At 39.2% G+C, this 72,089-nt stretch overlaps 4 protein-coding genes across 4 annotated transcripts; 3 read left to right on the plus strand and 1 right to left on the minus strand.

Moving 5' to 3' along the window:
* The first annotated feature begins 2,395 nt into the window (after positions 1 to 2,395).
* On the plus strand, positions 2,396 to 7,011 carry LOC110615787. The gene is made up of 11 exons (XM_021757885.2): positions 2,396 to 2,929; positions 3,674 to 3,765; positions 3,919 to 4,112; positions 4,690 to 4,729; positions 4,844 to 4,925; positions 5,012 to 5,089; positions 5,215 to 5,340; positions 5,778 to 5,899; positions 6,315 to 6,354; positions 6,490 to 6,564; positions 6,703 to 7,011. Exons 1-11 carry the CDS (start codon positions 2,688 to 2,690, stop codon positions 6,872 to 6,874), a joined length of 1,263 nt encoding a protein of 420 aa, XP_021613577.1. The 5' UTR covers positions 2,396 to 2,687; the 3' UTR covers positions 6,875 to 7,011.
* Positions 7,012 to 9,662: 2,651 nt separating this feature from the next.
* On the plus strand, positions 9,663 to 11,854 carry LOC110616276. Its single transcript, XM_021758651.2, has 2 exons — positions 9,663 to 10,408; positions 10,886 to 11,854. Exons 1-2 carry the CDS (start codon positions 9,896 to 9,898, stop codon positions 11,657 to 11,659), a joined length of 1,287 nt encoding a protein of 428 aa, XP_021614343.1. The 5' UTR covers positions 9,663 to 9,895; the 3' UTR covers positions 11,660 to 11,854.
* A 1,191-nt stretch (positions 11,855 to 13,045) lies between these two features.
* On the minus strand, positions 13,046 to 13,318 carry LOC110615389. Its single transcript, XM_021757232.1, has one exon. It carries the CDS (start codon positions 13,316 to 13,318, stop codon positions 13,046 to 13,048), a length of 273 nt encoding a protein of 90 aa, XP_021612924.1.
* Positions 13,319 to 28,070: 14,752 nt separating this feature from the next.
* LOC110615143 lies at positions 28,071 to 29,386 on the plus strand. Its single transcript, XM_021756866.2, has one exon. It carries the CDS (start codon positions 28,304 to 28,306, stop codon positions 29,210 to 29,212), a length of 909 nt encoding a protein of 302 aa, XP_021612558.1. The 5' UTR covers positions 28,071 to 28,303; the 3' UTR covers positions 29,213 to 29,386.
* Positions 29,387 to 72,089: the final 42,703 nt, after the last annotated feature.

Genomic DNA, 72,089 nt, shown 5'->3' on the forward strand with positions numbered 1-72,089 from the left:
TTCTTTATCCTAACGTTTCAAGTTTTATTCTTACTTGGGATGTTGGGTAAGGGAAGTAAACTAATGGATTGCTGAATGCAACCATATCCTTTTGATTGTAGTTCATCCTTTCTGTTTTTGCCACTGTCTGACAAGTAAAAGCTTTGTGGCTTGTGCATTTGTAGAAGTTTCTTTTTAATGAGATCTTGATCTTTGTTATTGTTATTGAGAAGTATACAAGATGTCCCTCCAAGAAAAAGTCCATTACACAAAACCTGCTACACATGTTCTTCTCCTGATTTTATTTATACAGATAATGGATCAAGTACACTTCTTGCTATTTTCAAATATAAAAAATACAATTCAATTTAGTGAAATGATAAACTGGTTATGATTGTTAAGGCATAACTTATTCCACTGAGAAGTCCTTTTTTGTTTTAATAAGTAGCTTGCAAGCGCTCTACGGATTTTTTTTATTTCTCTGTTTAAAAAAAATATTTAAAACTTTTAAGAGGGAGGATGGAGTTTGATTGCGAAAAACATGAGATTGAGAACATAAGATTGAGAAATCATGCCTCTGATCAGTTGATCTAGACTACTCTAATAAATTCTATGAATTTCTCGTGTGTTTACGGTAAAATTGAAAATTTATTTGAGGAATGAAATAATAAACAACAGTGAGATCCTTAAAGTTCAAAATAATTTTAAATGTATTAAACTGATATGAAAAAGTAATATTTTTAGGGTCATTGGATGAGGATGCCAAAAATTCATTCAGAAAAATACTCTGGTATGAATAGAGAAATATAGATAAGGTTTTGAACACAAGTGGCTTCTGCTAAAACTTACGTGCGTTAGTAGAAAAATGTCACCATGACACATAAGTCGGGATTTCCAGAATCGTAATTTGAAGTGACGTTAAGCTTATCCAAACACAAAGGTGATGACTTGGATAAAATGTTTTGGGTTTCCTAGTCCAACGGCAGGGATCCAAGTTTCTTCCCCCTTTCTTGTCATAAAGACAAGTGTATCAATTCCATGCCACGTATTCCATGACACGCAAGCCACCACGTTTCCCGCTTATCCGCAACCAAATTCTCATGGTCAACCGGTATCCATCCATGTCACCAAGCCACCAAGTAACGACAGGTGGAATAAAAAGTACGTGGATTTAGATTAAGTGGTGGGGAACAGCTGAAGAATCAACTGGCTAATTATAAGCTTTTGGGTTACTTTCCAACAGAGATTTTGAATCCTCATGTTCCCACTACGTCAGCAGTCATGACCAACGCCAGTAAAAAAAATCATTCTGTGAATAAATCAACTTTATTAATTTTTAATAATAGGCAAAAATAATTAATTTCGATTTTGTTCTGATATTTTAATTTATACCTAGTAATTATTTATTAATGTATTGTATATAATAAATTAGTGTAAATAAAATCATCATTTTAATCTGACAAGCGGCCTTCGAATGCGTGTTGTGGATTGCAATTTTTACGTTTTTTAGAAAGCGATTACAATTTTAACTAGTTGATAATATCTTATATAAAAATCTTTTTAAAATTAGACGAAGATATGAATCTTATCTCATGAAAATGTATACATTAAAATTATTTAAATATTTTTTAAAATATTACTTTGAATAAAATTAAAATGAATTTAATTATAATTGATTTAAAATTAATTTTTGATAATATTTTATTAATATACTTAATGCAAAATTTTTACCAATAGTTCAACAATAATGCTTTACTTTCAGTCTAGATTATTAAGATTTTAAGACATTTTAATCTTAGTTTTTTATTTTTTCATGCTAAAAAATTGAAAGATCCACCATTCTATCATTCATAATTCGGAGAATCGATTATATTGAAGATAATCAAAATTTATAATATAATAATGAATAATTTAAGTTATTTAATTAAAATTTAAAATTATACATACATACCGAAAATAATAGTTATCTGAAATTATTTTTACTCCATTTATTAATAAATTTAATTTTTTTTAAAAATAAATATTATAAAACTCTATGCAATACATTGTATATTATGTTTTTAATCAAATTTTAAATTTAAAAAAGTAAATTGCTCAAGATCTCGGAGTTTTTCGTCATTTATTAAAGAAAATCGTAAAATGTAAAATAATATTAAATTATATTATTAAAGTAACTAAAAAGTAAATCATATCATCAGTCATTTTAAATTAAAGCTTACTGTTATGTTAGATAATTGTAGTTTCCATCTTTTTCAAATTTTCTTATAGCTCATATCCAGTCCCACTAAAAATCGAAACAAAATGACGGTTAGGATTCTGACACATGGCAAAACAAGAAAAGCATAACGGATACAAAATAACCTAAAGTGGGTCCTCTCTGCTCACGTGTATGCGATTAAATCCCGGGATTCGCAACGCAGCGATAGCCGAGATTCGAAATCTCACGCCGATCTGATCTCCACCTCACACCCCTCTCTCTGTCGTTCTCTCTCACTTTTCCACTGCAAGTCCCTCACTGTCAATCCAATGTCCCAACTTACAGATTCTACCGATACTCTCGCTTCCGTCGCCATTGGCTAGTATCCCTTCTTTTACTCTTTAAATTTTCAATTCTCTCCAGACTTCAAGTAGACCACAACCACTTCCCCTTCTTCAACCTCCGTTTCTGTTTAGGGTTTCGCCATGGCACTTTCATAATTTCTTCTTCAATGGCCGCTACTTCTAGCGGTTTATCCGCTCACCTCCATTTCAAGCTCACTCGTCTCCACATTTCTCCGCTGCATACCACTGTTTATGGATTGCAGCTCAGTAAGAAGAAGAGGAGGACAGTCGGTGTTAGTCCAATCACTTGTTGCTGCTCTGACTCTGTTGTGAAAAACGAACAGAAGTCCTCTCAATCTCATAGAATTCGTGTCCAAGCCACTCCAGCATTGCCTTTTGCTTCTCCTCAGTATGTCTCCCACTTTTTGAACTTCTCCTTGTTGATTGTTGATCTTCCATTGAGGCTGTCGTGTCTATTTTAATTGTGAGCCTCATACGTTGAAATAAATAAATGAATGAAATTTCCTCCATTTAAACTTTCAAAGGTAAAATCGGAGTGATAGGTGATGATAAAGGGGGATTAGAAAATTGTATTTTCTATGGAAAATTCTTCTAAATTTTACGTAATTGGTGATTATGCTGATAATGTTTTGAGTTAAATTGGTTGCATCTGCTATTGATATTGTCGAATAGCTGTACGGTATATAAAATATCAGGATCATTTTTTAGCTGACTATATTTGAGTGGCATTCTTTAAAATGGATTTTTTTTTTATCATGATAATGCAACTACAGTTGACCGCTGATTAACCAAATAAAAAAAGCTCAGTTTGGAGCATATTTAAAAGTAGTAGCATTGTTATCTTGAACCAAAAGATTTGAGTTTCAACTTTAAAATACATGTTCAGCTATTAACTAAGATGATTCTGGAAGTTTGAGAGTATATATATGGATGATGCACTGGTAAATTTATTTGTTTGTTTCTATAACTGTGATGGAGATTCTCACAAGCATTCTATCAATTAATAAACTTTTAGCATATATCAACTCTCCTTTCTGGCAGGACCAGGCAAGCTTATTTCAATTTTAACTACTTTCTATCACTCAAGCAGCATAAGCTCTCAAATTTTGTGATCGGTCTTGTATTATTGTAGGTCTCGATTTGTTTCAAAGCAAGAGAAGTTTTCTCCTCGTTGTACCCCAAGAAATTCTGGTCCTCAATCCAGAGACACCCCACCAAAAAGAGGTAGTTTACATTACTTGCGCATGTTATTCTTATTCAGATAAATCTTCTCTTCCCTTCTTCTATTATTAATTTTAAAAAAATTTTGGACCTTAATAGACGTTTCAGTGCCATGCTTAATAAATAATGTTGTGGTCACTGGTTCCCTAAATGCAGACACTGGTATAGCTAATGAAAAGGACTGGGGCATCAACTTGTTGAATGAAAATGTTAATGAATCTGGCACTAATGAAGATGGTAGTACTTGGTACCGGGAAAGTGGAGAAGACCTGGGTGAAAATGGGTACAGATGTAGATGGACAAGAATGAGCGGACGATCACATGATGATACCTCAGAATGGAAGGAAACGGTAAAATGCAAAACAATTAGCAACACTCATTATTTTGATGGTTGCTGAAAGCAACTTACTATTTATTCAAGAGTCAAGACAGTCTGTATTATGTGGCTCAGTCTCCAATATTAATAAGCACTATTCTACCTTGATTGCCATACCAGCTGATATGCAAACAGTAGTAATTGTGAAATTGATCAATATATTTTAAATAAATTTGTAGTTTTGTGATTAATCATCCTCATAGGAATTAGGATAACTACTCCTCATCTGCCTTTCTGTCACTTGAAGTTTACTGTAGTAGTGTAGTTTTCAGGAGTAGTTGGAATCTATTCAATATTTTGATACATAGTTCTTAAGACTTGGGTTAGGAAGGAGCTAGTTCCAAAACTATTAAGTTGAACAGGAAGTAAGATGTCATGTCCATCCTAGCTGCTGTTTCTAGCCATGGAAACTTTCTGTGAATAACATCTTGGTTCTACAGTCAGATTTCATGATTTTGATTACAGTATTCTACAGTGGCATTGATTTTATAGCCCTATTAAGTATCATAACAGGTGGATGCATTTAATTGGATTTTTGATCTCCTTGACAGTGGTGGGAGAAAAGTGACTGGACTGGGTACAAAGAGCTAGGTACTGCTTGCCTTTTTTATACTGAGCATGACAATATTCTTAATCCATTTTATTGTACATATGACCTTTAATTATGTTGAAATACTCATCCTCAGCTTAGCTTGTGTTTTATAGGTGTGGAGAAATCTGGAAGGAATGCTGAAGGGGATTCATGGTGGGAGACATGGCAAGAAGTGCTCCATCAAGATGAATGGAGGTCTATTCTGCACCATGAAAATAAGATAAAATGTACCATGGGTTGCACTTTAATATGTAAAATGCTGCTATACTCTGTTGTCACAGTAATCTGGCAAGGATAGAGAGGAGTGCACAGAAACAGGCAAAATCAGGGACTGAAAATGCTGGCTGGTATGAGAAATGGTAAGCTAGTAGAAAGCTGCACAGTAATATGATAAATGCATGTTATTGTATTAAGCATGCAGATCAAAAAAATGACATATCCACTGATCACCATATTAATTTTTATTCATTATTTTTGAACTTAGGTGGGAGAAATATGATGCTAAAGGCTGGACAGAGAAGGGGGCACACAAGTATGGTAGACTAAATGAGCAGTCATGGTGGGAGAAGTGGGGAGAGCATTATGATGGAAGAGGATCTGTTCTCAAATGGTTTTCTCTAGTCGTCATTATATCTTTTGTTGGACTTAAATATTCTTGGAGCTAGTTTTTTGTTCTTCTCAACTTTGACTTGTGTTATGTCTTGTTTTGTTATGATTCAGCATTCACTAGAAAAAGTAATCATAATCTGCACATATCTTCAGAAATCAAGATCTTATGTCCAATAGTATCTGGTTGATCGTTAGAAGCTGAACTTTACTTCTATATAGCAAAAGAGCTTCTGATTAATAGATACCCCGTGTTATATCCACAGCAATGATATAGTAAAATATGTGGAATTGTAGGAAATGATGGTTTTCCATCTGTCTCCTTTGGCAATAATTTTGGAATTGCAGCAAGTGATTTTCATTTTTCTCCAAGTAGTGAGAACTTTCAAATTGGAAACATTTTCAAGTGTTTTCATTGATTTTCTGTTTTCATTTCCTCAGGACAGATAAATGGGCTGAGACTGAGTTGGGAACCAAATGGGGTGACAAGTGGGAGGAGAAGTTCTTTGCTGGTATAGGTTCTCGCCAGGGTGAGACATGGCATGTTTCTCCAAGTGGTGAACGTAAGTTTCTGTATTGAAAATTTCTCTGGATTTTATCCATATCATCAGTTTTTATTTGATTGAGCTAGTATTTTCATTTCTGAGATTTATTTTAAGTAGAAATGCATATGCTTGTACGTGCTTGCTAGGTATATTATTCTAATTGTCATTGAATTTTGTTGTATTTTGTTGCAAACAGAGTAATTTCACCTGATTATGTTGAGAAATCTACTGAGAATTTCATGTCATTTCAGTTTGGTTTTTAGTATTATTAAATGCTGATTTTATGTTCTTGGTACCTGTGTTGTGAATTTCTTCATCCATCCTGGATTTTTCTTCACTTGGTCTTCAGTTCTTTTAGATATTCATATTTGTCTTTGTTTGTGTCCTTTATAAATTTGATGTGCTAAACTTCTTGTGATCACTTCGTTTCTAGGTTGGTCAAGGACATGGGGAGAGGAACATTTTGGAAATGGGTATGGAACTTTAACCATGAAAAGCATTTCTTACCATTTTCATTATGAGCTCAGTTCTTCTTTTCTTTTTTCTTATGTAAACGTAAAATCAAAGCTTGGTAATGTGTATTTATAAACTTTCTTTCTGTGTTCCAGTAAAGTTCACAAATATGGAAGGAGCACGACAGGTGAAAGCTGGGATATTGTTGTAGACGAGGAAACCTATTACGAGTAAGGACATGATGTTTTGAAGTGCTGACATTGTTTATGTACATTATCATACGGTTTGAATAAAAATGTAAAATTGTTATTTTTTTGGATATAACAGTTAGATTAATTTAAAATAACATGGTCTTTCATTTAATGAAGAGCTGAACCTCATTACGGATGGGCTGATGTTGTGGGTGATTCAACCCAGTTGCTATCAATTAAACCTCGGGAGAGACCGCCTGGAGTCTACCCAAATCTTGATTTTGGATCATCTCCTGCATCTTCAGCTGATGATGATCATTCTGCAGATTTGCCTCCCTCTCTACAGTGAAGAGCTAATTTTTAGGCTCTATATTTTGCTTTAGGTGATTTCTTATTGATCTAAATTCAATCTCCTTTTCCCTGTTTGGAAACTAGAAATTTTATAATAATTTAATTTGATTTAATTGATTTCTTTTTTCTTTTCAATTTTCATGTTTATATTTAGAATGAAAAAATTTTAGTTTTTTTATCTTTAAAAAGTTGATTTTTAAATAAATAGAAAGCATGCATGATTTTATAAATTTAATTAAATTATTCCAAATTCAGTCTAATGAGAATCTTGTAAACTAATCGTGTGGTGAATTATTTTTTCATTTGTTTATTATTTGAATGGTAAATGCAAACATTTCAGGCTGCCGTAAAAATTGGACGACACCTTAGATTCTTATTTTCTAGCTGCTTGTGGTAAATTTTAATGGTGTCATATTGAACTAAATTGAATTCAAGTAAACTGTATTGGAACTTTGGCGACATTGAAATAAAAGAAAATTATAGTCTGATTCTAAGTTTTCAGCTTTTGAAAGCCCAATCGCATGTTCAGTTTTGATTTCAACCTAAATTAGCAGTTCGGGTATAATTTAATCCTGAAACGTATCCCCTCGATGCACGTTGATTCAAAAGTTCATCTGAGCATATTCTCAAAAAAAAAAATCTTCTGAATATGGTTGGTTTTTAAAAATAAATAAATAAATACCAGTTTTACTTATTGTAGTATTTTCTTTCTCAGCCAAACGTGGATTTCGTCTTCTTTTATGTAAAAGTATCCCTGCTTGTTATGAAGCTATCTTCGTAATGTCCGCTTTAAATTTGTGAAGAAAATGGCCTCTTATCTCTCTTTTAGGATTATTTTTTAAATATGATAATTATGAGCACATTTGGCAATTATGGTCAATGACCATTGGGCCACAGTCACGGGGAGCGAGCTGGATCACTTACGAGTTCAAATTCAGTAGAAATAAATTCGGTCTATTGACGTGACATGAAAAAGAATAATAAATCTGATCATTTCGCAGTTCTGTCTGCATATACACCGAGAGAATTAAATAATCGTTTGATGTGGAGGGAGACCTTAACGCTTCCGTACGTACGAATCTAAATGACAGAAATAGATGACACTGTAACAAAAAGACTATTAGGTGTGACTAACAAATAAAAAAATTAAAAGGAGAGAAATACCCTCTCTCCATTCATGTCAAAATAATTATTGTAATTATTGTAAATCCCATAATACTGAAATACATCAATGATTGATGGTAAAATCTTTCAAAAATTATGGTTTTAAATATTAGAGGAAAGAATAATTTAGAGAAATTATTTTATTATTTTAATGTCTTTATAATTAAATATTATTTTGAATTCAAAAAGCTTTAATTAATATATTATGAATAATAGTAGCCCGAATAACAATAATAAATAAATAATGAATTGCACTTACATATATATATATATATTTTAGTGGGAAGTGTATTTCAATATATCTAGATATGTTCGGTTATACTCCCCATTCCATTCCCTCTCAAAAAAATAAATAATGAGCCAATTCCAATGGCCAATTTAGGAACTCCCCCATGTAATTAGCTGCTTTTTGTTTTTTTTTTTTTTCCAAATGTTTCTAATAATAATTTAAGCTAGAAAAGGCTTAGGAGGTGGGCGCATCGAAGCGCGTTGACCAAGACTTCATCGCAATTTCAATATTGTCAATGAGGGTTGTTACTAGTCTATTTTAATAATAATAATAATAATAATAATAATGATTGTAATTAGTGATATATTTCCTGCCGTTTGCATATAGCAATAGAAGAATATAGCAATTTAATCTTGAATCCCTCATGACTTCATGTTATTCTTTTAAATCCTCTTTAGAAAATCTTTAGTTACTTAAAATAATTAATTAAAGTGATAAAAAAAATACTTTTATTTTCCTTTCTAATCATATTTTTAATATGAATGAGCAATTTAAAGTTACTACTTATTCTAAATGATATCAATGCAAATTCATCTTAAAATCATTTTAAAAAATCTTCAATTTCAATATGAAGAAACGTTTATTATTGAATGCAAATGTATATTTATTAATATTAATTTCATACACAAAATTAACATAAACAAAAAATTTTAATAATAAATGTAATCATCTACTATAAGAAAAAAAAATTATACTGATCATCAAACTTCCAGTTTGCATATAAAGTAACATATTAAATAAATATTAATAATACATGGTTGCGTCCTTAGAAAAACCGCTCGAAAAAAGGTAATTTAAAAATACTACATTTTAAATAAAAAAATAATTTTTTCAATTAATCTATTATAATTAATATATAAATTAACTATTATAGTTATATTTAATTTTATCTTATTTTTAATATAATTTCTCATTAATTCTTTATCTTTTAAAATAAAAATTTAAATTATATCTTAATTTAATTCAAAACCTATGTTAATAATGAATTTATTATTTTAAAAAATTTAATATTTTTATGTTATTTTAAAATTAAATAATTAATAAATTAATAAAAATATTCATCAATTAAAATAATTATATTTTTTAATCTTTATAAAAATAATGTTTTTTTTTAAATAAGTGCGGTATTCAAAATATAAATGAATTATAAAGTGGAATACCATCTCTGAATTCTCTAATTGGAGAAATTGGAGTGGGGTTTAAACATGGAGCAACCAAATATTCAATCGACGTTTGTTGGCTCGGCCATCATCTTCATGCTAACTTCTACATAAAGCAAATATTTAAAAAAAAAAAAAAAAAAATTAAAAAAATCATAATGGCTAAAATGCCCCCACAGTTCACTTCAGGCCAACTCTTCCCCTAAACCTAAAACCGTCAGTTTGAAAAAACCTTAATTAATTCCCTTTCCTAATTCTCTTCTTGGTCTACTAATCTTCTTCTTCTTCTTCTTCTTCTTCTTCTTCATGGGTACGATCCAAATTTAGCAACAACTACGATGCTTATTCAAATATAGCAGCCCCTTGAAGCGAACTAGATGGTAAACATCCCCTTCAAGAATTCGCCATGTTTATTGCCAGATGGTTCTCAGATCTCGATTGGAGACTTCTCTTGTTAATTGTTCCTCCTCTCTTTCTCCTTGTTTTTCTCTCTGTATCCTCTACACCAATTACTCCTTTCTCCACTTTCGCCCCTCTTGCTTCCTTTTTCTTTAGTAGGAATGTGAATTCCAGCACCTCAGCTGATGATCCTTGTGTTTTGCCGTTAAATCAGAGTCTGCCGGTGGGGGTGAGGTCGTGGAAGGATGAATTGTATCGGTCGAGAATTGCTGTGTGTTTGGTTGGTGGAGCTAGAAGATTCGAGCTTACTGGACCGTCAATTGTGGAGAATATTCTTAATGTGTATCCAAACTCAGACCTCTTCTTGCACAGTCCTTTAGATGAAAATTCCTTCAAGTTCTCGCTCTTGAAATTGGCCCCTAGGATAGCCACCGTCCGCATCTTTCAGCCCACACCCATTCCGGAAACTGAGGCTGAGGTCCGAGTACTCACCGCCGCGAATTCCCCAAATGGAATCCAGGTTTTTCTTCCTTTAAACTATTATTTGTTAATTTTGTCTCTTTTTATTTGTTTCTGATAAAAACCACAGAGATAAGACGATTACACATCATTTTCAAATTGGGGTTACTTAGGTTTTCTTTATCAGTTTCCATCGGCAAGCCTGCCCTTAAAGCTAACTTTGTTCCTTTCATTCCTTTAAAATACAATACGAAGTAGCCTTTGGGATTTTCGAATGCTAAAATGGGTTGGCGATTTAGGAGACAAGCCCATTATCATATATACATTTTCTAACCTTCCAAACACTTATAATATCTCAATTCTTATACCCATTTTCTTATTAATTTCTCTGCAAAATCCTTATGCCCATTGATCCAAATTCCAAGGTCCCACCCCAACTCAAAACTGCATCTGACCGTTGATTCCCACATTATTCTTGACCGTTTTAATGCAAAAAAACAAGGGGGCCATACCCCATTAATGTATTTCAAATTTGCAGGGCCTGTTGCAGTATTTTAATCTCGTAGAGGGATGTCTCACAATTATAGAGGAGTACCAAAATCAAAGCAACTTCAAGTATGACTGGATAGTTCGTACTCGAGTTGATGGATACTGGAACGCCCCACTTGCACCGGAGAATTTCATTCCGGGTCACTACCTGATCCCACCGGGCTCCACCTATGGAGGTCTCAACGACCGCCTTGGTATTGGCGATTTAAACTCCTCAACGGTTGCCCTCTCCCGTCTCTCAATGATCCCCAAACTAGACTCTGTTGGGTTACGCATGCTTAACTCGGAAACCTCCTTCAAGGCCCAACTCACCACCTACGGCGTACCGTTCATCACCAAACGCCTGCCTTTCTGCATCGTAAGTGACCGTAAGTACGGATACCCGCCATACCGGTTTGGTGTGCCTGTGGCGGCATTGTCGAGTCCAGGTCCGTTGAGTGGGGCTAAATGCAGGCCGTGCACGCCTGTCTGCGAAGGAAATTGCGTTGCAGGTATAATGCAATGGCTTGATAAGGGTTGGAGCTGGACTAATTGGGAAAATGGGACACTGAAGCTATGCGACGCTCATGGTGAATGGGAGGAAGGGTGGGAGAAGATCTTTGACAAAGTAGCGGGGAAGAAACGGGCCGCCGTGAGGAAGCGGATTTCGGGTCTGAAGTTGAACCAATGCGTGAATGATTTCAATGAAATGAAGAGGCGGAGTTCCAAGTGGGACTCTCCGCCGCCGGAAGAGATGTGTAGGCTGGGCGTCGGAGAGAATTAAAGTCAACGGAGCCGGCTGTAAAAAGGAGGACACCTGGAGGTTAATTCTGGTTTTTCATTTATTTTATATATATAAGAGCTGGAGTTTTCTCAATTCTAATCTAACAGCTGTAATTTCATGATGTAGTGTTTGAAATTTTGTTTGAATATTTTGGCGAGGAAGTTATTGCCCACCTAATTTCCATGGGCTACGTTAGCTGATTGAAAAATGATAATGCTCACAATACTATTTAACACAGATTTTATTTTGAATTCGGGAAAATTCTTGGCTTGATATAAAAGATAAATTTACTCTTTTTTTTAAGTTTTTTAATAATAATAATTTATTAGTTAATTTACTAATATATTTTATTTAGTAAAAAATGTAAATTGGCTCGTGGGCTCGACGCAATGTTTGCACAAAACGGAGACCAAAATGGCAATAATTGGATCAGGCTTCCTTTTCTCCTTGCCATTGCGACTGCCGAATGCTCACCGGCCGTATTTGCTCTTCAATGAAGTCTTGCCTGCCGTCCATCGTAATCCGCCATATTCTTCTTAAACGGCATGTAGTTAAATTAATTACTTCTTTCTTTCTTCGCAGCTTAGTGTTGCAAATTGAATTAATTAGTTTACTTATTGACGTCGACATCCATCGATGGCTTCGGAAGTTTTTTGCTAGTAGAATCATTCGAAAGATAACATTTCCCCTTTTCAATCCATGGGTGATCGAGTCTTTTGTGGTCCCTAGCTTCTAGTGGGGCTGCCTCATGCATTCGTGGGGACCATGCAATAGGTCAGTTAATGCAACACTCAACTATCATTATAATTCAACTATGGATCACCAGCATACTTTTGAAGTGCGATTAATGATTAATCCCACTACTAATCAGCATTTGTAAACATCACTAAGCAGTGGAGGAAAAGAAATTTCTGAATGCCTTCAACTCCCAAAGTATGTAATTAAATAATTTTGTTTTCATACATCTTATTCTCCTAACCTAATAACCCACATGGTCTGATTAATAGTTTGTGCACCGGATAAGCCCATCAAGAGCTCATCTGCTCCATACTCGTGTTTCAAATACGAAACTCACCTAAGTTAAATTTATCTAAAATGCATTAGTTATATGAGATTAAAGATCACAAAAGATTTGAGCTTATAGTAAGCTTATCCTTCCCTTATTTCCCTCCTTGGAACATAGATGAAGAAATTAAGATTATCCAGCGGGCTGGATTTCATTGGGGCTTTAGATCCAACTCAAATCAAGCCTAACCCTTAAACCTTGCGAAAACCTGAGATCTTGATTTTAAAACACAACTACAGCCTAGGCCTAGCTCGATTACGGATATGAACTAGAACAATATCCAAATACACGAGAAAAGACATTCAAGTAATCAACACTAATCACTGAATGTAAGATTGGCCTGTGATATCAAGATCTCGATCACCAGTAGAAGGTGGCGGTTTGTGTTTGGGCTCGCTGGCAGCCTTCTCAGTCTCTCCATCAGCACTTTGTGTCTCGCTAGCGGGTTTCTTGCTTACTTTTTGTGTTTGGCCCGGCTCATTAGCGTACATTCCACCACCGTACGCTTCTTCAGTCACCGGCTTCATCGGTGAAATTTGCAGTGGCTGATTCAGCGTCCCCTCCCTCTCTTGCTTCTCTCGATCGGACTCCATTGTTTTGCAGGTACTTTTGCTCTTCTTTCATTTCCATTCCGCCATTTATCATTTTGCGGTTTCATGTATTTTTGCTGCCTCTGACACGTGTGTCGCTATTGTTCATGTGGCTACTACATGCTTTTGCCACGTTGCATGTGACATTTTTAAGTCTATCTCTTTTCAAGTCTTTATCCACTCCATGCACAAGCAAGAATAAGATGTTTTAATTTTTCATTAGTTTACTATTTCATTCGAATAATTATAATCCAATTGAGATAAATTTAAATTTAAAATAAAAAAATAGCCGTTGTGGATTCAAGATGAGTTCAGATTTTATTTACAGAATATCTGGTTGAAATTCATTTATATGAATAATTAATTTAATTAAAAAATATATTTTACAATAATATTTATAAATATTTATATATTTTTTATTTAAAAATTAAAATTTAAATGTTTTTTAAAAATATTAAATTTTTAAATAAAAATTATTAATAAAAAATATTTTTAATATAAATTATTAATTAAAATATATAAAACTAAACGAATTTAAATTTTATTCAGATAATAATAATCGTGTTTCGAATATATTCGAATAGTTTAAATTAATTTTTAATTAAATACAGAATGAATTTAAATAGTAATAATATAAATTAGATTCGAATTCATATAATTTAATTTTGCGGTACCCTAACCATTTATATTCCTAATTGTATCATTATATGATTTCTCCAACACTCAAATGTTTAATTAAGTCGCCACATAATTAATAATTATTTAATAATTAAAAATAAATTTACTAAAAATAATTATTAAAAATTAAAAATAAATTTACATAAAATAAATAGAGACGATAATTACAATTTACCAATAAATTTTACTAATGGAATTAAAATTCACAGAATTAAAATCCATTATTATTAAATTTCAAATCCGTTAATATAAAAAATTTTATATAAAAATTTATTAACAAATTTAAAATTCATTGATAATTTATTAGTATTATTAACGGATTTTAAAATCTGTTGATAATTTATAAATATATAAAATAAATAATATTAAAATTTATTAACGGATTTAAAATTTGATAATTCACTAACGGATTTTAAATTACCAATAGATTTTAATCCGTTAGTAAATTTTAAAAATATTTAAATTATTAACGGATTTAGAATCCGTTAATAATGTGTTCAAAAAATTACTAACGGATTATAAATCCGTTAGTAATGTGTTCAAAAAAATATTAACAAATTTTCAAATCCGTTACTAAATTTTATCATTAATTAAATAAAAAAATATTAAATTTATTAACAGATGTCATCCGTTAATAAATCCATTTATAAATTTAAAATGACATCCTCCGAAATTCGTTAGTAATTCTTAGAAGAAAAAAAATCTCAAAATCTCACTTTTATTTCCGAAACTTAATAACATATTCAAATCCGTTAATAAATCCATTAATAATTCATATTTATAAATATAACATCACATATTCTCCTTTTATCATTCATTCATTTTATCATTTTTATTTCTTTCATTTTCTTTCCCTTTTTCTCATTTTCTTTCTTTTTCTATTACTTTCTTTTATTTCATTTTTCTTCTCATTTTTTTTCTATTATTTTCCTTTCATCTCTTTTCACTTTTTATCTCATTCTCTTCCCTCTTCTATTATTTTCTTTATTTTCCTCCATAATTTTCCTTTCACTTTCTCCATTTTCTTTTCCATTATTTTCTTCTCTTTATTCTCTTTCTTCTCTTATTCTTCATTTTCTCTATAATTATCTCATTTTTTTTCTATTATTTTCCTTTTTATCTCTTATCCTTTTTTTATCTCATTCTCTTCCTTCTTCTATTATTTTCTTTTGGGTGATTTACAATTTAGTCCCTGAATATTGCCATTATTAATAAGTCAGTCCCTGTATTTTTAGAAATCTATTAAAACGTCCTTATATTTTCTCTCCGTCAACGAAATAGTCCTTCTGTCTATTTTTACCGTTAAAAATATAGTAAAAGACTAAATTACCCCCAATTATTTTTCTCCTCCTCCTCCTTCCTTTTCTTCTTCATCAATTCTTCTTCCTTTTACTTCTTCTTCTTCTGCTTCTTCTCCTGCGTCTTCTCCTTCTTCTTCTTCTTCTTCTGTTTTTTCTCCTTCTTCTTCTTCTTCTTCTGTTTTTTCTCCTTCTTCTGCTTCTTCTCCTTTTTCTTCTTTTGCTTCTTTTTCTTCTTTTTCTTCTTTATCTTCTTCTTCTTCTTCTCATTCTTCTCCTTCTTCTTCTTTTTCTTCTTTTTCTTCTTTTTCTTCTTTCTCTCCTTCTTCTTCTTCTTCTCCTTCTTCTTCTTTTTCTTCTTTCTCTTCTTCTTCTTCTTCTTCTTCTTCTTCTTTTTCGGAGGAGGAGGAGGAGGAGGAGGAAGAGGAAAGAAAAGATAGGGACTATTTTGTTGATAAAAAGAAACAATAAGGATGTTTTAATAGATCTGAGAAAAGATAGGGACTATTTCGTTGACAAAAAGAAACAATAAGGACGTTTTAATATATTTCTAAAAATATAGAGAGGGACGATTTCGTTGACAGAAAGAAACGATGAGGATGTTTTAATAGATGTGAGAAATGATAGGGACTATTTCATTGATGGAAAAAAATAATAAGGACACTTTAATAGATATGAAAAAAGATAAAAATATTTTAATAGATTTTTGAAAATGTAAGGACTAACTTGTTAATAATTATAATATACAAGGACTAAATAAATAGTTTTATTTGAGGGTAAAATTGGATTTTAAAAATTTTCTCTCTCCTCCTTTATCTAATTTTAACGAAAAATAGGACGGAAGGATTATTTCGTTGACAGAAATAAAATATAAGGACGTTTTAATAGGTTTTTAAAAATACAGGGACTGACTTGTTAATAATGGCAATACTCAGGGACTAAATCATAAATCACCCTTTTCTTTATTTTCCTCCATAATTTTCCTTTCACTTTCTCCATTTTCTTTCCCATTATTTTCTTCTATTTCTTCTTTTATTCTTCATTTTCTCTATAATTATCATTCATATTATTTCCTCTCATATCATTTTCTTTCTATCTATATTTTTTCTATTATTTTCTCTTCATTTATTTTCTTCTCTAATCATTTTCTCTTTTTTTTTTCTCCTCATTTTTCTAATCATCTTTTAACTTTACTCTCATTCTTCCTTCTTTTTCATAATTTTTATTTTTCTATCATTTATTTTCTTCTCTTTTTTCTTTCTGTTTTTTTTTATCATTTTCTAGCATTTACTCTTCTCTTATTTCCACTTTCTATATATTTCTAATAAATATTGGACATAAATTAAAAATTTAGTAACAATAATAATATAATTTCAAATCTTATTGAATTAATAAAAAATAATATTAATAATAAAATTTATTATTTAATCGAAATAATAATTATTTTAAAATTATTTAAATTTTTAATAAATATACTAACGGATTTCAATATGTAAATTTACCAATGGATTTAAAATCAGTTAGTAATAATAATGAAAATTTCGTTAGTATTACTAATGGATTTAAAAGCCGTTGATAAAAATTTATCAACGAACTTTTTAACGACGGATCATAATCCGTTAGTAATTCTTTGGTAATTCATTTACTAACAGATTTTTACAAGATTAGCAATGGAAAAATTTGTTGATAATCCATAAATTTTTTATAGTGGATGCTAAATTTTTGTTTAGATAGAAAAGAAGTGGAAGAAAAGGAAAATTAATAAAAGAATTTTTACTTTTTTATTTTAAAGAAAAAAGCAAAATAAAAAGAGATGAAAAATAAAGTTTATATTTCTTTATTTATTTAAACTTATAAAAATTAATTTCTTTTATTATCCTTTCTCTCCTCTTAAAACATCCAAACAGACTGTGATCTCTTTATACAATAAATATTAAGAAATTGGTTTGGGGAGGGGGATTTCATGTACAAGACAAGAAGACAGTAGAGTCTAGACACGTAATGATTTAGAAAAAAAAAAAAAAAAAAAAAGACACGTATTGTTGACTGCAAAATTGGGCTGGCCGAAGCCGTTGAAAATCTTTTTTTACTTGTAGCTTGAAGCATGAAGTCAATTCTCCTATTCTCTTTCTCCTCTTCTCAACGAATCTGAAGGAATTGTTGTGCAACCATCTACTGATTCCCCTGATTCTTTTTGCATTTCCACCTACCGCTAGCATTGCCCCATATAATTAAATATATAATAATTTCTGCAAATTAAAATATCCTTATTATTTTAATTTTATTGCATTACATAAAATAAAAATACTTAATTTAATAATAAGTGTATCTGAATAAATCTGAGAGTTTTCGAATTCTATTTCTTCGATTCTCAATTCTCATTTTAAAAATGAAAAAATATCACCATAAAAAAATCATTAAAGTTAAATTTTATTTTTTAACATAATAATTAGCGAGTGAATATGTAACTGTAACATGCTAAACAAAAAAAAGTAAATAAATGAAATGATTAAAACGTGAATTAATTTATTTATTTTTTTTCAAAGTTAAGAGAAATGTTGGGTGAAGATGCCTTCACATGGGGATGACTCAATGAGCATATATAATATAAAAAGTAAGAAAGGTTGATAGGAGTCGGCGATGCATATGGAAACGTGTAGCCTTGAAATGCCAAAAACTGGAGTGTGATGCATTTCTCAAAGGAATATGGAAGTGTGACCCCTAAACACACACAAGAGGGCAGATTGCAGAGGCATAGGAGGAGGGTAGGGTTATGGTTTGGAGAACAGGTTCCTGAAAGCCTATCTGTCATGTCTGGAGTACGTGTCCTAGCTGAGAATATATGAGTAGTTTTGCTTAAACTGAGAGTGACCTTAAACGAGTAGGAAACAATGCATATGTATTGGCCTGGGGGGTCAACCTTGGAAGGTCAATGCGTGCTCATTCTCTACCCTCTTTCTTTTGCTTATTACATTGCTCCCTTTGATAATGCTACTCAACTAACAAGTATTTTGGATTACTTTATAAAATAAAATTATAAATACTTAAATTTCGTTTATTTTATATAAAATATTTTTTATACTTTTTATAATATTTAAAAATATTTTTCTTGGCTGAAGAAACAAATGAAGCTATTTTTTAAAGAAAATGACTTATTTTTTCATAAAAGTAAAGTTTTTAATTTTGATAATGTAATAATGGAAACATTTTATGAAACGAATCACATGAAATAAATCAATTTTAATCTAAGTTTGATATTTATTTTAAATTATATTGTTTGAATTTTGAGTTCTAATTTCAAATCAACTGTGACCAGGCTTAGAATGAACAACTTATTTTATGTGATTTCAAATTCAATAATTCTTTTGAATTTTCTTTTCTTTTCTTTGATTTTTCTTTTTTTCACCAAACACAACTTATTTATAATTAAAGCGGTTCTTAAGTCCAAAACTTTGGGAGCTCATATGCCAACCATTTTGGAATGTCAAATCATTGTAACCGGCTTATTCTATTACACATAATACATCATTATTAGTTAGTGTAACTAAAAAAAAAATTTCCTTTGCTATGTTATAACTAACATGTGATCGTTTTTTATAAAAAAACACACAATTCAAGAATGTAATTGATTGTCAAAACTATTAAATTTTGACAAAGTTATTGATTTTATATAAACTTTATTTACAACTCTACGATTAATATAAAATCTCGAAGATCATCTCATGAGACACGCTCTTAAAAAATCTCAATTCAAAGTATTTAATGTTTTTTTTATTAAAGGTAAAATACACACTAGAATCAGAAACAAGACTTAATATGATAATTTTTGTACAAACTAGAGAGAATTAGGTTTTTCTATATATTTCGTATTGAATAGTACAACTCTATTTATACATCTCTGTATACAGAGTAGTTACAAAGGATAAGTATAAGAGTGTAAGACTATCATTAGAATACAACTAATACAGCTATTTAGTAACAAATAATATAACCAATATTATCTGTAACAGTCCCCTTCAAGCTGAACGGCAGGAGACTGCAGTTGAAGCTTGCATGAGTGAGTTGAAAATAGGTGCTGCCCCAAAGGTTTAGTCATGATATCTGCAAGTTGCTCTGTACTTTTAAGAAACCGAATAGAAACAATGCCAAGTCGTATCTGATCTCGAATAAAATGATAATCAATTTCAACATGCTTTGTTCGAGCATGGAAAACAGGATTTGAAGTCAGATAGATAGCACTAACATTATCGCACCATAAAGTTGCAGATGCGGCAGGAGCATATCCAATCTCACGTAAAAGAGTAGTAACCCACATTATCTCAGCAGTGGCATTCGCAATAGCTTTATATTCACTTTCTGTACTTGATCGTGCTACCGTTGGCTGCTTCTTACTAGACCAGGAGATTAAATTACCACCAAAATAAACTAGATAGCCTCCGGTTGACCGTCGATCATCGGGACAACCAGCCCAGTCACTATCTGAATAACATTGTAGTGAGAATGTGGATGAAGGACGAAGCAAAAGACCTTGAGTGGCTGTACCATTAAGATAACGTAGTAGTCTTTTGCATGCTTGCCAATGAACATCTATAGCACAATGCAAAAATTGAGCTAATTTGTTAACCGCAAAGGCAATGTCAGGTCTTGTAAGAGTTAAGTATTGTAGAGCCCCAACCACTTGTCTATACTCTGTCATAGAATGCAATAAAGTTCCTGTTTGTTTACTAAGATTTGGTGTAGTTGCCATAGGTGTAGCACAAGACTTGGAGTCTTCCATCTATGTTGCTTGTAATATTTCAGAGAGATATTTGCTTTGAGAAAGCAATAAACCATCTGGCATTTTTGTGGCCTCAACTCCAAGGAAGTAATTTATCTCACCAAGATCGCGAACAGGAAAGGTAGCAGCCAGCTTATGAACAAACCAATCAATGATTGAAGATTTGGTTCCTGTGACAAGAATGTCATCGACATAAACAAGCACAAATAATTTATCAACTCCATTGGTGTATATAAATAAAGAATGATCAGCCTGTGTACTGCAAAATTGAAGAGAACATAGAAATTGCTTGAGTCTTTCAAACCAGACCCGCGGTGCCTGTTTTAATCCATAAAGAGATTTCTGAAGTTTGCAAACATAATTTGGCTTAGTACTATCAACAAAGCCTTTGGGCTGCTCCATATATAAATCTTCTGTTAAAAAACCATGGAGAAAAGCATTTGAAATGTCTAATTGCCGCATATCCCATCCTTTTGATACAGCGAGAGCCAAAAGAATACGAACAGTGGTGAATTTCACAACCGGAGAGAATATCTCCGTGTAATCAAGACCCATCTGTTGTGTAAATCCTTTCGCAATTAGACGAGCTTTGTAACGCTCAATATGCCCATTGGAGTGCTGCTTGATCTGATACACCCATTTGTTTTGAATGACATTTGCATTTACTTGTAACGATCCGAAAATCGGACCGCTACTGGTGCTAGGATCCAGATCGGCTTAAGGCCGCCGGGACCCGTAGCAAGCCTGACATGTAACCTGTAAACCTGCTTAATCCCATACATGATCAACAACATACATAAAAATTAAAACTTTTCTTTCATACATTCTATCATATGCCAAACTCAACCTGTGCATGCACTGAACATAAACATACTATAAACATTGACCCCTCTTTGGGATCTCATCAATGCCCCCAATGGGTGACATACATGTGTTGAGTTGATTTACATCTACATCATAAAACATCTGAGATCATGCAATAAAAGGGATAACAATACCCATAGGGTCAAGCACCACTTCTAATCCTCAATATCATTATACATAACATGACTATTCAAACTTTACATCATCTTACAATTTATCATGTCCACTTTCTATCTATTACAAACACATGATTTTACTCTTCTTGACTTCTCTGTCTAGCCCGTACCTGCAATCCTGGGGGATTAGGGAAAGGGGTGAGCTACTAGAGCCCAGTGAGCAGAATAATGAAAAACAACATTTAAAATCTCATGCCATCATGTAATGCAACACATCACAACAAATCACATCTCGGATGGTATTGTCACCAATAGTCCTCTACATGGTCCAACTGTGCCGGGACGTAGAATGGGTACAATCGGTCTTCCTCTTAACATAACATGTCATACAGTCCAACTGTGCCAGGGACGTAGAATGGGTACAACCTGGACTTCCATACCATATCATGCCGTAACATCATCATATCATATGAGGACTAAAGGATCATCCAATAACCAATCCACATCAACATCATAAATGCAATGCAACATATTCGTGAATTCTAATGCAAACAACCTAATTCATCACATGGCATTCATGATGCATGAGCTTGCTCAAACTTGTAATTTATTTGCTTTAAATCGTAAAGGTTTATTCTACTCACCTCTAGCTAGCTCTGACAATGACTGAAGCAGCTGACTCACTGCTGGGGTCCTCGGTTCCTCGGGTCCGAACCTACACAGGTGGACTCAAATGAGGGACCAAACAACTAGAACATAACTCTAAAAACATCCCCCAAAAACCCCCTAAAACACCTCAAACAATCATGCAAAAACATGCAAAGGAAGGCTGAACAGGGCAGGTTCGGCGGCACCTTCGGCGGCCGAAAGTCCCTCCAGAGCCGAAACCCAGGCAGGTTCGACGGCACCTTCGGCGGCCGAAAGTCCCAGACAGAGACGAAAGTCTCTTTTCGGGGGCAACTTCGGCAGCCGAAAGGCTTGCCTCCCAAGCCATGTTCGGCGGCCGAAAGTCCTTCGGCTGCCGAACCTGGTTTCTGCCAAAAGGCAGAAACTTGGCTCCTCTTGCCTCCAATGCCTCCCAAACCTTCCAACATGCATAATCCTATTCTACAACATACATACCCAAGCATACAAGCTCCTAGGGGCCTCAAACTATCTTAAATCCCATCTACAACACATCAAACATCCACATACAAGCCACATTGCTCAAGAACACAACATAAACCCATAAACCTAACCATAAGCTAAACATGCATTCTACCCCATAGATCTTACTTAAAGCTTGTTTAAAACATAAAAAGAGTTCAAGATCGACCCTTACCTCTTGAAGATAGAGAGCGAGACGACCTAAACTCGGAGATGGGAGAGTTTTGAGTTCTTGAACCTTAAAGCTCCAAAACTCGCTTTAAACTCGAAAATATTCAAACAAGGTGAAAGCTTGTGAAAATCGTGAAAGATCTGAAGGAAGAAACTCAAGATTGGTGAGGGACGGCGGAGAGCTCACCTTGGCCGACAATGGGGAGAAAAGCTCGCCCATTTTCGGCTAAGGGACCCTTTTATAGTGGCTGGCCAGGCCACGTTCGGGGGCCGAACGTGCCTCCGCATGCATGCCATGTTCGGCGGCCGAACTTGAGGTTCGGTGGCCGAACCTGGACTTCCCTCACTATGCCTTCGGGGGCCTAAGGCACACCCGAAATGCCTGCATATTCGGCGGCCGAACCTGGGTTTTCTTCCAAGGTTGTTCTCATGCAAAAACTCATTTCCATCTTGCTTAAAACCATAAAACACATTAAAACATTTTATGAAAACATGGTTTTACCCTTCTAGAGGTCTCCGACATCCGAGATTCCACCGGACGGTAGGAATTCCGATACCGGAGTCTAGCCGGGTATTACATTACTGGTCGTGGCACTAGTATCCATGTTTGATTCTTCAGCAAAGCTGAAATTTCTTCTCTCATAGCATCACGCCATTCCTGCTGTTTATTAGCCTGAAAGAATGCTTTTGGTTCCTGAAATGACACGAATTGATCAACAGAAGCATACTTCCTATTTGGTTTTGGGTTAGTTCTTAAAACCATATGATGTGTTCGAATTTGAGGAATAGGAGAAGCAATATCAGTTACAATCTGTAATCCTGTAGATTGTGCTGATGTGGAAAGTGTTTCTGTAAAATTTTGATTGTGAAATGGGGAGAAATGCTGAACTGGAGTATGTGGTGAAGAAGGAGTAAAAGGAGAATTTGTACCTGATGTAGGCGTTGGTGAAGAGGACGATGTACAAGTTACTTGCAGCCATGTTGGATCCGTCTGTGGTTCGGCAATATTAGTTGATGCAGATAACTTAGAAAAGGGAAATTCCTTAGGGACAAACCGAACATGTTTTGCCAAGTACACACGCCCTGTAGTAAAATCCAAACATCTATAGGCAGAATGAAAAGGACTTTGCCCAAGATATACACACCCAGTAGACCTGAAACTGAATTTATGCTTATTATAAGGACGTAACAATGGGAAAACACTACACCCAAAGGGTTGAAAAGACAAGTAATTTGGGTCTTTGGAGAACAACTTAAAAAAGGGTGAAGTTTTATTCAAGACATCTGAAGGTAAGGTGTTAATCAACATAGCACTCTGCTCAATCGCATAATTCCAGTATTTTAAGGGTAAGAAGGCATGAGCTAAAAGAGTTAGACCAGTATCTACAAGATGCCGAATTTTTCTTTCTGCTGTACCATTTTGTTCATGAGTGTATGGACAAGCTATCCTATGTACAACACCAGTAGCTTTAAAATAGTGATGCAATCGTTGGTATTCACCCCCCCCCAATCAGAATGAAAGGCTAAAATTGACTTGCCAAATTGGCGTTTGATAAGCTGCTCAAACTGAAGAAAGACATCATACACCTCACTTTTATTTTTTAAAAAATAAACCCATGTAAAACGAGTGTAATTGTCAATAAATAGAACAAAATAACGATGACCCAAACTAGATTGCACAGGTGCAGGACCCCATACATCTGAGAAAATAATATCAAAAGGCTGTTGACTTGTATGTTCTTTTGACACTAAAGAAAGACGAGACAATTTGCCTAATCGACAACTAGAACAAGGACTCAACTCAGTATCAGAAACTGATATTTTATTCTGCCTAACTAAAGCAGATATCTTGTGATAGTTTGGATGACCCAACCGCCGATGCCAATCGTCCATTGAAGAAGCTGCTGAAACAAGAAAATAGAATTGTCAGTAGAAAATTTTTGGACAGAGAGTAAATTTTTTGTAATTTCAGGAACACATAAGATATTATTGAGCTTGAGTTTGCAACGGGAATTGGAAACAGAGCCATTACCAGTGTGTGAAATCTGCAATCCTTGTCCATTGCCAACCAATAATTGATCATTACCTGAATACTCATTGATGACATTCAATTGTTGCGGATCAGAGGTAACATGATAGTTGGCAGCAGTGTCAGGGAACCAGGAAACAGAAGCAGAATCAGCAATAGAAGGAGCAGTCGGGTAAGGCATTGTGTACACCATATTTGCATTAGGAGCTCTATAAGGCCGAGAAGGACAATATCCGGAATAATTGTCGTTAGAATAACCAGATTGATGACCACTGTTATTATTTCCAATAGGACCACGATAAAATCGCCGGCGGCAGTTCAAAGCAGAATGATTTGGTTTGCCACAAATTTGACAAACCACCTTATTAGACTTCGAAGAAGCAGAAGACATATGAGCAGGAGCAGTAGCATTCGATCGAGGTGTAGGTAAAAGTGGAGCAGTAGAAGAACTCGATCGAAGACTTAAACTTGCCATTGGTTGATGTAAATTATTAAGAAGCATTTCATGTGCAACCAAATGACTATGCAGTTCAAAAAACGAAACTGGTTGAGGACGAAGATTAAGATTGGTGATAATAGAGTGAAATTCAAACCCAAGATTGCGATAGATTATCGCATTAAATTCAGCAGGAGAAAGTGGTCGTCCGGCTGCACCAAGCTCATCAGCAAGGGATTTTGCTTTCTTCAGATAAACAGAGACTGAGAGATCATTTTTCTTGAGCTCTTGGAGTTCAATATGTAATTGAAGCTGGCGATCTTGAGATACAGCACCAAATGCATTGGCTAAAGCTTCCCAGACAGCATGTGAAGAGGTAAGACCATAAACAAGAGAATATACTTCTTCTATAAGAGATGCGAGCAGCCATGAGTGAAGCATCTGATCTTTGTTGAACCAAACCGTATATGCTGGATTTGGTATAGGGGTGGCATCTGTAGCAGATGTGGGTATAGTTTTAGAGGGAGCTGATTCAGAACCATCAATAAAACCATTGAGACCTTGGAAATTTAGAATCGGTCTAAACTGGGTTTTCCAAGCTAGGTAATTATTGTCTTTTAGTTTGATGGAAAAAGAAGAGGCAGAGGTAATAGTTGAAACAGAAGAAGAAGAAGAAGAAGAAGAGGATAAAGGAACAAGAGCCATAACAAATGAATTATAGCGGCTCTGATACCATGTACAAACTAGAGAGAATTAGGTTTTTCTATATATTTCGTATTGAATAGTACAACTCTATTTATACATCTCTGTATACAGAGTAGTTACAAAGGATAAGTATAAGAGTGTAAGACTATCATTAGAATACAACTAATACAGCTATTTAGTAACAAATAATATAACCAATATTATCTGTAACAATTTTGATAAAATTCTTAATTCTATATTAGCGTTATTCAAACACACTCCATAATCAATGTAAAATCTAAAAAGATTAAAGGTAATTTTTTTTATATATATTTTAAAAGAAATGATAACATTTTTAATTTTATAATTTTTTTTTTTATATTTTAAAAGAAATGATAACATTTTTAATTTTATTATTTACTTTTCACAGAGAGAGTCTCCAAATTCTATATGCAATGCTCTCCAGTTTGATTTGTTTATCTAATAATTTTAACTTTTAAAAAAGTCAAAATAAATAATTTATAATATGTATATTTAATTATTTTTAGTTAAAAATAGAGGGATAGAGAAAATTGAACTCAGGATCTGCTGATTCAAAGTTACCATTGGATTTAGCACAGTAATTCTCTATTTTTATTTTAATTGATTATTCTCTATTTGTTTTGTTCACAGGAAAATAAAGATTATAAACAATTATCTTATTTATGAATAAAATAACAAAAGAAGTTTAATTTAGCTAACAGTAAATTGATTCTGGATTCCATGGGTCATAATTTCTTTATTTTGTTTTATTTTTTAACATTTTATTTATAAATGCATCTCTTTTGAAAGGGTACCTTTTCCCAGCCTTGAAGGGAGGCCAAACCATGGGTCTTGATAGATATGATATCCAAATCAATTGATTTATTTAACATATTGATTAACAACTGTTCTTCTTCTGTTTTGTCTCTGTAATCTTTATGTCTGAAGGAGTTTTCAATATTGCCATCAATGGTTGTTTTCTATTTTTATCTGTTATTCTCTTTGTGCTGATTTTGACGGTAGTGTTTCTATAGTTTTTGAATCTGACAAAAATTTTTAAATTAAAGCAGATCATGTTATTTATTGTTTTGTTTGATTTGATCGATTTTTATTGAGTTTTGTTTTAATTTTAATTTAGTTATCATTTGTTTTGTTTATTTAAACTTACATTTTATTTTTAGTCCTTTGAATCTTGTCAAATGCAATAAGATGAGTATTGATAAATAAAAAATAAAAAAAAAACTTCTTTTAACTTTTAAAAATAATGAATGTTCAGAGTGAGATACAATATTTTGAAAAATAATTTGATATTAGGTCTTTCAAATAAATTTTCAGAATTAACTTTATACATTTGCTTTGTTGTTCTATGTAAATTTTTAAAAAATATATATTTTTTAAAAAATAATTTAATTTTCGTTACTTGATTGCAACGTCAATGATAAGCAAAAATTATTAATAAGATTTGTATGGAAAAAAGTTTAGCATGTCAATAAGATTTTAAAAGTTTAGAAAATGATTTGTGCTTTTGAAAATAAAAATAAAAAATATTTTTTAAATAACTTAATTTTCTCCTTATAAAAAATCATTTATTACTCAAAATTTTAAAAATATTTCAAACACCAATATATATATATAGAGAGAGAGGAACAACATATCTCAGCTTATTATTATTATTATTATTATTTTTATTATTATTTTATGAATAAGGATATTATATATATATACACCGATCGCCTCAATAATTTTGAGTTTTATTGAAAAAGAATTAATAAATTATTTTTAGCCTAAACATTTATTGATACAGAAAAACATATATTATTATTATTTTTAGCTGTACGAGAGCACAGAAAAAAGTACATATATTGATACAGAATTATAATAATCAATTTTTATATTAATTAATTATACTGTAAATTAAATATAATATTTTAAAATGATTAAAAAAACAAAAATTATGAGAGATTTGAAGTATTAATAAAAAAATATTTTTTTAAATAAATTTATTCTTGTCTTTAATTAAAAAGTATTTTTTATTAATTTTTAAAAAATATTTCAAACGCAATATAAAAAAAATATTTTTAGCCTAATGGCCTCAATAATTTGGAGAAAGATGGTGTATTTATTGAAAAAGATTCTTAAAAGTAGTTGCAATCTTGATGAAGCTGTAATAAGCTACGCGTAACATAAATGCAAGCGCCATGTATCTTCATCGACTTCCAAACACAATCACCAAATAATGTAAGATTTGGGAAAATTAATGAGGCACGTGACCTCTCCACCCACTTGCCTTTCCAACTGAAAACCTCACAATGGCTGTGTAAAATACGAGCCATGTTTCAGCGGTCCAGTGGCCAGGCCTTGCCCCTTCCCTCTATCATTAGTTTGGTAGCTTATCTAATCTCTCGTACTCGTAGCCCATCTCTCTCTTCACCGCGTTTCTCCAACTCGTAGAAATGCCTGCAGCAAGACCAATTTGTATTATTCATCCTAATTAGTTATAGGGTGATTCACAAACAGCAGAGTAAGAACCCGAATGTAGGTCCCACATGCAAAGAGGCCAGAGTGGGTAAACCACGTGTGTCCCCTCTCCAGTTGAAACGGAAACCATTTCTCCTGCCTGCCTTAGTGCCTTGGTTTGGTTAACTAACAGCTCAGCATCTTCCGTCTTCTGCGCCCTTTATATACCTTTCTTTTCTTCTCCTCTTTTCCTCGCCAATTCAAATTACCTTCTGACTTCCAAGCCTTCAAACACTCTCCATTCTCTAACAATGGTAGGAGTTTTCAAACGCTCTCTTTCATTTCCTAATAAACTTCCCAATCGCCCACCAAAGCCTTCCTTCTCTCACCACATCAGATCCATCAGTCTTCCCTGCAGATCACACCCTTTGATTTCCCAGCTCAGGGATGCCATTACTGAGCTCAGAATTTGCTCTTCCAAATTCCATAACCGAACATCTTCTTGGCTCTGCGATGGTTTGTCTCGCCTTAAAGAGGTTCATGATTCTCTTGCTGATATTCTCCAACTCCCTCAATCCCAAGAATCCCTCCGCCGCCACCCCACTTGGGTTGATAACCTTCTTGAAGATTTCCTCCTATTCATTGATGTTTATGGAATCTTCCGAACATCGGTTTTGGCTCTCAAAGAAGAGCAGCTTGCGGCCCAGGTAGCTGTAAGGAAGAGGGATGACTCAAAAATTGATTTGTACATTAAATCCCAGAAGAAAATAGCTAAAGAAATGTCTAAACTCGCCTACACAATTGGAGATATCTCATCACGACGCTCAGATCCTGGATTCTATAAATTGTCTATCACTGATGCTCAACTGGTTAGTGTAATTGAAGACGTTATTGAAGTGACAGTATCAGTTTCAGTAGCACTTTTCAATGGAATCTCAATGTCTTTGGATTCAAGAAAATTGTCTTGGAGGGGAGTGATGATGAGATTGAATAAGAGGGCAAAGAAAGTGAAGGTTGAGGAAGGAATCCAAGAACTTCAACAAGTTGATGCAGAGAGCTTGTTGGGGTTGAGAAAGAAAGATGAAGAAGAAGTGAGAATGATTCTGAAGAGGATGCAAGATTTGGAAGGTTGCATTGGTGGTATAGAAAATGGAGGGGAGAAAGTGTTCAGGAGTTTGATTAACAGCAGAGTTTCATTGCTGAACGCTCTCACGAAGTAGAGGCAATGCAGAAGTAGAATCATTGCATTGGGATTCTCTAGTTGAATTTAAAACTGTCAGACCTAAGTGTCCCAGGATTAAACAGATTTTCAATATATAGTACTGTATAGTCTTCATATTTGAAACTTAATTTCTGTGTACAACCTTTTTTTTTTTTTTTGGTACAATTTGCTCCTATCAACTCAAAAATTCACAATGAGTATTTTTGCTTATATATTTTTGTATAAATTATTGGGTATATGAAATTAATAGGACTTTCCAAATTTTAAAAGTTATCCATATTCAAAATTTCAATTGGAGATTTCTAATTTAGCTGTAATCAATAGATATAATAGTTTTTTTAAAAAAGAAACAAAAAGTTTTATAAATAACACGTATTAAAAAAATTATAGAGATCAAAACTATATAAAAAAGGAAAAATTATTTTTTAGTCTTTGAAATATAGTATATTTAATAAATTTGTCCATTTATTTTTAAAATTCAACATTTTCGTGTTCGAGATTTAATTTCATCAAAATCTAAAGTTTTTTCGTAAAACATTTGTGTTAAGTCAATGTCTAAAGTTTCTCAGTATAAAATTTTTGTTAAATCAATGATTTCCACTTGGTCAAGATTAAATATAATTTTAAAAATACTCTTATCGATAATAAAATGAAAAATTACTATTTAGTCTCTACAGTATAAAAAAACTTGTTATTTAGTCCTTCAAATTTGAAAAATATATTAAAATATCATTGATATTTTAAAAAGTCTATTAGTTAGTTTCTCTATTAATTTTATCACTAAATATTTTACTATTTAGTTTAGAAAAAAAAACGTATTAGTTGGTCTCTCAAATTATTAAAAAAATTTATTAATTAATCTTTTCATATCAAGGGTATTTTAGAATTTTTTTTTAATATTTAATGACTACAATTAACAAAAAAAACTAACTAATAGACTTTTTAAAATGTTAAAGATATTTTAATAAATTTTTTAAATGACGTGCAATGATGAACAACAAACATCGTCACAAAAATAATTTCTATTGAGTTTTAACTTTTTATTTTTAATAATTTAAATTTTATATATTTTAATTTTTATTATCATTGCTGAATTGGAATATTAAATTTATTAAAATTTTTATTTATTTACAGAGATTAAATTTGAGATTTTCTTTCTTGAATTCTGACGAAATTAAATTTCAGAGATTAAAGTGTTGAATTTAAAAAATAGAAGAACAAATCTATTAATTATGTAATATTTTAAGAATAAAAGCGTATTTTTTTCTTCAATTCTTTGAGAGAGAAACCTATAAATTTGTAAAAATTAAATTTCAGAACTAAAGTGTTGGATTTTAAAAATGATAGTTTGATTATTTTTCATATCACTAACAGCGTTTTTAATGGAGATACCTCTAATTTTAATGAAATTAAACCTAAAAATGCAAGTGTTGAATTCTAAAAATAGAGAGACAAATTCGTTAATTATAATATATTGTAGAAAAAAAAATCTTTATAAAAAATTAAAAAAATTTATATTTACATTCGTATGTTTTGATATTAATATTTAAAATTTTGTTTTAAAACAATACCGGGAGATGTTTTTCCTTTTGATTTTACACACACATGATATATTTTTTTTTACAAAAAGAAGATAGACCTTCTATTACTAATTTCTTTACATTTTCTTATTAAATAAACCAGTACCAATTGATTTGATTATGATTATTTATAATGATAAATCTAATTCTCCTCCTGCTCTATTTGATAGATCTGATTTTTTTTTGGTCCATCATATGGGTCCCTCAATACTTGATTCGAAGAAGAAATCTGCAAAATGAAGGAAGATGGTCAGGGGTCTACCGGGAATGTCCCGGTAGAGACCCTCCGACGTTCCAGTCAGATTTTATGAACTAGAGTAGTATGGATAAGCAAGGATTGCAGAGAGAAAAATAATGAAAAATGGAGTCCAGGAAGAAGAAGGAAGAAGAGAGAAGAAGAGAACCCCCTTTTTTCCCCGCTCGTTGTGTGTATCTGCCTCTCTGTTACAATGCTAGCTATCTCTGTCACTCAGCTCCGTACGTACGGAAGTGTCAGGGCCCCTTCTCATGCCAGGCAGCCATTTAATTCTCTCCAGCGCGCATGCGGACAGGGCTGCGAGGTGTTTGGGCCTACTATTCTTTCTCACGTCACTTCACTGGGTTGGACTTCTTCTCATTGGACCTGGATTCATGGTGGATCCAGTCTACCCCGCGCATTCGGGTCGAGACTTGAAACGCTGGGTTGATCTTGCTTAAGGAGGGCTTGATGGGCTTTGGGTTATTATTCTCCTCTTGGGCCCGGCCTCGCTCAGGGTAGAGGAAGCCTGGCGGTCATCAATTGCCCCTTTACCTCCTCGGCAGTTATTGTATGAGTGGCGAGGGGGTAAATTCCTAGACTCCATTTATGACCGCGCGGCCCGAGAACTGGTCTTCTCAAGAACGTCCTTTCCTTGCCTTTTTATTTCTTTGTCTCTTTACTTTGATGTTTAAATATATGCGATCTAGAGATGTGTATTTGATGATGAATGATATTTCACCTCGGCCTGTACCTCATTATTATTTTTTACTCAGACTGTCTTCTAGTTTTGTCAATTTTACTTAATTGACGGACCATGCTATCTCTACTGGGACTTTGCTGGTCGAACTGACCCGAGCTAAGAGTTCGACGTCTGGCTAAGCTTCTGACTTGCGAGTTTTTCTTATTTTCATGAGGGCATTTCTGTTTTTGGCTCATGACCTCGTCAATGCTGCGAGCTCGGATATATAATACCTAAAGTAGCGTCTCATGAGTGCCCCGCATTAGACGATTTTAAATCTTGTTCTTGTTATGAGCTCGGACATCTTGTCCCTCTGGATGTAACCTTCTGGCGGTCAGTGCGGTTTGAGCTGTGTGCTCCACTGGGATAAGGAGCTTGGCCTTTTGTCATTTTTCTCTTCCTGGATCATCTTTGCTAAGTGTTTATTTACTGTGAATTAATCCGAGCTGTGAGCACGGCCCCTCACTTTCATTTATCCTTTTGTGCGTTTCTGCATTTGCAGGCCTTTTCATATTGGGAGCTCGGCTCTCTGGTACATCTTCTATATTTAGCTTTACTCAGCTTGGTTGTTTATATGTCGCGAGTCTGTCCGTACTGCGAATTAAGGAGCTCGGAGTTTTGTTCTTTGCTTAAGCTTTTATGCCTATAGCCTATGATGCTGCCTGTGCTACGAGTTCAGGAGTTTGGAATTTCGCTTTCTTCACTTTGGTGCCCTGAGCTCTTTTGTGAAGTCCGACTTAATTTCTTGCTTTCTTGTCGAGGCTTATACGAGCTGTGTTTCAGTCTAACTATTTGTTTGTTCGGCTTTAACTTTTCTTTTATAGGCTTATAGCCTTGCCAGTATAGACATAAGGCCCCCCAAGCTTCTGGAGAGATCGACCCTGGATTGAAGAGGTCTGACTATCTATTTTGGACTTAACCATATTGCGGTTCGATTCTTTGATATCCTAATGAGTCAGGGCTTTCTATTGCCCCATCCGGTCATTCAGAATAGTTTATTCGACCTTTTATGTTGCTCCTGTCTCCTTGATTCTTTATATGAGCATTTGGTTCTCGGGTATGTCTCGGTTAGTTGGGTTTTTTGCCCCCGAGTGTTTTCTGGGCTGTCTACCCTTGAGCGTTTTGCGGCCTCTTTGCTGCTTAGACCTCTCTCTAGGCTAGCTGAGCTGGTTTAGTGCCAGCTGTCAATTCTCGAGGTCGGTGCCTCTTATGATTGCCCCTGATTCTTTATTTGGTTCTCTATCTTGGTATGCATTTTGCTTAGGATTCGCCTTGCCTTAATTTAATCTGCCTATTGGATTTACCAGTACCGAGCTCATTTTCTTGACATCGACATGGTGTTTTGGTGCTTTGGCGCCATGAGCGTTGCATTGGCCTTTAGCAGGTCGCATTGCTACACGATACAAGCGTTGGGGCGACTTAGTTTAATTTCGTTATATGCTGGTTATTTTGCGAGATCGAGGTCTTATTAGCCTGTAATCCGAACTCTTTCGAGAGTTCGGATTCAGATCTTTTATTTCTGTTTCAGCACCCTCTTGAGGTCAGCATGGCGCTTTGGCACCTTTGGCTGTTGTGTGAGATCAGAGTCTCTTTACCTTATGACCCGAGCTCCTTTGGGAGGTCGGAGTTTAGCTTTTCATTTATGGTCCAGTGCCCCAATCTTTTGTGTGAGATCGAAGCTGTGTTCTTATGAGTTGTTTTTACGTGTTATCATCGTATGCCGTTGTTTGCTGTGAGCATACAGTATTTTTTAATAAAAGGCGAAAGAATAGTTCCCTTCATCATCTCAGCCGGTTTTGTGATGCCGGGGGCGCTTGGGGAGCCCGGTCACCTACCTCACTGAGGTCTTGAATGAGATTCAGGCTCTATGGCCTTACTGTCGCTTCCTCATCTCAGCCGGTTTTGTGGTGCTGGGGGCGCTTAGGGAGCCCGGTCACCTGCCTCATTGAGGTCTTGAACGAGATTCTGGCTCTATTGCCTTACTGTCGCTTCCTCATCTCAGCTGGTTTTGTGGTGCCGAGGGCGCTTGGGGAGCTCGGTCACCTACCTTACTAAGGTCTTGAACAAGATTCAGGCTCTATGGCCTTATTGTCGCTTCGTCATCTCAGCTGGTTTTGTGGTGCCGGGGGCGCTTGGGGAGCCCGGTCACCTACATCACTGAGGTCTTGAACAAGATTCAAGCTCTATGGCCTTACTATCGCTTCGTCATCTCAGCCGGTTTTGTGGTGCCGGGGGCGCTTGGGGAGCCCGGTCACCTACCTCACTGAGGTCTTGAACAAGATTCAGGCTCTATGGCCTTACTGTCGCTTCATCATCTCAGCCGGTTTTGTGGTGCCGGGGGCGCTTGGGGAGTCCGGTCACCTACCTCACTGAGGTCTTGAACAAGATTCAGGCTCTATGACCTTACTGTCGCTTAGTCATCTCAGCCGGTTTTGTGGTGCCGGGGGCGCTTGGGGATCCTGGTCACCTACCTCACTGAGGTCTTGAACAAGATTCAGGCTCTATGGCCTTACTGTCGCTTCGTCATCTCAGCCGGTTTTGTGGTGCCGGGGGCGCTTGGGGAGTCCAGTCACCTACCTCACTGAGGTCTTGAACAAGATTCAGGCTCTATGGCCTTACTGTCGCTTCGTCATCTCAGCCGGTTTTGTGGTGCCGGGGGCGCTTGGGGAGCTCGGTCACCTACCTCATTGAGGTCTTGAACAAGATTCAGGCTCTTTGGCCTTACTGTCGCTTCGTCATCTCAGCCGGTTTTGTGGTGCCGGGGGCGCTTGGGGAGCCCGGTCACCTACCTCACTGAGGTCTTGAACAAGATTCAGGCTCTTAGTCCTTACTCTTTCTTCTGAATTTTTCTGCAAAATAAGAGCTTGCACAGAGTATATATAACGAGAAGGCTCATTGTTAATTCAATAATATTCATCAATAAATAATATGTCGCATATGACACTTAGTTTTATTTTTCAGATGAATGTAAGTATTAGCTCTAACAACATTAACTCATGCAATTTAGAGATGCATTAAACAATGTTTTGCATGTATAAACTTCTCCAAGATTTTTCAATTTATAAAACACGTGATCTTTTTTTCAGGAATGTCTGTGTTAGTATTAACAATAAAATTTCATGACAATAAGCAATTATCAAGATATCTAAGCTCAAGTAAGTATACTTTAATTAAATTTATGAAATCTTTTGTATTCAACAATAATTAATAAAAAATATTTGCCTCTAACTGAAAGACACTCTTTGAAATTTAAACTCTATTTTGCCTATTTATAACTTGATGGCAATACTGTTGATGATCTGAGATCCAGAAAATAGGGTTTTACAATGGGTTCTGTAAAACTGGAAAAAACTTAGACCCAGAGGAGAGTATTTCTCCTTTTATATGTTTCCTTTTGTCCGCTAGTGACGTGTAACAGAATGCGCGTCATTGGACCACCTGTCCCTGCTACGTTGATACGAATGTACAAGGGAATCAGATTTCTGCCCCTTGATTCTTCCCGGGCGCGCATGCGGGTGGTCCCCTGTGACGGATGGGTAGGCCTCCCTCCTGATCCTGAGCTGGGCTGAAAGGTAGAATCAAGACTGAACCCAGAGAGGATCTGTTCGGTGGACCGACAATGCTGGGCCGGCCCGGTTGAAGAGACTAACAGGAGTCCGGTCTCAAGGCTGAGCGGATCGGATCTGGTGCATGTGTGAGGCTTGAGGGCCTCTAGATAATGGGCTAGTATCATAGGCCTGACCCCAGACCGGGGTGGAGAAATCCAGCGGTCATCAATTGCCCCTTTACCTTCTCATCAGTTATTGCCTCAACTGATGAGGGGGTAAATCCCAAGAATCATTATGACCGCGTCTGTTTATGTACTGCCTCCTTCATAACACCTTTTCATCTTTTTGTCATTTTGACTTTCGGGTCCCCTCTGTCTTTTTCCATTTCTGGCTTTCCTCTGTTCTTCGCGCGTACTGTCATCTCCACTTTCTTGTTTTTATTTTCCAGGTACGCTTTCCTTCCTTTTTCATGAATATCTTTTAAGGATACTGGCATCGTTGGACTAGGATCTAGCATCATCCCGTCCAGTATAAAATCTCATTCTTAGGGTATATCTTGATATTGTCCCTACTGCCGGCTTCAGGACCCTTACCAGTATGAGGGGTCTTTCTTTCCGATTCGCATGCTCCTGGTATAATCTATCTTCAGAAAGGTGTGAGCTTAGTCTTCTCCGTTGAATAAAAAGAATATGGTTTATCTTTCCCTTTAACTCCTCTTTTCCACGGGGTTTTCTAATGTTTCGAGGTTGCTCCTCAAACGCTGCCCCCTAATTTCATTTTCTTCATGTCTCCTTTAGAATCTGTCTGTCTGAGCGTAGGTTTTACGTTCACAGAGTGTTTTATCTCTCGTGGAGGTCCGTTTTAATCTTGCTTCTGTGATTTTTATTGAGAGTCGTTCTGACTTGCCCCGGTTTTGGATTTTTTGCAGCTTCTGAAGTGAAGATGGATCAGATTAAGCCCCTTAAGAATTTCACGCCGTCCAGGGAGAACAGGAACACTGCCTTGGACGCTTTCCTAGCGGGGCGATTGGTGGAGGAGGATACTCAACAAGTAGCCGAAGTCATATCATCCAGGTCGTCTGGCCGGCCTCCTCCCCCGGCTCCGGCCCGAGCTCCGAAGCCGAGTTCTCGAGGTGCCGAATCTTCAAGGCCGCCAAGCCACTGCAGGTCGGGCTTGACCACTCAAGCTGTTCAAGCCCCCAGGTCCCCACGAACTTCAAGGCCTAGCGAGGACTTCGGGTTGACGGGGTCGAAGCCTGCCCCAACCTCTGGCGATGCTTCTAGAGAGAGGCTCGAGGCCTCCATAGATGGGGTGGTGGTCCCTGTAAGCAGGACTGAGATCGCCTCTATGGAGAATGTTCAGAGAGCCCTTGCCGAGGTCGGCCCAGTTACTGAAGAGAGGGAACTCAGTTCTGCAGATGGTGGGGGTGTAGCGGAGAAGGTCGGGGACAAGCGTCCTACCTCCACCGAAGTGCCTGCCACGGTTCTCATTTCAGAGAAGTTTCGGGTTTCTAGAAGACCAGCTCTTGTTCTCCTTCCTCTCGAGAAGAAGAAGGATGTTCCCGTGGTGCCCCTGATGTCTACTCCTGACTCAAACTCATGGAATAACATGATTTCTGAAGTTTATTGTGGAATACAAGACGCAGTTTACACATGTAACATAAAGCAGTTCATGGTGGATTCATATCAGGATTTCCTTGCTGAAAATGGTGAAGATGATCAACTTGCCGTCGATTTAGATATAGAGCGCTTGTGCTATGAGAAATAGAGATCTGCTGCACTCAGTCAAGCTTCTGTTGATGCTTTCAAGCGTGTGTTCCGTGATATTCAAAGTTTAGCTTACAAGTATGCAAGTAAGGACAATGCATTGATGGCTATGTTTAAATCAGGAAGCAAGGATAATCTGCTAAAATTAGTCCAGCATAGTATGTGTGTAGGTGATAGTGATGTAAATAATGCCCCTAGGCATGTAAGTCCTTTGAGGACGTTTTTCCTCCAGCCCGTGTAGATCATTAGCATAGGCTATACTGTACTTTCCTTTTAATGAAATTTCATTTTGATAGCGGTTGTCGAAGCCGTAAAAAATAAACCTATTAAACAATCAACAATTAACTTATAGATAGTGGCAATAGGGTCGAACCACAGGGATTTGACACTACGGATTTTCCTAATAATGACTTGGACAAGAAAATAACAAGTAATTAAAAGAGGGGGGTTTGATTTGATGAGTTAATATTAAATAGCAAGAGAAAGCAATAATTTAAAAAGATGAGAATTTCAATGGGAGAAGGATTCTAGTTGAAGCATAGATCTATTTTAGCTTGTTTAGAATTGATCATTGATCTTTTCGATACTCCTATTTATTTCAATAAATTAGTTTAGGATGTGGAAGACGCTTCTCACAATCCAAATTCCTCCTTAGTTCTAGTTTGATTAGGAAACGTTCGCTAATCAAACACTAGTTAACAAGTTGCCAAGGAACGTCCTTGGGGCTTTTAGCATCGAACAACTGTTAATTGCATTAAGACTTAGAGAAACCTAATTCTAACCTTACCAACCGCGTGGTCAAGTTTAGATTATGCAACTTGATTAAATGTGTGTTTAAATAATCTAAGCAATTACGGACCTAAATTATTCAAACAATTGTTACTCAAGCAATTAAAAGCAATAGGCCTAAATTGATTCTAAAAGTAAAACAACAATTATAGAAAGATCAAATTGCATAAATATTGAAAATAAATAGAAGTTTAACAATGGAGATTTAAATCTCCCAATTCATCACAAATCTGAATGTTTCAACTTCAACTAGAAAAGATGGAATTTAGCCACTCATGGTGGACAAAATCACAAAAGAAAGAAGAAAGAAGATGGAGAGGCTGCTGCAGACTTGCTGCTGTGATTCTACAGTATTGCTGAAGATGAGATGCTAATGTCTTGCTGGTTTGGGGGCTGCTCTTTTATAGCTGAAGATTCCCATCCATCTAGGGTTTTGAAATCCCTTTTTGATTTGGCTTATGATTCCTCTTTTGATGTTGAATTTAATTGCAAATGGAATTCCTTAGGTGAGAAACTCTTTCTTGGCTCTTGGAATTGTGTTGGTAGTGATTGAGTTGGATTTGGACTTCTGAAAATTCGAAATTCGGTTTCCTGCTGTTTTCCCGCCTCTGCTGTCAATTTCTGCTGTCAAGGTGATTTGGGCGGGTGATTTGGGCAGATCACTTGCTCGATCTGCCCCAATCGCTTTCTGTGAGTCAGTCCAGTTTTTAGCTTTCTGTCTCTGCGAGTGATTTGGCCAGTCTCTGCGAGTGATTTGGGCAGATCACTTGCCCATATCACTTCTGCCTGTTGCCTCCAGGTTTCTGCTTCAGCTTGATCTGGTCAGTGATTTGGGCAAATCACTGACCCAATCACTTTTTTGTCATTTTCTGTACTTTTTCTCCATTTTTCCAATTTCTTCCTTTTCTATAAAAACAAGGTAAAAACCATAAATTAAGCTAAATAATGTGTAAATAAACAATAATAAAGATCATAAAAATGTGGCTAAATTATGCTTGATCAAATACCCCCACACCTAGCTTTTTGCTTGTCCTCAAGCAACAAATAACTTAGTCAATCAAGCTCCTTTTTCTTTTGAGCCTAAGTACCACTTAATCAGCCCCCCTAGACTCCTAAATTGAAGTATCACAGTATAGAGTACATGCACCAAGGTTGTTCTTCTCTTTTCCTTGTTTCCCCTTACCTATCATGGTCAAAGGAAAGGTTTTGATTTAATCATGCTTATTCTCTTTATATGAGCTCAATGCAACCTCTAAGAGTGACTTGCCCTTCTTTGAGTGTTTTATTTTATTTTATTCAGCAGCACTTTTTATTCTTGCCTGAAAAAGTCACTAACCTTTTTACGCGAAGGTGCATATTGGTGATACCCACCCCTGGTTACTCAGTCAGTCACTTGTTCAAGTGGCTACTAGCTTTGTTCATAGCTTATTTGGCCATTGGAACAGGTTTATGATTTGTACTTTGTGCTGGTTTTTTCTTTTTTCTTTTCTTTTTATGACAGTTTGGGCAAATCACCTCATAGGGAGTTACACTAACTTTTTATTTGCATGTATTTATATTTTTATTTCCCTTGACCAATGCAAATTTAGAGATTCAATTCAAGAAAAGAACTTCCAAAGTGAAGGTAGCACACTATAATTTATTCAATTTAGGCCTAAAGGGGTGGAAAATCAATGGAGTCATGAGATAGGAAGCTTTTTTAGCCTTGTTATCTATGCTGAGTAGAGCAAAAGCTAAGTCAAAATTCTGTGTGTGTGTGTGCAAAAAGTGAAAAATGTGTGAAAAAATTTTGGTGTGTATTTATGGAGCAAAAAAAATGCAAAAAGAAACAAAAAGAAAGCAAAAATATAATGTAAACAATGCAAAAATAACCTAACAGTAAATACCCCCACACATATCCCAAACATTGTCCTCAATGTTTAAACATAAATTTGAAAAAATTAATAAGGAGAAGGAAAGGGACTGCCTGGGATGTGGGTGATTAGGCCAAGTGATTTGGACAAATCACTGGTCAAATCACTGTCGTGGCTGGTCTGTGGGCAGAAAATGTTGAACCAGCAGCTGCAACATGCTTTCCATGTGCTGCATCCTGTCTTGAGCCTCCACCGAATGGTCTTGAGGTGCCTTTTATGTCCTCCAAGGTCCACCCAATTGCTTTCTTGTGCTTCCTCAACACATCAAGGAGCTTTTCCTCTTCTTCTTGGCTGAGCTGGTTAGAAACAATTACTGGAAGTGTATTTCCAGCTCCTAAGTAGGCATATTTGAGGTGGCTGGGCAAGAGCTTCAGATCTGGTGCAGTTGCTGTCTAGGACTCTGCTTGCTGTCTGCTTGCTGATTGGGACAGATTTGGTGTTGATTTGGGCAAATCACTCTCTACCATGTCTGTCTGCTCCAGTGATTTAGGCAAGACGGGGTCTGTTTGCTTAGGTGATTTGGGCAGATCATCTGTTGATTTGGGCAGATTTCCTGTTGATTTGGGCAGATCACCCTCTGTCATGTCTGTCTGCTCACTGATTTGGGCAGATTGTCTGGGTGATTTGGGCAAATCACTATCTGTCAAGTCTGTCTGCTCACTGATTTGGGCAGATTGTCTGGGTGATTTGGGCAGATCACTGCCCTGATCACTTTCTGGCAGATTTTTTTCCATGGCCTGTTTTTGCAATTTTTCAGCCCTACTATCTTGCAGCTCTTTTCCACTCCTCAATGTGATGGCACTAGCATTTTGCCTTAGATTTATCTCAGTTTGGGAAGGCAGCTTTCCTTGTGATTCAAGCTTACTCAAGGATGAAGCCATTTGTCCCACTTGTTGCTTCTTTGCTGGCTGTTCAAGAGCTGTTTGAGTGGTGTATGTTGCTGGTTCAGCGAGTGCAACAACTTCTGGTTCAGTGGTGTCAATTTCTGAGGTTGCTGGTGTTTGGACAACAACAAGGGATGTAATGGTGGCAGATTCAGCACTTGCTGATTTTTGGACAGCAGGTTCAGCAATTGCTGATGTAATGGTGGAATTTTCAGCAGGGGACAGCAACTGTTGTCTCTATTTGCAGTAGGTTGGACAGGCAGATTTTCAGCTTGAATTTCAGCTTCTTCACGTGCAACAGGGGGTTCTGCCATTGCTGGATTTTCTGCAGTAATCTGGAACTTAGTTTATGGTGCAATTTCAGCAGTGGCAGGCGTGGCAGTGGGTGATTTTGCTGGTGCAGAAAATTCTTCAGCAGGTGCGGCAGCAAAATCTGTAGGTGTAAAAAAATCTGCTGGTGCAGAAAATTCTGCAGTAACCTGGAATCGGGTATCTGGTTCAAATGTAGCAGTGGCTGGTGTGGCAGTAGATGGACTTGCTGGTGCAGAAAGTGTTACAGCAACAAATTCAATATTTTTGACAGTAGGAGCTGTCTCTTGGGAGGCAGAAGTGTAACGACCCGAAAATCGGACCGCTACCAGCGCTAGGATCCAGGTCGACTTAAGGCCGCCAGGACCCGTAGCAAGCCTAACATGCATCCTGTTTTCCTGTTTAATCCCATACATGATCAACAACATACATAAAAATTAAAACTTTTCTCTCATACATTCTATCATACGCCAAACTCAACCTGTGCATGTAACGACCCGGAAACCGGACCGCTACCGGCGCTAGGATTCAGGTCGGCTTAAGGCCGCCGGAACCCGTAGCAAGCCAAACATACATCCTATGAACCTGTTTAATCCCATACATGATCAACAACATACATAAAAAAAATTAAAACTTTTCTTTCCAAGCCTAACCTGTGCATACATAACATATCATAAACCCCTCATTGGAGTCCTCATCAAATACTCCAATGGGTAACATAACATATGATAGGCTTAGATAACATAAACATCATAAAAACATTTTTGGATCATATACACAAGGGATTAAAACAAACTTCAGTCAAGCACATTCTAAACTTTCATTACATTACATAACATACTTTTACATTACAAATAAACCATGTCCACTACTATACTATTACATAGACTTCTCTTACACTTGCTGACTTCTCTATCTACGCTGCACCTGCAAGACTGGGGTTAGGGGAGAGGGGTGAGCTATAAAGCCCAGTGAGCAGAAAGATAAAAAATATGTGATTTAGTTTCACCATTTTTATGTTTATTATTATTTATTTTATTATTCTTATCATAGTTATTATTATTATTATTATTATTATTATTCATTTTATTTCTTATCATCAATTTATTTAACCTTTTCTTTTTCTTATTCATGCTTTCATGAAATGCAACACATCACAGCTAATCACATAAAGGATGGTATTGTCACCATTAGTCCTCAACATCTCCAAATGCCAGGGGCGTAGAATGGGCCTCACTGGTCTTTCTCTTACATAACATAACATAACATAACATTCTAAAGTGACAGGGGCGTAGAATGGGCCTCGCTGGTCTTTCTCTTACATAGTGCCAGGGGCGTAGAATGGGCCTCGCTGGTCTTCCATAACATATCATCATAACATAACATCAGAGGACTATGGATCACCCAACAACCATCCACATCAACATCAAATTATGCAATGCAACATATTCGTGAATTTCTAATGCAAACATCCTGGAATATTTCATGGCATTAATGATGCATGAGTATGCTTTCAGATTCATTCATTTGTTCATTTATTCAATTACTTTACTTATAAACTTAGGGAGTTATCCCACTCACCTGGTGACTGAAGCTTTAACAACGGACTCTGAACGACTATCTCACAACCGGGGGTCTCGGTTCCTCGGGTCCGAACCTACACAGGTGGACTCAAATGAGGCACCAAACAATAAGAACATAACTCTAAACATACCCCCAAAAACCTCCTAAAAACACCTCAAAACATCCCTAGAAAACATGCAAGAAAAGGCTGGGAAGGGCACTTTCGGCGGCACCTTCGGCGGCCGGAAGTCCCTCCAGAGCCGAAAGTCAGGCAGGTTCGGCGGCACCTTCAGCGGCCGAAACTCCCAGACAGAGACGAAACTCATGCATGTTCGGCGGCACCTTCGGCGGCCGAAAGTCTCGGACAGAGCCGAAACTCCCACTTTCGGGGGCAGGCTTCGGCAGCCTAAAGCTGCCTCCCAAGCTGGTTCGGCGGCCGAAAGTGCCTTCGGCTGCCGAACCTGGTTTCTGCCAAAGGGCAGAAACTTGGTTCTTCATGCCCATTTCAACCCCCTACACAACCAATCATGCATAAACTTGTTCTAAAACATGCATAAACACCATACATCACACCTAGGGGTCTCAAACTATCAAATACCCCAACTACAACACTTCAAACACACACAAACAACATACATTGTTCATCAAAACATCAAAACCCATAAACTCATCAACAAGCCTAAACATGCATCTCTACCCATAAAACAACTTAAAACTTACTTAAAACATATAAGGAGCTTAAGATCGGCTCTTACCTCTTGAAGATCGAGAGGGAGACGACCTAAACTTGGAGATCCACGAAAATGAGCTCCTGGGTTCCCAAAGCTCCAAAACTTGTTTCAAAAGTTCAAAACCTTCAATGCAAGTTTAAAACTCAAGAAAAATGGTGGGGATTTGAAGGAAGAACACTAGATTGGGAAGAGGGAGGTCGGAAGCTAGCTGTGGCCGAAAATGGGAGAAAGCTCGCCCATTTCGGCTAAGTGCCCCTTTTATAGTGGCTGGCCAGACCACGTTCGGGGGCCGAAAGTGCCTCCGCACGCATGCCATGTTCGGCGGCCGAACTTGACTTTCGGCGACCGAACCTGAACTTCCCTCACTCATGCTTTCGGGGGCCTAACGTGCCTCCAAAACGCATGCATGTTCGGCGGCCGAACTTGACTTTCGGCGGCCGAACCTGGGTTTTCCTCCAAAGACTTTTCATGCAAAAACTCATTTAATTTTCATACTTAAAACCATGAAATGCTTTAAAACATTTTATGAAAACATGTTTCTACCCTACTAGAGGCTTCCGACATCCGAGATTCCACCGGACGGTAGGAATTCCGATACCGGAGTCTAGCCGGGTATTACAGTGCATGCACTGAACATAATCATCATCATAAACTTGACCCCTCTATGGGATCTCATCAATGCCCCCAATGGGTGACATAACATGTGTTGAGTTGGCTAGCATAGTCATCAATAAACATTAAGATCATGTAACAAAAAGGGATTACAACATCTATAGGGTCAAGCACAACTTCTAATCCTCAATATCATTATACATAACATAACTATTCAGTTATACATCATCTTACAATTTATCTTGTCCACTTTCTAATTATTACAATTACAAGACTTTACTCTTCTTGACTTCTCTGTCTAGCCCGTACCTGCAATCCTGGGGGATTAGGGAAAGGGGTGAGCTACTAGAGCCCAATGAGCAGAATAATAGAAAATCAACATTTAAAATCTCATGCCATCATGTAATGCAACACATCACAACAAATCACATCTCGGATGGTATTGTCACCAATAGTCCTCTACATTCCAAAGTGCCGGGACGTAGAATGGGTACAACCGGTCTTTTTCTTAATCATAACATATCATACATACCAATGTGTCAGGGACGTAGAATGGGTACAACCTGGACTTTCTCTTACATAGTGCCAGGGACGTAGAATGGATACAACCTGGACTTTCATACCATATCATGCCGTAGCATCATCATACCATATGAGGACTAAAGGATCATTCAATAACCAATCCACATCAACATCATAAATGCAATGCAACATATTCGTGAATTCTAATGCAACAACCTAATTCATCACATGGCATTCATGATGCATGAACATGCTCAACTGTACAATTCATTTGCTTTAAAAACATAAAGGTTTATTCTACTCACCTCTTGGCCGAAAGTCCCAGACAGAGACGAAAGTCTCTTTTCGGGGGCAACTTCGGCAGCCAAAAGGCCTACCTCCCAAGCCATGTTCGGCGGCCGAAAGTCCTTCGGCTGCCGAACCTGGTTTCTGCCAAAGGGCAGAAACTTGGCTCCCTTTGCACAAAAACTTCCCCTTTCCATTCCAACATGCATATAACTCATCCAAATCATGAAAATATACATACATTGGCTCCTAGGGGCTTCAAACTAACTTAAACCCCAACTACAACACACAACAACAACACATTGCTCAAAAACACATCATAAACTCAAAAACCTAACTATGAGCTAAACATGCATTCTACCCCATAGATCTTGCATAAAACTTACTTAAAACATGAAATGAGCTTAAGATCGGCTCTTACCTCTTGAAGATCGAGAGAGAGACGTCCTCAACTCGGAGATGGGAGAGATTTGAGTTCTTGAACCTCAAAGCTCCAAAACTTGCTCAAAACCTGAAAATCTTCAAAACAAGATGAAAACTTGTGAAAACCGTGAAAGATTTGAAGGAAAAACTCAAGGATTGGTGAGGAACGGAGGAGAGCTCACCTTGGCCGACAATGGGGAGAAAAACTCGCCCGTTTTCGGCTAAGGGACCCTTTTATAGTGGCTGGCCAGGCCACGTTCGGGGGCCGAACGTGCCTCCGCATGCATGCCATGTTCGGCGACCGAACCTGGACTTTCCTCAACCTATGCCTTCGGGGGCCTAAGTCACACCCGAAACGCCTGCATGTTCGACGGCCGAACTTGAGGTTCGGCGGCAGAACCTGGGTTTTCCTCCAAAGCTATTTTCATACAAAACTCATTTCCTCTTTACTTAAAATAATCAAAAACATTAAAATGTTTTATGAAAGCATGTTTCTACCCTACTAGGGGCCTCCGACATCCAAGATTCCACCGGACGGTGGGAATTCCGATACCAGAGTCTAGCCGGGTATTACATTCTCCCCCCCTTAAGAACATTCGTCCCCGAATGTTCCTCAACTAGCACATGCAAGGTACACAACATAACATACACATAAAACACATGAAACATATAAGAAACTAACCTTAGAAAAGATAAGGGTATTGCTGGAGCATGGACTCCCGTGTCTCCCAAGTGCATTCTTCCATATTGTGGTGGTTCCACAGGACTTTCACCATCGGGATTTCCTTGTTCCTTAGCTTTCTGATCTGGGTGTCTATGATCCGTACTGGCTGCTCAACATAGGTGAGATCCTCTTGGATCTCCACATCAGGCTCACTAAGAACCTTGCCCGGATCTGACACAAACTTCCTCAATATTGAAACATGAAAAACCGGATGGATTCTTGCCATTGAAGCAGGCAAATCTAGCTTGTACGACACATTCCCAATCTTTTGCACGATTTCAAAGGGTCCGATGTATCGTGGAGCTAGTTTACCTTTCTTTCCAAAACGAACCACTCCTTTCATTGGAGACACCTTGAGCAATACCAGATCCCCCTCCTGAAACTCTACTTGCCGTCTGCGGATGTCTGCATAACTCTTCTGTCTGCTTGCAGCAGTCTTGATCCTCTCTCTGATTACGGGTACCACCTTGCTGGTAATCTCTACTAGCTCAGGCCCTGCCAAGGCCTTTTCTCCAACTTCTTCCCAGCAAACAGGTGACCTGCACTTCCTTCCATATAAAGCTTCATATGGAGCCATCCCGATGCTAGCATGATGGCTGTTATTGTAGGCAAACTCCACCAAAGGTAGATGCTGCCTCCAAGAACCGCCAAAGTCCAGCACACACATTCTAAGCATATCCTCAATGGTCTGGATGGTCCTTTCTGATTGTTCGTCCGTCTGGGGGTGGAAGGCAGTACTGAAATCCAATCTAGTACCCATGGCATTCTGCAGACTCCGCCAAAACCTGGAGGTGAACTGGGGCCCTCTATCTGACACTATAGAAACAGGGACCCCATGCAGCCTGATGATCTCATCCACATATACCTGCGCCAACTTGTCCACAGAGTAGCCACTCCTGACAGGGATGAAGTGAGCAGATTTGGTGAGTCTGTCCACAATCACCCATATGGAGTCCAATCTGTTGGACGTCGCCGGTAACCCCACTACGAAGTCCATAGCTATATTCTCCCATTTCCACTCAGGAATAGGTAGCGGGTTAAGCATTCCAGCCGGCTTCTGATGTTCCAGCTTCACCCTCTGACACACTTCGCAGGCTGACACAAACTGTGCCACTTCTTTCTTCATAGCTGGCCACCAATAAACTTTCTTCAAATCTTGATACATTTTGGTGGCTCCGGGGTGAACGCTGTATCTTGCATTATGAGCCTCCCTCATAATGTCTCCTTTTAGCCCTATGTCATCTGGTACACATAGTCGACTCCTATAGCGGAGGATCCCCTTGTTGTCAAATCTGAACTCACTATCTTTGCCTGACTAAACAGTCCTGGCAATTTTCACTAACTCTGGGTCCTCATGCTGTTTCTGAGTCACTTGCTCCAGAAACACAGGTGTCACTCTCATCTGGGCCACTAAAGCACTTGTACCAGACAACTCCAACTGTAAACCTTCATCAATGAGCTTGTAAAACTCCTTCACCACTGGTCTTCTCTCTGCCGTGATGTGGGATAGACTGCCTAGTGACTTCCGGCTTAGGGCGTCTGCCACGACATTCGCCTTACCCGGATGATACTGAATCTTGCAATCATAGTCACTCAGCAGCTCTACCCATCTCCTCTGTCTCAAATTCAAATATCTTTGACTCAGGATGTACTGCAGGCTTTTATGATCTGTAAAGATCTCACATTTTACCCCGTAGAGGTAGTGCCTCCACATCTTGAGTGCAAAGATTACTGCTGCCATCTCAAGGTCATGTGTGGGGTAATTCAACTCATGCTTCTTCAGCTGCCTAGAAGCATAAACAATCACCCTCTCATTCTGTATCAGTACACAACCCAATCCCACACGGGATGCATCACAAAAGACTATAAAGTCCTCATCACTAGATGGCAGAGCTAAAACTGGTGCTGAAGTCAACCTCTTCTTAAGCTCTTCAAAACTCTCCTCGCACTAGTCGGTCCACACAAACTTTTGATTCTTCATGGTTAACCTGGTCAGAGGAGCTGCTATTTTCGAGAAGTCCTGAACGAACCTCCTGTAGTAACCTGCCAAACCCAAGAAACTCCTGATCTCCGTCACTGAAGTGGGTCTAGGCCAGTTAGCCACAGCTTCTACCTTCTTGGGGTCCACCTCTATCCCATTCTCTGACACTACATGCCCCAAGAATGAAATGCTCCTCAGCCAGAACTCACACTTGAAGAACTTGGCATACAAGCCATATTCCCTCAAGGTCTGCAGAACCAACCTCAGATGATGGGCATGCTCCTCTGCATTCCTGGAATATACTAAGATATCATCTATGAAGACAATAACAAAGTGATCCAGGTATTGACTAAACACCCTGTTCATGAGATCCATGAATGCTGCAGGGGCGTTGGTTAACCCGAACGGCATTACAAGGAACTCAAAATGCCCATATCTAGTCCTGAAAGCTGTCTTTGGCACATCTTCTTCCCTTATCCTTAGCTGATGGTACCCCGATCTCAGATCTATTTTGGAGAAACAACCTGCTCCGGCTAGCTGGTCAAATAGATCGTCGATCCTAGGCAACGGGTACTTATTCTTGGTAGTGACTTTGTTCAACTGCCTGTAGTCGATACAAAGCCTAAGGGATCCATCCTTCTTTTTCACAAACAAAACTGGTGCACCCCTGATAGCGGTTGTCGAAGCCGTCAAAAATAAACCTATTAAACAATCAATAATAAACTTGTAGATAGTGGCAATAGGGTCGAACCACAGGGAATTGACACTAACGATCTTCCTAATAATAACCAAGATGAGTAAATAACGAATAATTAAAAGAGGGGGGTTTGAGTTGATGAATTAAAACTAAATAGCAAAAGAAAGCAATAATTTAAAGATGAGTAAATCAATAAGAGAAAGATTCTAGCTGAAGTGTGAGAGTTATTCAGTTTGTTCAGAATTGATCATTGATTTCTTAAAGACTCCTATTTGACTTCAATAAATTAGTTTTGGTTGTGGAAAACGCTTCTCACAATCCAAATTCCTCCTTAGTTCTAGTTTGATTAGGAAATGTTCGCTGATCAAACACTAATCAACAAGTTGCCAAGGAACGTCCTTGGGGCATTGTAGCATCGAACAACTGTTGATTGCATTAAGACTTAGAGAAACCTAATTCTATCCTTGCCAACCGCGTGGTCAAGTTTAGATTATGCAACTTGATTAAATGTGTATTTGAACAACCTAAGCAATTACGGACCTAAACCATTCAAACAATATCACTTAGCAAATTAGAAGCAATGGGCCCTTATTGGTTCTAAAAGCAAGTAATATTTATAGAAGAGATCAGATTGCATAAATATTGAAACATACAAGAGTTCAACAATGGAGTATTAAACCTCCCAATTCATCACAATTCTGAATATTCACAACTTCAACTAGAAACAAGGAACTTAGCCACTCATGGTGGACTAAATACACAAAAAGATGAAAAGAAAATAAAGAAGAACAACTGCAGAGTTTCTGTCGAGGGAGAGATGCTGGATGAAGCTCTTCAGAAGATGAGATTGCTGGCTTGGAGGCTCTCCTTTTATAGTTGCAGAATTTTATTCATCTAGGGTTTCAAAATCCCTTTTTGATTTGATCTTGGACTCCTCTTTTGATGTTGAATTTGATTGTAATTGGAATTCCTTGGGTGAGAGACTCTTTCGTGGCTCTTGGTCTTGTGTTGGAAGTGATTGGATTGGATTTGGACTTCTGAAAAATCGAATTTCTGTTTTCTGTCCATTTTCCCGCTCTGCTGTAAGTTTCTGCTGTCAAAGTGATTTGCCCTGTGATTTGGGCGAGCAGTGGGCAAATCACTGGGCAAATCACTGCCTCTGTGAGTCAGTCCTCTATGTCTCTGCGAGTGATTTGGCCAGTGATCTTCGAGTGTCTGGGGCAAATCACTGGGCAAATCATTGCTGCCTGTTGCCTCCGGGTTTCTGCTTTAGCTTGATCGGGGCAGTGATTGGAGCAGATTCTTGGGCAAATCACTGGGCAAATCATCCCTTTTGTGGATTTTCTGCACTTTTTCTTCCATTTTCCAGTTTCTTCCTTTTCTGTAAAAACAAGATAAAAACCATAAATTAAACTGAAAAATGTGTAAATAAGCAATAATAATTATGATAAAAATGTGGCTAAATTATGCTTGATCAAATACCCCCACACCTAACTTTTTGCTTGTCCTCAAGCAATTAATAACTTAGCCAATCAAGCCCCCTTTTTCTTTAGAGCCTAAGTTCCACTTAATCAGCTCCCCCTAGACTCCTAAACTGAAGTATCACAGTATAGAGTACATGCACTAAGGTCATCCTCTCCTTTCCTTGTTTCCTTTCACCTACCATGGTCAAGAGAAAGGTTTTTGTTTCAATCATGCTTATTCTTTTATGTTAAGTTTAATGTAACCCCTAGGAGTGACTTGCCACCTTCTCTCTTTCTCCTTTTTATTTAATTTATATTTTTATTTTCAGCAGCACTTATTCTTATTCTTGCCTGAAGAAGTCACTAACCTTTTTACGCGATTGTGTACATGGGTGATACACCCCCGGTTACTCAGTTAGTCACTTGTTCAAGTGGCTACTAGCTCTGTTCATAGTCTAGACCATCGAAACTTATTTGCTTGAAAAAGTTACTGACCTTTTTACGCGATTGTGTACATGGGTGATACACCCCCGGTTACTCAGTCAGTCACTTCTCCAAGTGGCTATTAGGCTCAGTTCATAGTCTTAGTCCATTGGAACAAGTTTGTGATTTGTGCTTTGTGCTGGTTTTTCATGATAGTTTGGGCAAATCAGCTCATAGGGAGTTACACTAACTTTGTGTTTGCATGTATTTGTATTTTTATTTCCCTTGACCTTAGCAAATTTAAGGATTCAATTCAAGAGAAAAACTCCCTAAGTGAAGGTAACATACTGTGAATGATTCAATTTAGGCTTAAAGGGGTGGCAAATCAATGGGGTCATGAGATAAGGGCACTCTTTCAACCTTGTTAACTATGTTGAGTAAAGCAATTAGCTACAAAATTCTGTGTGTGTGTGCAAAAAGTGTGAAAATATTCTGGTGTGTGCAAAAAGGGGTAAAAAATAATGCAAAAAGAAACAAAAAGAAACAAAAGAAATAAAAAAAAATGGTGTGATCAGTGAATAAATACTCTCTAGTACCCCCACACCTATCCCACATATTGTCCTCAATGTGTGAATAAACATATAGAAAAATGAAGGAGAAAAGGGAAAGGTACTCCCTGGCCAGTGAGTGATTTGACCAGTGACTTGAGCAAGTACTGGGCAAATCACTGGGCAAATTGCTATCTGTCACGGTGCTGGGGCAGAAAATGGTCCACCAGCAGGTCCAACAAGTGCTCCATCCTTTGCATTCGATCTTCAATCCTTCTGAGACGAGCCTCTACTGTCTGGTTGGGGGCTTCGTCTTCAGGTGGCTGAGGAGCATCCTGTTGGGAGGCTGCTGGATGTGGTTCATTTGCAGGTTCCTGCCCTATTGCTTGTGTTGTCTCTTCTGCAGGGGCTGTTATAGTGGCTGGCTGCTGGGTGGTGGTGCTTATGGTGGCTTTCTTCCTCCTGAAAACACGCTCATGGCGTGGCGTTACTGAACCTGCAGGTGCAATGGAAAAAACATCCCCCACCTTACAAAGCAACCCCATATCATCCAATGTGCGTAGGTCCAAGGGGGTTGTTTTGGGGGTGGGGGAGAGGTCAGTATATGCTGGGTGCAATAGTTTTAGATTCACTGCAATGGCAGTGATCAAGGGGCCAAAAATCAGTGGCCTGTTATACTGAATGATGCTAGATAATTGGGTGGCAACCCAGTATCCCAGATGTATTTTCCTATGTGTGTGCATGCACCAAAGAATATATAACTCAGTTCTGGTCAGGATGTTGGAAGCATCCTTCCTCCCAGAGAATGTGTATGCCAGGAACCTGTGAAGGTATTTCAGACTGGGGTTGCTGAGGTATAGGTCCTTGGACCTAGTGGGTGAGTATGGTTCTGGTGGATTATCACTCAATTCTAAGTACACAGAGCTTGGATCAAACTCAGCAGGGAAGTCCCAGGTGGACTGTGGGCATTCACAGCCCATGGCTATGCCGAATTCCTGTAGGGATAAGCGAAATCGCTTTCCCAGTAACCTAAATCCAATAGTTCCTGGTGTGTGTATGTTGTGCATGGCAGGTTTATCAAAATAAAATGTAGTGAAGAACTCCTGTGTGAGTTCCAGGAAAGAGGGCATGCGCAGGAAAAAGAAGGAGTCCCAGCCAATAGCAGAAATTAGAGAACGTACCTGGGAATGGAGTCTCAGTGCTCCAAGGGTGGCATGATGGATATGCTTACCTGGGTGATATGGTAGGGATGAGATTTTAAGCAGCCTGGTGCTCTCAGAAATTTTATTGAATGTCAGTGCTTTGACGATGTGATCTGGGTGTGCTGGCCTGGGCAAATCGCTGGGCAAATTGCTGGGCATGTCACTGAGTGTGTCGCTGGGCACATCGCTAGGCTCGTCACTTGGTAAGTCCGTGGGCGCATCAGTGGGCGTATCATTGGGCAAAGCGCTGATGGAATCAGTGGGCAGATTGCTGGGCGCATCACTGGGCGCACCGCCTTCCTCGTGAACTGAGGGATGTGTGGCAATGGCGGTTTGTGGTTCTGGCTCTGATCTCGGCGGTGGAGGTGGCGACTGAGTTCTTGGCCGTTTCTGGCCGTGGCTGGAGGAAGTGGTGGATTCAGGCAGTATTTCGTCGGCAGGGTTTTCCGTCGAGGCTGTTGTGGATGGTGGTGGCGGCGTTCTTTGCCGTTTCTTTTGCCGGCGATATATCTGGACGGCCGGTGAATCGGTGCGTCCTGTTCCTGTGCTTGTGGCCGGTGGTGTCTCGGTGTTGATGGTGGCTGGTGGAGGTGCGTCCCACGCTTCATCGTCACTGTCAGAGGGAGTGGGTGGTTTGGGTAGCCCTAATTTCTTCCACATGAATGGTCCGCCGGTGGCTCTCATCTTGATTCTTACCATGGTGGTCTTGAGTTTGCCGGTGGCTGAGTGGTGGTCGGAGAAGAGAAAGCTCGAAGAAGAAGAAGAGGAAACAGTAGTTAGCGTAAAATGTAAAAGAATAAAATATAAAAGAAAAGACTACTTAAAGTGATTTGGGTATGTGAATCTGCCCTGATCATTTAATGCTGGCCCTCTTGATTATTGACATGGTGGTTTGCCCAGTGATTTGGGCAAGCAGTGGGCAAATCACTGGGCCAGATCACTCTTCTTTTGCAATTGCTGTACTGGTACTGTTCACGCCTTTTGCTGATGGCGTGCTTGATCTTGCGATTGGACCGGTGATCTGGTCAGTTTATCTGGGCAATTGGGCAAATCACTGCCCCTATCACTTGTGATTATGGTACCTTCAGTCGATTTGCCCGGCGATTTGAGCAAAACGTGGGCAAATCACTGGGCAAATCACTGCCTCTGGGCTGCCTCCCAGTAGCGCCCTGTTTTCTGTCTTGGGCTGGACTTCAGTGTCTTGTTCAGCAATCTGGGGAAAGGGGATCCAAGGGGACCTCCTCCACAACATGGACAGTAAAACTTTCATAGAATCTCTTCAAACGATGCCCATTAACTTTGAAAACTTTGCTTGTTTGTGGGCTCCTAATGTCAACAGCTCCATGTGGATAAACATGCTCAACCAAAAATGGCCCAATCCACCTAGACCGAAGCTTTCCAGGGAATAATTTGAACCTGGAATCAAAGAGCAAAACCTTATCACCAACCTGGAAGTGTTTTCTGGAGATGTGCTTGTCATGGAAGGCTTTGGTCCTTGCTTTATAATCCCATGAAGCTTCATATGCATCACGCCTGATCTCTTCAAGCTCTTGAATCTGCAGTTTTCTGTGAACTCCAGCCTCTTTTACATCAAGATTGCAGCTCTTCACAGCCCAATAAGCTTTGTGTTCAAGTTCCACAGGTAGGTGGCATGCTTTCCCATAAATCAGCCTATATGGAGACATCCCAATTGGAGTTTTATATGCTGTTCTATATGCCCATAAAGCATCATTGAGGCGTGTACTCCAGTCCTTGCGATTTGGGCAGACCGTTTTCTCCAAGATGGACTTTATCTCCCTATTTGATACTTCAGCCAGCCCATTTGTTTGAGGATGATAGGCAGTAGATGTTCTATGGATGACATGGTGCTTCTTGAGGAGAGTTTCTACTACCTTGTTGCAAAAATGGGTGCCTCGGTCACTGATTATGGCTTTGGGCAGTCCAAATCTTGAGAAAATGTGGGATTTTACAAAATCACACACTGTTTTTGCATCATCAGCTCTTGTTGCTTTGGCCTCAATCCACTTGGACACATAATCCACAGCAAGTAGTATGTAGGTGTTGCCAAAGGAAGGTGGGAATGGTCCCATGAAGTCAATGCCCCATATGTCAAAGATTTCACACACCATGATGGGTGCTTGAGGCATTTCACTTCTTTTGCCAAGGTTTCCTGTTTGTTGGCATCTTGCACATGACCTACAAAATAAATAAGAATCTCTGAAGATGTTAGGCCAAAATAATCCACTTTCAAGGACTTTCAAGGCTGTCTTGCGTGGCCCGAAGTGTCCTCCACAGCTGTAAGAGTGGCAGAAAGTTAGGACGGATGTGATCTCATGGTTTGGGATGCATCTCCTTATGACTTGGTCTGCACAATGCTTCCATAGGTAAGGCTCATCCCACACATAATACTTTGCCTCTTTCTTGATCTTGTCTCTTATGTGTTTGGGCAAATCAGTAGGCAAATCACCTATGGCAAGGAAATTAACAATATCAGCATACCATGGTTCCTCTTCTTGGACAGCAAAGAGGTGCTCATCAGGGAAGGTCTCATTGATGGGGCATGTCTCCATCCCGGTCAGAATTCTGCTGAGGTGATCAGCCACAAGGTTCTCCTTGCCTTTCTTGTCACGGATCTCCAAGTCAAACTCTTGTAACAGCAATATCCATCTCACCAGCCTTGGTTTGGACTCCTTTTTCTTGATTAAATACCTTAGTGCAGCATGATCTGAGTATATAATCACCTTTGCACCAAGTAAGTAGGGTCTAAACTTCTCCAATGCAAACACAACAGCCAGCAACTCTTTTTCCGTAGTGGAATAATTGCATTGTGCAGCATCTAGGGTGCGTGAGGCATAGTGAATGACATGAGGAGAGTTATCTACATGCTGTCCCAATACCGCACCTATAGCAAAGTTGCTGGCATCACACATGATCTCAAATGGAAGGGTCCAATCAGGTGGCTGAATGACTGGGGCAGAAATTAGGAGTGATTTGATTAAATCAAAGGCTGATTTGCAGCTGTCATCAAAGTTGAATGGTACATCCTGCTGTAACAATCTGCAAAGAGGCTGAGTTATTTTAGAAAAATCCTTGATAAACCTCCTGTAAAAACCAGCATGTCCAAGGAATGATCGAATCTCCCTAATGCTGGTTGGATAGGGCAGATTTTTGATGGTGTCGATTTTGGCTTTGTCCACCTCAATCCCTTTTGCTGAAACAATATGGCCTAAGATTAAGCCATGGCTGACCATGAAGTGGCACTTCTCATAGTTGAGAACCAAGTTTGTCTCCAAACACCTTTGAAGTATCTTCTCTAAGTTGGCTAGGCACTCATGGAATGAGTTGCCATATACCGTAAAGTCATCCATGAAGACTTCAATGATCTTCTCTACATAGTCAGAAAAAATACTCATCATGCACCTTTGGAAAGTGGCTGGTGCATTGCAAAGACCAAAGGGCATCCTCCTGAATGCGAATGTGCCAAATGGGCATGTGAAAGTGGTCTTCTCTTGATCTTCTGGTGCAACTGGGATTTGATAAAATCCAGAATATCCATCAAGGAGGCAGTAGTGGCTTTTTCCAGCAAGTCTCTCAAGCATTTGGTCCATGAAGGGCAAGGGAAAATGGTCCTTCCTTGTGGCTGTGTTGAGCTTCCTGTAGTCCATGCAAACTCTCCACCCATTTTGCACACGAGTGGGTACTAGCTCTCCTTCAGAATTGGGGACAATGGTAATCCCGGTCTTCTTTGGTACCACATGGATGGGACTCACCCATTTACTGTCAGAAATGGGGTAGATTACCCCAATGTCTAGGAGCTTCACAATCTCCTTCTTTACAACCTCCATCATAGGTGGATTCAGCCTTCTTTGTGCCTCACGAACAGGTTTGCATTCATCCTCCATGAGAATCCTATGCATGCATGTTGATGGTGAGATACCCCTTATGTCCTCCAATGTCCACCCAATTGCTTTTTTGTGTTTCCTCAAGACATCCAGGAGCTTTTCCTCTTCTTCTTGGCTGAGCTGGTTGGAAATAATTACTGGAAGTGTATCTCCAGCTCCCAAGTAGGCATATTTGAGGTGGTTAGGCAAGGGTTTCAGTTCTGGTGCCTTTTCTGTCTGCTGGTTTTCTGTCTGCCTGCTGTCCGATTTGAGCGGTGATTTGAGCAGATTTTCTGATGTACTGGGCAAATCACTGGGCAAATCACCCATACCCAGCAAGTTACAGCAGTCTGCTGTTTTGTCTGCTTCAAAGATGTTACTGTCCACTTCTTCTCTCCTGCAAAGACCTTCATAAAGTAAGTTTTCCTGATCAAAATCAAAAACTTCTTGACTTAAATTATCAATAATATCAAGGCCATAAACATGAGAAACATCATTGGGAAATTTCATGACATCATAAACATTAAATTTGATAACTTCCCCTTCAAACTCCATAGTCAATGTGCCATCATGCACATCAATTTTTGTTCTTGCTGTGCTCAAGAAAGGTCTCCCAAGTAAGATATCAGAGGTGGTGTTGCTCTTGTCTTCCTCCATGTCAATAACATAAAAGTCTGCTGGAAAGACTAATTGGTCCACTTGCACCAACACATCTTCAAGAACTCCCTTGGGATAGACAATGGACTGGTCAGCTAATTGGATCACAATGCTGGTGCCCTTGAGTGTACCTGCATTCAACAAGTTAAAAATAGACAGAGGCATGACATTTATTGAAGCTCCAAGGTCACACATGGCTTTCTTTATCCCCACATTGCCTATTTTGCATGAAACCGCGAACATTCCTCTATCCTTGCATTTGACTGGTAGTTTTCTTTGGATGACAGCTGAAACACACTCCCCCACACTTACCTTTTCACGTTCAGCAAGTTTCCTTCGGTTTGTGCATAGTTCTTTGAGAAATTTGGCATACCTTGGAATTTGCTTCACAGCATCAAGTAGAGGAATGTTAATTTCCACTTTGCGAAGTGTCTCCAATATCTCTTTTTCTTCTTTCTCCTTTTGGGACCTTGCAAATCTCTTTGGGAAGGGAGGAGGTACCTTGAATTTCTCCATAGGTTGCTGTTTCTGCCTTTGACTTGATTCTGCCTGGTCTGTTGATTTGGGCAAATTACTTTCTGCCTTCTCTGGTGAATTGGGCAAGTCACTGCTGGACAGCTTAGTTTGCCCAGCGATCGGGTCAGTTCCTCCGGATGGACTGGGCAAATCACTGCCCTGATCACTTTCTGGCAGAATTTCTTCCATGGTCTGTTTTTGCAATTTTTCAGCCCTATTGTCTTGCAACTCCTTTCCACTCCTCAATGTGATGGCACTAGCATTTTGCCTTGGATTTACCTCAGTTTGGGAAGGTAGCTTTCCTTGTGATTCAATTTTGTTTAAGGATGAAGCCATTTGCCCCATTTGTTTCTCAAGATTCTGCACAGTATTTGCCAAATTTTTCACAATCTCTTCAAGAGATGCATTAGAATTCTGAGGTGCAGCTTGAGCTTGGTTTCTTTGCTGGTGGCTTGGATATTGCTGTCCCCTTGCATAACTAAAATTTGGATGGTCCCTCCAACCTGGATTGTAAGTATTTGCATAGGGATCATACCTTCTTTGCCCATTAAAGCCTCCAACCGCATTGACTTGCTGGTCCTCCTCTTGAAGGGAAGGACATAGATCAGTTGGGTGGTTGTTGGCACATATTCCACATGGCTTGGGTTGCTGAATTTGCTGAACTTGTTGGGTTTGACTCACAACAAGGCTACGGACAGCATTGGTGAGTTCAGAAAGTTGGGATGATAAAATGGAATTACTCACCTCATTCACATTCCTTGTTGGCAGCTCTTGGTCTCCAAATTGTTGAGAAGCTGCAGCCATGGAGGAAATCAAGTCCCTCATCTCCCGAGGTGATTTTTTTTCAATTGTTCCTCCACAGGCTGCATCAATAAATTTTCTCTCCGAGGGTAGCAAACCTCCATAGAAGTACTCGATGAGAGATTGGTCAGAAATATCATGCCGAGGGCAGCTTGTGCACAACTTTTTGAACCTCTCCCAGTACTCATACAAACCTTCAGAGTGCTTTTGCTTTATGCCACTTATTTCTCGACGGATGCCTATGGCTTTTGAGGTTGGAAAGAATTTTCTCAAGAATGCTCTTACCATATCAGCCCATGATGTGATGGATCCGGGTGGCAAGTAGAATAGCCATTCTTTGGCATAGTCTTCAAGGGAAAAAGGGAAAGCTCTAAGCTTGATATCATCTTCTGGAATGCCTTGAGGTCTCATAGTTGAGCACACAACGTGGAATGCCTTCAAATGCTTGTGAGGATCTTCATTTTCTAGGCCTCTGAATTTAGGAAGGAGATGAATCAGACCTGTCCTTAGCTCGAATGGTGCTGTCAATAGGGGATATTCAATGCATAAGGGTGCTTGATCTCCTGCTGGTTCAGCCAACTCTCCGAGAGTTCTTTCCCGTGGCTGAGGTGCTTGAATGGGCACGTTTCCAGCTTGAATTTCAGCTTCTACATGTGCAGCAGGTGGTGCTGCCATTGCTGGATTTTCTGCCATGACCAGAAATTCAGTTTCTGGTAAAAATTCTGCTGTAGCAGGTGCGGTGACGAAAGTTTCTGCTGGTGCAGAAATTTCTTCAGCAGGGGCAGTAGGTGGTCTGTGAGGTGGTGTTGTTGATGAAGATGGTCTTGAGGCTTGGTTCCTCAAATTTGCTTGCTTCCTTAAGCTCTTGGCAGTTTTTTCAATCTCCGGATCGTAAAGAAGAGTGTCTTTACGGCCAGACCTGGTCATAAAGGGAAAATACGTTAGTTTAAATCAAGTCCCCGGCAACGGCGCCAATTTTTGATAGCGGTTGTCGAAGCCGTCAAAAATAAACCTATTAAACAATCAACAATAAACTTGTAGATAGTGGCAATAGGGTCGAACCACAGGGAATTGACACTAACGATCTTCCTAATAATAACCAAGATGAGTAAATAACGAATAATTAAAAGAGGGGGGTTTGAGTTGATGAATTAAAACTAAATAGCAAAAGAAAGCAATAATTTAAAGATGAGTAAATCAATAAGAGAAAGATTCTAGCTGAAGTGTGAGAGTTATTCAGTTTGTTCAGAATTGATCATTGATTTCTTAAAGACTCCTATTTGACTTCAATAAATTAGTTTTGGTTGTGGAAAACGCTTCTCACAATCCAAATTCCTCCTTAGTTCTAGTTTGATTAGGAAACGTTCGCTGATCAAACACTAATCAACAAGTTGCCAAGGAACGTCCTTGGGGCATTGTAGCATCGAACAACTGTTGATTGCATTAAGACTTAGAGAAACCTAATTCTATCCTTGCCAACCGCGTGGTCAAGTTTAGATTATGCAACCTGATTAAATGTGTATTTGAACAACCTAAGCAATTACGGACCTAAACCATTCAAACAATATCACTTAGCAAATTAGAAGCAATGGGCCCTTATTGGTTCTAAAAGCAAGTAATATTTATAGAAGAGATCAGATTGCATAAATATTGAAACAAACAAGAGTTCAACAATGGAGTATTAAACCTCCCAATTCATCACAATTCTGAATATTCACAACTTCAACTAGAAACAAGGAACTTAGCCACTCATGGTGGACTAAATACACAAAAAGATGAAAAGAAAATAAAGAAGAACAACTGCAGAGTTTCTGTCGAGGGAGAGATGCTGGATGAAGCTCTTCAGAAGATGAGATTGCTGGCTTGGAGGCTCTCCTTTTATAGTTGCAGAATTTTATTCATCTAGGGTTTCAAAATCCCTTTTTGATTTGATCTTGGACTCCTCTTTTGATGTTGAATTTGATTGTAATTGGAATTCCTTGGGTGAGAGACTCTTTCGTGGCTCTTGGTCTTGTGTTGGAAGTGATTGGATTGGATTTGGACTTCTGAAAAATCGAATTTCTGTTTTCTGTCCATTTTCCCGCTCTGCTGTAAGTTTCTGCTGTCAAAGTGATTTGCCCTGTGATTTGGGCGAGCAGTGGGCAAATCACTGGGCAAATCACTGCCTCTGTGAGTCAGTCCTCTATGTCTCTGCGAGTGATTTGGCCAGTGATCTTCGAGTGTCTGGGGCAAATCACTGGGCAAATCATTGCTGCCTGTTGCCTCCGGGTTTCTGCTTTAGCTTGATCGGGGCAGTGATTGGAGCAGATTCTTGGGCAAATCACTGGGCAAATCATCCCTTTTGTGGATTTTCTGCACTTTTTCTTCCATTTTCCAGTTTCTTCCTTTTCTGTAAAAACAAGATAAAAACCATAAATTAAACTGAAAAATGTGTAAATAAGCAATAATAATTATGATAAAAATGTGGCTAAATTATGCTTGATCAACCCCAAGGTGAGGTGCTTGATCGAATGAAGCCCTTTTCTACCAGTTCTTGCAACTGTTCCTTCAATTCTTTCAACTCGGCTGAAGCCATCCTGTAGGGAGGGATAGAGATCGGTCGGGTTCCAGGCATCAGTTCTATCTCGAACTCTATCTCCCTAGCAGGTGGTAAACCTGGCAGCTCGTCTGGGAAGACGTCTGGAAACTCTCTAACCACTGGCACTGAGGCGGGCTCTCTAACCTGACTGCTAAGCTCTCTCACATGAGCCAAATACCCCTGACATCCCTTCCTAAGCAACCTATGAGCCTGAAGAGCTGATATCAGACCTCTAGGTGTACCCCTCCTGTCTCCCCTGAAGACAACCTCTGACCCATCCTGACCTCTGAACCTGACTACCTTGTCCCTGCAGTCCAAGGTAGCACCATGGGTAGATAACCAGTCCATCCCTAGAATGACGTCAAAATCTGTCAAGTCTAGAACCACAAGGTCGGCGGACAAGCATCTTCCCTCAACAAACACAGGACTACACTGGCAGACTGATTCTGCCACTGATGGATCACACTTGGGTCCACTGACCCAGAGAGGACACTCTAACTCAGAGATCATCAATCCCAACCTCTGGACGGCTCTCGGAGCAATAAAAGAATGAGATGCACCAGGGTCCATCAAGGCATACACATCTGAACAACCAATGACTAAGTTACCTGCCACCACGGTGTTAGATGCATCTGCCTCCTGTTGAGTCATCGTGAAGATCCGTGCTGAAGCTGATGGACCTTCACCTCTGAAACCCGCTGAAGAAGAGGCTGCCCCTCTCCCTCTGCCTCTGCCACTGGCCTGAGTCATGGCTGGAGTTGCTGGCTGAGCCACACTACCAGAAGCTGTCTGCTGAGACTGTGCTCCAAAAGCTGCCCTAGGACACTCCCGAGCCATGTGTCCCTCTTGCCCGCATCTGAAGCAGGCTGCTGTCCCAGCCCGGCAAACTCCCCTGTGTGGCCTACCACACTTTGCACAAACTGCATTATCCGCACCAGAGCTCGAGCCACTCCCTAGTCCCAGACTGGACTTGACCTTGTTCCAAAACTTGTTCTTCTTCGGCTTCCTAAGGGTGTTACTCCACTTTTTGCTACCTGAAGCTGCTGCACTCAGAGAAGAAGAGCCTGGGGTCTTGGAACCAGAAGGCTGTGCCACTGACTGCTTAACTGTCCCCTGAACGATGGCACTGGCCTCCATTTTCCGGGCCATATCCACTATGGCATGGAAGCTCTCCCTATCTGCTGACTGGATCAAGGAGGAATATCTGGAGTGGAGTTTCATGATATACCTCCTTGACCTTTTCTGGTCTGTGTCAAGGTTTTGCCCTGCAAATGGCAACAGCTCCAAAAATCTGTCTGTGAACTCCTCTACACCCATCTCATCAGTCTGCCTCAACTGCTCAAACTCTATCATCTTCAGCTCCCTTGAACTATCGGGAAAGGCCCAACCTGCAAACTCGTTTGCAAACTCTTCCCAAGACATGTTGTCTACCCTCGGGTTCACATAGTTCTTGAACCACTCTCATGCCTTCTTGCACTTAAGCGTGAACCCAGCCATCTGAATGGCTCTACTGTCATCAGCCCCAATCTCCTCTGTGATCACCTTAACCCTTTCAAGATACACAAATGGGTCATCCCCTTTTTCATACTGAGGAGCACCTAGTTTCATGTAGTCAGTCATCTTGACCTTGCTCCCACTGGCTGAGCTAGGTCTAGGAGATTGAGTAACTGGGGCTGCTGGTTCTGCAGGTGGTGGAGGTGGTGCAACATTTTCTGAGGTAGGGTTTGCTGGATTTGGATAATAAGGTGGGGGTGGATACATTGGGTATTGTGAATATGGTGGGTAGTAGGGTAGGTATGGCATCTGTGTGGGATATGGGGTGAAACTAGGGTAATCCGATGTACCTCCCATCGAATACCCGGGATTTTGTGAGAAGTGTGGGTAGTGGGGTGGCTGAACAAATCCCGAGGCCTGAGTGCCTCCTTGGGACTCTCCCATTCCCTCTTCTGACATACTAACTCCCAAACTGCCATCCCTCCTCTGCTCTACATCCATATCATCCCCCATGTCTTCTGACATTCCTCCATGAATTGTTCCCCTCACTGATCTGCTCCTACCCAGATCCAGAGACCTTCTAGGGTCTCTTACTGCTCTTTCTCTGTTAGACCTACTAGACATTGCCCTAGGCAATGTAGGAGGACGGGCGCTCGTGCCCTCATCCTCAGGTGGTACTCCAGTCAATCGTGCAGATCGACGAGTTCCTCTCATCCTGTTTTCTGAAAGGCAGCACATAACAAGCAACCATTAGCATCATATGGTTCATGTGGGCACACATGAACCCTCATCACATATCATTAATGCACATGCATATAATCATGGCATTTCACATCATCATGCAAGACAGGACTCCACATCCTATCCTAGTGGACATGATTTTCCTATTGTGCTTGACCTTCTATAACATCTATGAGCCCGACACTCTAGGTCCGACCATATGAACCTAGGGCTTTGATACCATTCTGTAACGACTCGAAAATCGGACCGCTACCGGCGCTAGGATCCAGGTCGACTTAAGGCCGCCGGGACCCGTAGCAAGCCTAACATGCATCCTGTTTTCCTGTTTAATCCCATACATGATCAACAACATACATAAAAATTAAAACTTTTCTCTCATACATTCTATCATACGCCAAACTCAACCTGTGCATGCACTGAACATAATCATCATCATAAACTTGACCCCTCTATGGGATCTCATCAATGCCCCCAATGGGTGACATAACATGTGTTGAGTTGGCTAGCATAGTCATCAATAAACATTAAGATCATGTAACAAAAAGGGATTACAACATCTATAGCGTCAAGCACAACTTCTAATCCTCAATATCATTATACATAACATAACTATTCAGTTATACATCATCTTACAATTTATCATGTCCACTTTCTAACTATTACAATTACAAGACTTTACTCTTCTTGACTTCTCTGTCTAGCCCGTACCTGCAATCCTGGGGGATTAGGGAAAGGGGTGAGCTACTAGAGCCCAGTGAGCAGAATAATAGAAAATCAACATTTAAAATCTCATGCCATCATGTAATGCAACACATCACAACAAATCACATCTCGGATGGTATTGTCACCAATAGTCCTCTACATTCCAAAGTGCCGGGATGTAGAATGGGTACAACCGGTCTTTCTCTTAATCATAACATATCATACATACCAATGTGCCAGGGACGTAGAATGGGTACAACCTGGACTTTCTCTTACATAGTGCTAGGGACGTAGAATGGGTACAACCTGGACTTTCATACCATATCATGCCGTAGCATCATCATACCATATGAAGACTAAAGGATCATTCAATAACCAATCCACATCAACATCATAAATGCAATGCAACATATTCGTGAATTCTAATGCAACAACCTAATTCATCACATGGCATTCATGATGCATGAACATGCTCAACTGTACAATTCATTTGCTTTAAAAACATAAAGGTTTATTCTACTCACCTCTTGGCTAGCTCTGACAAAGACTGATGCAGCTAACTCACTGCTGGGGTCCTCGGTTCCTCGGGTCCGAACCTACACAGGTGGACTCAAATAAGGGACCAAACAACTAGAACATAACTCTAAAAACATCCCCCAAAAACCCCCTAAAACACCTCAAAACAATCATGCAAAAACATGCAAAGGAAGGCTGGACAGGGCAGGTTCGGCAGCACCTTCGGCGGTCGAAAGTCCCAGACAGAGACGAAAGTCTCTTTTCGGGGGCAACTTCGGCAGCCGAAAGGCCTGCCTCCCAAGCCATGTTCGGCGACCGAAAGTCCTTCGGCTGCCGAACCTGGTTTCTGCCCAAGGGCAGAAACTTGGCTCCCTTTGCACAAAAAATTCCCCTTTCCATTCCAACATGCATATAACTCATCCAAATCATGCAAATATACATACATTGGCTCCTAGGGGCTTCAAACTAACTTAAACCCCAACTACAACACACAACAACAACACATTGCTCAAAAACACATCATAAACTCAAAAACCTAACTATGAGCTAAACATGCATTCTACCTCATAGATCTTGCATAAAACTTACTTAAAATATGAAATGAGCTTAAGATCGGCTCTTACTTCTTGAAGATCGAGAGAGAGACGTCCTAAACTCGGAGATGGGAGAGATTTGAGTTCTTGAACCTCAAAGCTCCAAAACTTGCTCAAAACTTGAAAATCTTCAAAACAAGATGAAAACTTATGAAAACCGTGAATGATTTGAAGGAAAAACTCAAGGATTGGTGAGGAACGGCGGAGAGCTCACCTTGGCCGACAATGGGGAGAAAAACTCGCCCGTTTTCGGCTAAGGGACCCTTTTATAGTGGCTGGCCAGGCCACGTTCGGGGGCCGAACGTGCCTCCGCATGCATGCCATGTTCGGCGGCCGAACCTGGACTTTCCTCAACCTATGCCTTCGGGGGCCTAAGGCACACCCGAAATACCTGCATGTTCGGCGGCCGAACCTGGGTTTTCCTCCAAAGCTATTTTCATACAAAGCTCATTTTCTCTTTACTTAAAATCATCAAAAACATTAAAATGTTTTATGAAAGCATGTTTCTACCCTACTAGGGGCCTCCGACATCCGAGATTCCACCGGACGGTGGGAATTCCGATACTGGAGTCTAGCCGGGTATTACAAGAAGCTTCAACAAGCATTGTTTGGGCAGTAGCTGGTTCAGCTTCAAGTGTAGTGGTGATTTGTCAAGCAGACTCAACAGCTCGGTCTGTCTCTTGGGAACCTTCGTCATCGTCCCATAGATCTTGAAGCTCTTCCTCTCTTCTTAATATGTATGCGTCCACTGAGTTGACCGCTTGATCCACTTACTGTTGGAGAATTTTCCCAGAAATTTCCAACCTCCTCACCATCTCTTCAAATTCCATATTGGAGTTTTGAGGTGTTGCTTGGGCTTGATAATTTTGGTAGTAGTTAGCCCTTGCATAGTCATAATTTGGATTGTCCCCCCAACATGGATTGTATTGCAGATCTCTTTGGTAGTCATGGTAGTGGTTTGTCCTTGTATAGCCATAGCTTAGATTGTCTCCCCAACCTGTATTGTATGTGTCAAGGTAGGGATTATGTCTTGGCTGTCCATAGAATCCTTCAAATGCATGTGCTTGTTGAAATTGTTGGGCTTGACCTATACCATAATTTATCACCATAGAGGTTAGTTCAGAAATTTGAGAAGAGAGAAAAGACATACTTACCGTAGCCATGCTTGTAAGGTCTTGGCATTGCGTTCAATTTCTGGATCGTAAAGAATAGCTTCTTTATGATCAGCCCTGGTCATAAAAGGAAAATACGTTAGTTAGATCAAATCCTCGGCAACGGCGCCAATTTTTGATAGCGGTTGTCGAAGCCGTCAAAAATAAACCTATTAAACAATCAACAATTAACTTGTAGATAGTGGCAATAGGGTCGAACCACAGGGATTTGACACTACGGATTTTCCTAATAATGACTTGGACAAGTAAATAACAAGTAATTAAAAGAGGGGGGTTTGATTTGATGAGTTAATATTAAATAGCAAGAGAAAGCAATAATTTAAAAAGATGAGAATTTCAATGGGAGAAGGATTCTAGTTGAAGCATGGATCTATTTCAGCTTGTTTAGAATTGATCATTGATCTTTTCGATACTCCTATTTATTTCAATAAATTAGTTTAGGATGTGGAAGACGCTTCTCACAATCCAAATTCCTCCTTAGTTCTAGTTTGATTAGGAAACGTTCGCTAATCAAACACTAGTTAACAAGTTGCCAAGGAACGTCCTTGGGGCTTTTAGCATCGAACAACTGTTAACTGCATTAAGACTTAGAGAAACCTAATTCTAACCTTGCCAACCGCGTGGTCAAGTTTAGATTATGCAACTTGATTAAATGTGTGTTTAAATAATCTAAGCAATCACGAACCTAAATTATTCAAACAATTGTTACTCAAGCAATTAAAAGCAATAGGCCTAAATTGATTCTAAAAGTAAAGCAACAATTATAGAAAGATCAAATTGCATAAATATTGAAAATAAATAGAAGTTTAACAATGGAGATTTAAATCTCCCAATTCATCACAAATTTGAATGTTCCAACTTCAACTAGAAAAGATGGAATTTAGCCACTCATGGTGGACAAAATCACAAAAGAAAGAATTAAGAAGATGGAGAGGCTGCTGCAGACTTGCTGCTGTGATTCTGCAGTATTGCTGAAGATGAGATGCTGATGTCTTGCTGGTTTGGGGGCTGCTCTTTTATAGCTGAAGATTTCCATCCATCTAGGGTTTTGAAATCCCTTTTTGATTTGGCTTATGATTCCTCTTTTGATGTTGAATTTAATTGCAAATGGAATTCCTTAGGTGAGAAACTCTTTCGTGGCTCTTGGAATTGTGTTGGTAGTGATTGAGTTGGATTTGGACTTCTGAAAATTCGAAATTCGGTTTCCTGCTGTTTTCCCGCCTCTGCTGTCAAGGTGATTTAGGCGGGTGATTTGGGCAGATCACTTGCTCGATCTGCCCCAATCGCTTTCTGTGAGTCAGTCCAGTTTTTAGCTTTCTGTCTCTGTGAGTGATTTGGCCAGTCTCTACGAGTGATTTGGGCAGATCACTTGCCCATATCACTTCTGCCTGTTGCCTCCAGATTTCTGCTTCAGCTTGATCTGGGCAGTGATTTGGGCAAATCACTGACCCAATCACTTTTCTGTCATTTTCTGCACTTTTTCTCCATTTTTCCAATTTCTTCCTTTTCTGTAAAAATAAGGTAAAAACCATAAATTAAGCTAAATAATGTGTAAATAAACAATAATAAAGATCATAAAAATGTGGCTAAATTATGCTTGATCACATTTTCATTTACTCTACTTGTTTTTCCTTTTTACCCTCAAGCTCATCAGGACTGAAATTCTATCAATTGGCTGAACCTTTATCTTATAAATTTCTCCATTTCACTAAGGCATTCTTATCTGTAAGCTCTTTTCAAGCTGTACTAGCCTTAACCGTGAACTTAGTTTTTAACAGTGGGCTGAACTTTGAGTTTTTATGATATCTGCAAGGATGTCCTCATTTTTCTCATTACTTTATTAATATGAGCGCGGGCACATAGCCTTTGCATAATGGTGATAAGTCAGATCTTGTACCTTTTAAGGTGGTGAGCAGGGCCCCATCTTTCGTGTGAGGTCGGACCTGTGTTTTCATGAGTTGTTTTTGCGTGTTGTCCCTACACACCACTGTTTGCTATGAGCATGTGACGCTGGGAGATCTTGGGGATCCCAGCCGTTTTTGCTCCGAGAGATCTTGGGGATCCCGACTATTTTTGCTCCGGGAGATCTTTTGGATCCCACCAGCCGTTTAGTGCCAGGAGATCTTGGGGATCCTGGACTTGTTGTGCCAGGAGATCTTGGGGATCCTGGTCTTCTATCTCCCTAAGGTCTCTATGTCTCAGTGAGGTCTTCTGGCGCCAGGAGATCTTGGGGATCCTGGTCTTCTACCTCCCTGAGGTCTCTATGTCTCAGTGAGGTCTTCTACCTCCATAAGGTCTCTATGTCTCAATAAGGTCTTCTACCTCCATGAGGTCTCTATGTCTCAATGAGGTCTTCTACCTCCCTGAGGTCTCTATGTCTCAATGAGGTCTTCTACCTCCCTGAGGTCTCTATGTCTTAGTGAGGTCTTCTACCTCCCTGAGGTCTCTATGTCTCAGTGAGGTCTTCTACCTCCATGAGGTCTCTATGTCTCAGTGAGGTCTTCTACCTCCATGAGGTCTCTATGTCTCAGTGAGGTCTTCTATCTCCCTGAGGTCTTTATGTCTCAGTGAGGTCTTCTACCTCCCTGAGGTCTCTATATCTCAGTGAGGTCTTCTACCTCCCTGAGGTCTCTATGTCTCAGTGAGGTCTTCTACCTCCATGAGGTCTCTATGTCTCAGTGAGGTCCTCTATCTCCCTGAGGTCTCTATGTCTCAGTGAGGTCTTCTACCTCCATGAGGTCTCTATGTCTCAGTGAGGTCTTCTACCTCCATGAGGTCTTTATGTCTCAGTGAGGTCTTCTACCTCCATGAGGTCTCTATGTCTCAGTGAGGTCTTCTACCTCCCTGAGGTCTCTATGTCTCAGTGAGGTCTTCTACCTTCATGAGGTCTCTATGTCTCAGTGAGGTCTTCTACCTCCCTGAGGTCTCTATGTCTCAGTGAGGTCTTCTACCTCCCTGAGGTCTCTATGTCTCAGTGAGGTCTTCTGATGCCAGGAGATCTTGGGAATCCTGGTCTTTTACCTCCCTGAGGTCTCTATGTCTCAGTGAGGTCTTCTACCTCTCTGAGGTCTCTATGTCTCAGTGAGGTCTTTTGATGCCAGGAGATCTTGGGAATCCTAGTCTTTTACCTCCCTGAGGTCTCTATGTCTCAGTGAGGTCTTCTGGGATCTGTTCTTTCTTTTTCAAAGAGAATTAATACTCACAGTAATAAAGATAACATTGCTTTGGAAAAATGGTGTTATTTTATTCTTTCATGTTTTCAGAGCACAATAATTTTCTTTACAAATGTTGTTAGGGAAGTACCTCTTTAGGTGCTGGATATTCCAGGCGCGAGGCTCAGGGTTTCCCTGCACGTTTTCGATCTGATAGACTCCCGGTCCGACCACTTTCAGGGTTTTTTCGGCCAGAAAGACATGGCCTTATAGCAGTAGGTCCCATCTTCTATTATGAACGAGGTCTTCTCCTCATCTGACCTGTCCATTGGGATTTGGTGATCACTAGACATTGTGTCTAAGGACGACATGTACTCAAAGCCGGCCATGGAGTCGACCATTTTATTAATATCAGGGAGGTGGTAACAATCTTTGGGGTATGCTTGATTAAGGTCAATGAAGTCTATATACATCCTATATTTTCCATTGGCCTTTTTGACTAATACAAGATTTGCTAGCCACTGTGGGTACATAACCTCTCTAATAAATCCAACCTCTTCCGTTCCCATTCCCAGCTAAACGATCATGTTGATGGTCCCACTCACCGGTCTGGCTCCTGTTCTCCTCGGTGCTTGGGCTGCCGGGTTAGGCTGAGGCCTCTATCCCTCCGGTTTCTCCACGAAATTCTTGAGGTGTCCTCTCTTTATCAACCTCTCGATCTCAACAATCAATTGGTAGCAGTTGTTGGTGTCATGACCATGTGTACGATGATACTGACAGTATTTGTCAGGATTTCGCTGATCTGCTTCAGTTCTCATAGGTTTAGGCCATTGTAGGAACTCCTTGTCCTAGACGGCCATGAGCACTTCGGCTCTAGAGACGTTGAGGGGGGTCGGTGCTTCCGGAACCCACGGCGGAAGTGATTTCTGTTCTGGGACCCTAGGAGGTGGGGATCTTTGGTCCCTTCGCTCCCAGGGCTGTCCGTAGGGCTCAGGTCTTCTACTTTGCTTTTTCTCCTGTCTTTCCAGCCTCCTTTCCTCCGGGGCTTTCCCATTATCTGCCACTCCTCTGGCGAACCTTCTTGTCATCAAGGCATCATCCTGTCTTATATATTTCTCTGCCCTCTTCATCAGCTCGGCCAGTGAGGTAGGAGGCTTCCTGCTCAACGAGCCAAAGAACTCTGACGAAGTTGTCCCTTTCTGCATGGCTTCTACGGCCCTTCCTTCATCGAGCTCGGAAATTTCCAGGGCTTCCGTGTTGAAACGGGCGACGTATTCCCTGAGTGATTCGTCTCTCCTCTGTCTTACCGTCTCCAAGTAACTCGTCTTCCTATCTGCAGGCACCCCGGCAATGAACCGGCTGATGAAGCGGGTGGCTAGATCTCCAAAGCTACTAATACTTCTTGCCTCAAGGCTGTTGAACCACGCCCGTGCTGGCCCCAAGAGCGTCGTAGGGAATACCTTGCACATCAGGGCATCTGACAAAGTTTGCAGCTCCATGAAGGTCTTGTAGTTAAAGACATGCTCCCTGGGATTCCCGGCCCCGTCGTATGCGGCCATAGGCGGCATCATAAATTTCTTGGGGACAGTCTCTTGCTGCACCCACTTCGAGAAGGGCAAAAAGGTGGGCAGGAGGGCCTGGTTCTGATCCTTCGTTCCTAACTCAACCAAGAGTTGCTCTCTCATCTTTTGCAACTTCTGGTCTACACTCTCCCCTTCCCGCCTGGGCTTCCCCTTCCCGCCTGGGCTTCCTCTCCCGGTGGGCCTCCTCTTCCCATGTCTCATTCCCCACTCTTCCGGTGGTTCCGGCGGAGTAGCTATCGACTTCATCATTCTTTATCAGCTCCTTCACCCTCCTTCCCTGAACTCGAGCTTCCGGCTCTTCCTCTTCTCTGACTCTCCTCCTCCCGTCTTCGGTTTCTTGGCTAAAAGTTCTGGGGTGGTTGAAGGTAGGCTGAGGTTCGTTGGTCTGGGGTTCTTCTACCATTGGTGACACGTTTGCGGGGGTGCTAAGGCTCCGCTGTTGCATTATCTGCCCCAACCAGTGGGCAGTGCTCTGTAGTTGTAGGGCCATGGTTTGGAGGTCTTGGTTGGACAAGGTGGCGGCGGAAGCATTCCCCGCCTGGCTTGGCGAGGGGTTGAAAGGGATTGGTGTTTGGTTGTTTGGCATTGTAGGACTAGAAAAGGAGAACTGCTGCCCCTCTTGGGCAGAGCTCAGGTCATTTGGAGTGACGTTGTTTTCGTTGTGATTAGCCATTGTGGATCTCAGTGGGTATTTTGTGAGAGTGGAACTCCGGCGATGAAAAGATCTCCTTCAGTTCCCACAGACGGCGCCAATTGATGATCTAAGATCTAGAAAATAGGGTTTTACAATGGGTTCTGTAAAACTGGAAAAAACTTAGACCCAGAGGAGAGTATTTCTCCTTTTATATGTTTCCTTTTGTCCGCTAGTGACGTGTAACAGAATGCGCGTCATTGGACCACCTGTCCCTGCTATGTTGATACGAATGTACGAGGGAATCAGATTTCTGCCCCATGCGTAATGGCCCCCTAATTCTTCCCGGGCGCGCATGCGGGTGGTCCCCTGTGACGGATGGGTAGGCCTCCCTCCTGATCCTGAGCTGGGCCAAAAGGTAGAATCAAGACTGAACCCAGAGAGGATCTGTTCGGTGGACCGACAATGCTGGGCCGGCCCGGTTGAAGAGACTAACGGGAGTCCGGTCTTAAGGCTGAGCGGATCGAATCTGGTGCATGTGTGAGGCTTGAGGGCCTCTAGATAATGGGCTGGTATCATGGGCCTGACCCCAGATCGGGGTGGAGAAATCCAGCGGTCATCAACTGTGATCATGACAAAATGCCTAGATTGCCCTTTGAATGATGATAATAATGGGTCAATGGCATTGGACGTAAATAAATTAGGATTACTTTACATGGCAAGTTATGATGGTCTCCCGACAAAGTAAGCAGGATCATTAAGTGTCGTTTTTAATCTTCTCATTTCTGTAGCAGCTAAGGAATATTTTACATTTTAAAATAAAATTATATATATTATTATTATTATTATTTTTATTTTACAGGAGATAATCGACGCCTGTAATTCGAAGGATGCGCGGGCAGTCCAACTAACAGTTTA

Source organism: Manihot esculenta, chromosome 5 (assembly GCF_001659605.2).
Source record: "Manihot esculenta cultivar AM560-2 chromosome 5, M.esculenta_v8, whole genome shotgun sequence".
NCBI lineage: Eukaryota > Viridiplantae > Streptophyta > Magnoliopsida > Malpighiales > Euphorbiaceae > Manihot > Manihot esculenta.

What these genes read in the sequence shown, in the direction of transcription:
- LOC110615389 (XM_021757232.1), bottom strand. Translation starts at nt 13,318, where the DNA reads ATGGAGTCCGATCGAGAGAAGCAAGAGAGGGAGGGGACGCTGAATCAG.
- LOC110615143 (XM_021756866.2), top strand. Translation starts at nt 28,304, where the DNA reads ATGGTAGGAGTTTTCAAACGCTCTCTTTCATTTCCTAATAAACTTCCC.
- LOC110615787 (XM_021757885.2), top strand. Translation starts at nt 2,688, where the DNA reads ATGGCCGCTACTTCTAGCGGTTTATCCGCTCACCTCCATTTCAAGCTC. An exon ending in TTGCCTTTTGCTTCTCCTCA is followed by an intron (nt 2,930 to 3,673) that starts GTATGTCTCCCA and finishes GTATTATTGTAG; the next exon opens with GTCTCGATTTGTTTCAAAGC. An exon ending in AGAGGATCTGTTCTCAAATG is followed by an intron (nt 5,341 to 5,777) that starts GTTTTCTCTAGT and finishes TCATTTCCTCAG; the next exon opens with GACAGATAAATGGGCTGAGA.
- LOC110616276 (XM_021758651.2), top strand. Translation starts at nt 9,896, where the DNA reads ATGTTTATTGCCAGATGGTTCTCAGATCTCGATTGGAGACTTCTCTTG. An exon ending in ATTCCCCAAATGGAATCCAG is followed by an intron (nt 10,409 to 10,885) that starts GTTTTTCTTCCT and finishes TCAAATTTGCAG; the next exon opens with GGCCTGTTGCAGTATTTTAA.